Below are 72,089 nucleotides of genomic sequence, written 5' to 3'. Positions count from 1 at the left end.
GAAAATCTACAAAATACAAAGAATATATAGGTCTCAAACCAACATGAAAACATTGTTCAGAATTGTGAACAAAGGATGTAGATAGGACATTCTTAGAAACCCAAAGCCATATGGTAAAAACCTTACAGTTATGATTAGTAGATTGAAATGAAGATAGGAGAAATACAAATTATTATTTTTATTTTTTTATTTCTCCATAAATAAAAAAATAAAATTAGGAGAAAAAGACAACAAAAAGTTTCTTACAATGTTTGCTATGAACCTGTGTGTACAAAATATTCAGTGTATGTGAATATTTGCATAAAATCTAGAAAACAGATCAAGTTAGAACTATAACTACTAGTCTTGGACATTTCTAATCCATACAAGTTAAGTGTAAAAAGTCCACGTTGCCCAGTAATGTGTATACTATAATTATATTTTGTTTAAAACAGTAACAACAATGCAAATCCTATGAATGTGTGTATATGCATGTATAAATTTGATGCAGAGAATGGTTTGAAAGGATACATGTCAAGCTGTGTGTGCGTGTGTGTGTGTTTGTGTGTGTGCCCGCGCACATGCGCGTGTATGGTAGGTGAGCAGGGGTTGCTGAGAATGGCGGCTGCCTGCGATTTGCTTATCTGTTCCTTTATAGTGTTTTTACACATAATAAGAATATATTACCGTGACTATTTAAAAAAACATGAAATACTGAAAAGCTAGAATGTACTTCACTTGCTTGTGTTATGTTAAAATAATAGGATAAACATTCACTAAAAAATTGGGGAGGGTATGTGCTTTTGGGTAAATTGGAAGGGGAGATGAACCATGAGAGACGATGGACTCTGAAAAACAATCTGAGGGGTTTGAAGTGGTGGGGGGGGTGGGAGGTTGGGGTACCAGGTGGTGGGTATTATAGAGGGCACAGCTTGCATGGAGCACTGGGTGTGGTGAAAAAATAACGAATACTGTTTTTCTGAAAATAAATAAATTGGAAAAAAAATTAAAAACTATAAAAAAAAATGGAATTCTAAGTCATTGTATCAGGTAAATCCATTACAGTCAGAATTACTCCAAAAATTCTTTTTAGGACACATAGAGTACATAATACTTGATTTTTGGCATATAAACCTATAAAATACTTTGCATGTCAAAGTTTACAAAGGAAACTTCCTAAGGAGGGACAAAGGAGAATTTCTTTGTAGACGTCTGGGCATGTAGCCACTGTGCTCAAACACAACCGTCCGAACGCTGGGAGTGAGGAGGGCTTACTATGCAATTCTAAGGTACCCCTTCTCGCCTGTAGACCTTACTCCATTCAGATCTAATGAAGTTTCTAAACTACAATACATTAACTTATTGTGCAGATAAGAATATTGCATTTTTAGCATAGTGTCGATTCTCAGGTTTGCTTAGGTTCTCCAAAAGTTATATGACCTTGGTGGTTTTCTGTAATTGTATTAAGCGACCGTCTGCAACGTAGCTGACAATCAAATGAAACCTGCCTACCTATCAGTTCGCTGGCTGCAAATCTGCACTTTACAGAAGGGAACCCATTTCAGAGGCTTTCAGTAACTTAAATAAGGCACACAAAAAACACGCACGGGAGAGTTTGAATCCATACCTACCCTCAAACCGAAGCCCAGTCGGTATGGTTCTCCACCTGCGCCAACAACGGGGGAAAGTTGGAAGAAAAGCAGCAAAGTAACTTACAAATGTCCCACTCCAGCAGGTCAAAGAAGAAAACAGTGAGAATCAGGAAGGGCAGAGGGCCTGCATTTGTGTTTCTGGGGCTGCGTGTGGGTCGGGGGTGGTGTGCTCCTGTAGGAGAAGCAGACAGAAGAGGAGGGAGGAAATTGACTTGCCCCAGGGAAATCTAAGTGGCTGGGGACCGAGAATTGTCGGTGACAAAAACTGCAGTGGCCGCCAACCAGTAATTTGCACTTCATGCTACCTTTATTTCTTGTCCAAAGTGAGAAAAAAAGGCCTTGAAGCACCAGTGGAGGAGGGAGAGGAAAGGAAGAGCTGATGGGGGCTGAAGCCAGGTTGGTTTCCTTCCTGACCTCACCCACGCTCTCCCACTCTTCCTGTCTGTGCTCAGCGGCTGCCCAGGCGGAGGCTGCTCAGGAGAGCTGGCTTCAAGGAGGCTTTAGAGCAAACTGGAAGCTGAAGATGCTTCCAGAGCACAGGCTCCCGGCGGACTCTTCAGGAATCAGTGGCTGCGATTCCTAAGAAGCCCGCTGTCCCCTCCTTGCCATCCCAGTGAGTTATAGGGACAACGAGAGGCTCTGATGTGGTGAGTGTCCCTTAAAGGGTAAGTGAATGAATGAGCAACAGTTTGGCCATCATCTTCCTATTTGCCTTGCAAACAGGACATAGATGCCTTGTAGGATAGAGATGTTTGTGACCCTACAGTTTTCCAGGCCTCCAAACATCAGCTGAATTCCTGACAGTCCCATTTGATCCTGCTGGTGACTCTTTGGAATTAACACCCGACTCTGCAGTTTTAAAGGTTCAGTCCCAAACTGTTCCCTTTTCCAACTCGGTTGCAAGTGTCAGGTAGCAGGTTACCCACACTTGTGTCTGACTTGTACAAAATCAGGGGTCCTGGCAACTTACTCCTTCGGTTTGTTCATTCTCTAGAACGTCTCACAGAATCCAGGAAGGCACTTTTCATACTATTATGGGTTTATTTTAAAGGACACAGGTTAGGAAGAGCCAAAGGGAAGAGCTACACAGGGTGAGATGCAGAGGAAGCAACGCACACCTTCCATGCCCTTCCCGGGCTGGCCACTCTCCCGGCACCTTCATATATTGGCTGAGCTAGATGCTCTCTAGCTCAGCTAGAGATTCCACTGTTTCCATTGTTTGGGAGTTTTTATGGAGGTCACTGGCAACTGGTGGTTGAACTCCATCTCTAGCTCCTCTTGTGTCCCTGGAGGTCAAGGAGTGGGGCTGAGTGTCCCGACCCTCTAGTCATGCCTCGTTCTTTTTCAAAAGCAGCCCCATCCTGATGCTGTCTAGGGGCCGTGGAGAGTCTCCTAATTAACATAAACTCCGGTATGGTTGAAAGATGCTCATTATGAATACGAAAAAGCACTCATGTCACTCAGGAAATCCCAAGAGTTTTAGGATCAATTGCCAGGAACTAGGGACAAAGGCCAAATATATATTTCCCATTATATGGTAATTACACATTTTGGGATTAAATATTGAATTCTCTGGGGGAGCAGCATGACTTTTTTTTTTTATTATTATTACATTGGAATAAATCATTTGGCTCATGGTAGGGGTGATCTGATATTTCCTGCCCCGCCTCAAAGAAACAGGAATTGTAGTTCTGAATAAAAGCCCTCTCACCCTAAAGGAAAGGCCACCATCCTCTGTATTAGTTTTCTAGGGCTGATGTAACAAAGTATCACAAACTGGGTAGCTTACACAACCAAAATATATTTTTTTTCTCACAGTTCTGGAGTCTAGAAGTTCAAACTCAAGGGAATGGCATGATTGGCTCCCTTTGAGGACAATGAGGGAGAGATCTGTTCCAGGCTTCCCTGCACAACTGCTACCTGGCCCTGTTCTTTGTCTCATCATCTTCATTGTTCCTTGTGTTTATCTCTGTGTCTAAATTCCCCCCTTACAATAAGGCCAGCAGTCATACTGGACAGCCTACCCTAATATGACCTCACTTCTATTGATTCATTCCATAAAGAACCTGTCTCCAAATCAGCTTACCTCTGAGATACTACATGTTAGAACTTTAATGTATGCCCTTTGGGGGCACAGATCATTTTTACCAGTGGTTTGTCTCTAAACGTGAGATGATCACTTTGTGAATCACTCACCAGGAACTATTATGGGGGATTTTGGGTGGAGGCGTAAGTAGGACTTGTTATGAACTAAATATTTCTGTGCACATAGAGTGTGGACAGTCTAAGGAGAAAGTACCATAAATTACCTCTTTCACCGGAAAGTCCCTACTCGGACACACCAAACTGCCTAGCCATGTTGTCCTATCCTCAGCACTATGCCTCTTTCGTGCAACCTGCAGTTTAAAACATCCTCCTCCTCCTCCCACATCCCCTTTAACTCACAGACATTGATTTGGCTCTAGTGCTTTTCATCAATCTCACATTTCCAGGATGGATTTCCAGGACGTATTGGAAGAGAATCTTTCTCAGAGCTGTATTTCCCAAAGTCTGATAACTTCCAGTCTGGAACACAGATGTGTCTTATTTCTCTGTTGTGTTTAGAAAAAATGCCCTATTTCTTCCCAATGCCCAGGCCATGTTCCAACCCTGCCAAATCAGAATTTCTGATTGTGAGATCCTGATTCTACAACAAAGTTAAGAATCACTGAACTAGAAAAGCAACAAGAGGAAGGGCAGGCGTGGGGGCCGGTCAGGATACCCCCTGCCTATATATATCCCAAAAGCAAACACTAAGTCTCAGAGACCGTGCGGTCTACAAACATGCTGTGACGAAGAAGTATTTTCCTAACGGCAAAATAACTTAAACAATTCTGCCCGCAGTGAATGTAAGTAACAACTTACCTCATTATGAAAAAAAGTTCTAGTTTCTCTTTGTGAAACGCTGACTACAGAGTTAACTTGATGACTTTTGGTACTTGAGGGGAAAAAAAGAAAAAAAAAAAACAAGTTCAAATGTAGCTACCCTTCATTCTCTCCTTACATGCACAAAAAGTTTGCTTGAGTTTTAAAATTAAAATCTTTTTTACTACTTTCTTTTTTTGACTGTTTGAAGTTTACTTTTGAAATAAATTATACATTTATGTAATTTGAAGGGATAAATCATCCTAGAATTATTTATTAAGAGAACAGCACCTTCATACCCTTCATCCTATTTCCTTCTTTCACAGTAAAACCTTTTTTATCATTGGCTGCTGCTTTGTAAATTTCAGCTCCTTGCGTCATCTGGCCCTCACCTGAGCCGTGGGGTTTCCACATTTGTCTCCACAGATTCATCACACTGAGTAACTTGCTGCCAAATTTTGATCATAGTTTTCACTCTTTGTGGGTGTCCTTACATAAACTTTTCGTTTTCCTTTTATCTTCCCATTTTTCTCCTAGTTTCTTTGTCTTGTACTACTTCCTTTTTAAAGAAAATGTGGAGGGAAAATTCACAGAACACAAAATCAACCACTTTGAAGTTTACAATTCAGTGGCATTTAGTACATTCACAACGTAGTGTTCCCATTACCACCATCTAGTTCCAGAACATTTTCATCATCCCAAAAGGAAACTCCTGACCCATTAATCAGTCTCATTACTTTTGATAAGACCAGGTACTTACTATATTAGTTATCTGTTATGTTGTAGCTTATGACCTTGAAACATAGCAGCTTAAACTAATAATCATTTATTATCTTATAGTTTCTGGGGATCAGGAATCAAGACACAGCTTAAACTTGAGCTCAGGTTTCCTTGTGGGCTGTAATCGAAGCATTCGGGACTGTAGTCATGTCAGCACTTGATTGGGGAAGGATCCATTTCCAAGCTCACTCACATGGCTGTTGGCCAGATTCAGTTCCCTGAGGCTGTCAGACTGAGGGCCTCAGTTGTTTGCTATGTGGGATTCTCACAGGGAAGTTCACATCATGATAGCTGGTTCCATCATGGAAAGCATGGGAGAGAGCAAATGGGGACTCAGAGAGGGAGTAGGGAGAGAGAAACAGAGGTCTAGCAAAATGGAGGTCAGTCTTTGTGTAACGTATCTTGGAAGTGACATCCCATCATTTGTGCTGTGTTCTAGTTATTAGAAGCAGTCATTGGGTCCAGCCCATGGCCAGGGAGGGTGTTATATACGCAAAGGCATGAGTTACCATTATGCCAAGAGGTGGGGATCAGTTGAAGGCCATCTCAGAGACTACCAACCATGCTTGGGTATAGCCTTCTTCAGTTATTTTCTGTCTGAAAATGGTTGTGATTTGAGGATCTTTTATCCAATTTTGAGTAATCTTCAGTGATTAAAGTATGATTTTGCTTTTTCCATTGAGCATCTAAAAGAATTTACATGAACTTGGAGGAGAGAAAACTTACACAGGCAGAATTCATGAAAATTAAGACTGAACAAAATAAAATTTTGACTATATGTGCCTTGCACATGAAAAAGACAGGCAGATGGGGTGCCTGGGTGGCTCAGTTGCTTAAGCATCTGACTCTTGATCTCAACTCATACCTCAATCTCAAGGTCAAGAAGTTCTTGCCCCACACTGGGCTTCATGCTGGGCATGGAGCCTACAGAAAAAGGAAGAAAAAAAGAAAGAAAGGAAGGAAGGAAGGGTGAAAATGACAGGCAGGGAGAGTTGAATAATTATTATAATCCTTTGCCCAAATGTCTATATTCATAAATCCATATTCTACATACTAGGTATAGAGAAAAATTATATTGATAAATAAGAAGAGAAAAGATCAGTTTTGGTTAAAGCTATTAAGTGGGGAGCAAACTTGAAAAAGACCTTACTTAAAGGAAAATGAACACCATGGTGAGATTTAAAACCATATTATTTAAGCAGCAGGAATCAGATATTTACCATGAAAAGGAGAGTATTTTGTGAGATTTGACAGCTATTTCAAGAACTGCCTAAAGAAGACTCTGGTGTCTTTCCGTTTCCCTAGGGGGCTGAGGTAAGACCTCAGGGTGGAAAGAATTTCTTGAAGCTCTAGGTTTTTGTATCCTGGATCCCCCCTGCAATGATGTTAGGTAACTTAGAGCAAGTTATTAAGTCTCCACTTCCTTGTCTGTAAAGTGGGATAATCATAGTACATATCCCGTAGAGTTGATAGAATAAGTTAAGTAGTAGTTCAAGGATAGAATACATTGTACTTGCTTATACTGAATAAGAGCTAAGGGATGGAAACATTGAAGAGGTAGATTTTTGGCTTAATACGGAGGAGAGTCTGGGCTTCCTGCTCAGTGAGGAGCCTACTTCTCCCTCTCCCTCTGCCCTACCCCCGACTTGTGCTCACTCTCATTCTGTCTCACCTATCTCAAATAAACAAATAAAATATTTTAAAAAATAATTATCACATTTTAGAACAGGAGCTGGCAAACAATGGCAAGTAAGATTTTGCCCATGGCCTGGTTTTCTCCAGTTTTATTGAGAAATAATTGACATATATCACTGTATAAGTTTACAGTATATAGCATGATGGTTTGACTTATATATATTGTGAAATGATGACCACAATAGGTTCAGTTAACATCCATGATCTCATATAGAGACAATAAAAAAAAAAGAAAAAATTCTCCTCCTGATGAGAACTCTTAGATCTACTTTCTTTACAATTTTTCCTAGATATCATGTAGCAGCACTAACTAAAATCATCATGGCATACATTACATTCCTAGTACTTACCTATAACTGGAAGTTTGTACCTTTTGAATATCTTCCTTCAATTCTCCCCTCCCTATTTCCTGCCTTTGATAACCACAAATCTGATCCCTTTTTCTGTGGTTTTGGTATGTATATATGTGTATTTGTGTGTGTGTAGATTCCACATAAATGAGATCATACAGTATTTGTCTTCCTCTGCCAGACTTATTTCATGTAGCACAATGCCTTCAAATGTTAGCCGTATTGTTGCAAATGGTAGGGTGTCCTCATTTTTCTCTGGCTGAATAACATTCCATTGTATATATATCAACTTCTTTATCCATTCATTCATCAATAAAAACTTAAGTTGTTTCCCTTAGCACAGCAAAGGAAACAGTCAGCAACACCAGAAGACACCCAGAAGACAGAATGGGAGAAGATATTTACAAATGTTTTATCAGATAAAGAGCTAATATCCAAAACCTGTAAAGAACAAATTAGATTCAACACCCCAAGAACAAATAATCGAATCAAGCAATGGTCAGAAGACGTGAACGTACATTTCTCCAAAGAAGACATACAAATAACCAATAGACACATGAAAAAATTCTCAACATCACTTGGTATCAGGGAAATACAAATCAAAACCACAATGAGATACCACCTCACACTGGTCAGAATGGCTAAAATTAGAATGTCAAGAAATGATAGATGCTGGAAAGGATACGGACAAAGGAGAACCCTCTTACACTGTTGGTGGGAATGCAAGTTGGTACAGCCATTCTGGAAAACAATATGGAGAATCCTCAAAAATTTGAAAATAGAGCTACCCTAAGACCCAGCAAAGGCACTACTAGAAGCTTACCCCAAAGATCCAAATGTAGCAATCTGAAGGGGCACCTGATCCCCAGTGTTTATAATAGCCATGTCCACAATAGCCTAACTATGGAAAGAGCCCAGATATCCATCAACAGATGAATGGATAAAGAAGATGTGTTATATATATACAGTAGGATACTGCTCAGCCATCAAGAAAGAAAAAAAGAAGTCTTGCCATTTGCAATGACATGGATAAAACTAGAGGGTATTATGCTAAGCAAGGTAAGTCAATCAGAGAAGGACAATTATCATATGATCTCACTCAAATGTGGAATTTAAGAAACAAAGCAGCTGATCATGGGGAAGGGGAGGGAAAGATGAAACAGGTTGAGATCACAGAGGGAGACAAACCATAGGAGACTCATAATCAGAGGAAGCAAACTGAGGGCTGCTAGAGGGAAGGGGACAAGGGGATGGGGTAAGTGGGCAATGGACACGAGGAGGGCACATAATGAGCACTGGGTATTATATAAGATGGGTGAATCACTGACCTCTACCTCTAAAACTAATAATACACTATATGTTAATAAATTGAATTTAAATTAAAAAAAATATTTCCTTTAAAAAAGAAAGAAAGAAAGAAAAAAGCTTAAGTTGTTCCCATATCTTGGCTATTGTAAACAATGCTGCCATGAATGTGGGGGTGCAGATATCTTTTTGAGTTAGTGTTGATATATCCCTTGGATACATTCCCGGAGGTAGAATTGCTGGGTCGTATGGTAGTGCTACTTTTAATTTTTTGAGGACCCTCCACACCCTGTTTTTGTTGGGGTTGTGTCTTAGCCACTTTGGGCAGCTATAGCAGAAACCACAGGTGGGACGTCTTAAACGATAAACCTTTATTTGTCACAGTTCTGGAGTCTGGAAAGTCCAAGAGAAGGGTGCTGACTGACTTGTTGTCTGGTAAGGACCCTCTTCCTGGTTTATAGATGGCCATATCTTTCCCTTGTCAACACATGGCTGAGGGGGAAAAAAAGGCATGCCTTCTCTTATAAGGGCACTAATGCCATTCACTGGGGCTCCGCCCTCACATCCCATCACCAAATACTATTGCATTAGAGGTTAAGGTTTCAACATATAAATTTGGGAGAGACATAAACTTTTCGATTCATAACATTATGAGTGAAGAATGGGTTCATTCAATGGGTTCATTCAAAGGGTTACCAGGGAAGCAGCAGCAACAATGGAGACTTACAGGTGGCCCACAAAGCCAAAAGTATTTAGTGTCTCGTCCTTTACCAAAAAAAAAAAAGTTTGCTGACCCCTGGGAAGTTTTCTCAAAGTGGGATGTCATTCTTGGGGAGTAAGTGAGTTTCCTGTACTTAAGCATCTCCTTGAGGTGCTGAAGAAGGAGATCAAGTACCTCTTTAATGATGAGATAGAAAGAATTCAAACCAAGAGGACAACTGAAGATAACATCTGAAGTCCCCTTAAACTGTAAGAATCTACCAAGTTTTTGATGCCCATTCTGTATTTTAGCAGCTGTGGTTGTTAGAACATTCTTCCTTGTATCGAACAAACTGTGTGTTTGTTTTTGTTTTCATCATTTCTATCCATGGATGCTCTGTTTTCTGTCCTCCATTCTTCGTTGCTCAGAGGCATCCATGCTTTGTGTTTCAGAGGCATGATCAGAAGGATGTTTGGAGAATGGAGGCCAAGGCAATTTCTGATGTCTCAAAACTAGATTAGTTTGGGGCACCTGGGTGGCTCAGTGGGTTAAGCCGCTGCCTTTGGCTCAGGTCATGATCTCAGGGTCCTGGGATCGAGTCCCGCATCGGGTTCTCTGCTCAGCAGGGAGCCTGCTTCCTCCTCTCTCTCTCTGCCTGCCTCTCTGCCTACTTGTGATCTCTCTCTGTCAAATAAATAAATAAAATCTTAAAAAAAAAAAACTAGATTAGTTTGTCTTTTGCTGCAAAGTGTTGGAAAGCTATAGTATTGAGAGTAGTGAAGGGACAAAGGAAAATAAGAAGCCGATCTTCCTGTTAATGGTAAGAAAAATAACTTAAGAAAGACAATATTGGATTGGAATCGTTAGGTGTTCAATCTGATATATGGCACGCAAACATATTATAATCATAACAACAGACATTTATTGACCTTCTGTGTACAAATATATATATATATTATCTCATTTAATCCTCATAAAAACACTGTGAGGTACCAGGTGGTACCACAACAGTAACTGAATACAACAACCAAGGCAACAAAAAATTCCTTCTACAAAGTATTATTAACTCCACTTTACAAATAGGAAAATGAAGTTTAGAAAGATTAAGAAACTTAGCTGAAGGCAACTGAGAAAGTGAATAGGCGGTTCTGGATTCAAACCTGGGTGTGTCCATCTCCAAAGCCTGTTCTCTTACTTGCCAAGTACCCAACATATGGTACCTTCTGTCTGTAGTAGTTGTAAGTAACGTAGATACCACTTGTTCAAAACCTCTTCTTTTCCAGCCCCTAATTATAATAATATAAAATCCAATTGTCTTTTTTTTTCTTTCTTTCTTTTTTTTTTTTACATGTTTTCCCCCTTTCAACTGTAGAATTCTTTTTTTTTTTTTTTTAAAAGATTTTATTTGTTTATTTGACAGACAGAGATTACAAGTAGACAGAGAGGCAGGCAGAGAGAGAGAGAGGGAAGCAGGCTCCCTGCTGAGCAGAGAGCCCGATGTGGGACTCGATCCCAGGACCCTGAGATCATGACCTGAGCCGAAGGCAGCGGCTTAACCCACTGAGCCACCCAGGCGCCCTCAACTGTAGAATTCTTTACATATTACCTTCTCTGGGTGCCTAAAACATGATGGGTATTTTTTCATGTTTATTTTGATTATCTAGTATTATGTACATAGGGAAATGGGTTGTACGAAATCCAACATTCTTCCCCTGATTTGTTTTGGCCAAAGAACAATGGTTTTTGGTTCTTCAGGCAAGTATAATAAATATTTTTAAAAGAAAATATTATCCTTGAGCTACCTGAATCTATTATTTGTGGTAAGATTCCACATTCCTTCCTGCATGTTTTCGTACTTTTCCAAGAATATGGCTCTTCTGCATTTCTTTGTTCCTCGGAAGAAAGACTACGTCTTACTTTCTTTGTTTCCTTTATCTTAAAAGTCAGCTTAAAAGAAGTCAGCTATCGTGCTGGGAATGATTGTTAATTCTTTGAAAAAAAAAAAAGGATCTTTCAGGATCATCACGTGTACAACAGCAAAATGACCCCAATGTAACCTGTACATAGAGCAATGACTTTTTTTTTTTAAACCAGTAGGCATAAATTTGACTACAGAACAGAGAAATTATTGGTTTGGGGTTAAGTCCATGGGAGAGGTTGAGATGGAGGTGATTTTTAATTTTTGTAAGAGTTGGTGGTAAAGGTACAGAGGGGTAGAAAATTGGTTCCTTAGTGAGACCATTTCTTTCACATTGAATGTAACCGTACATGGTCTCCATAGGCTTGAATAAAGCCGGATATGAGTAGTCAAGAGAGGTTGCATGTAATCCCAAGTCAGCCTGTTTACTTCGCCCTCCCCAAAGCTTGAATCCTAAAAGCAGTTATAGTGATACTGAATCATCCCAAAGGTGCCTTGAGAAAGGCAGTCCTTTAGTTCTTGAGGAATCCTGGATCTGGGTGGCAGAGCCAGCTGGGCTCATCTTTGCATGCTCTGGCCTGAGGACGGGGAAATCCTCGATGGACGGAACAAGCAAAACCATAGGAATGAAGGAAGTGTCGGCTGACTGAAGTCACCGCAGTACAAGGGTGTGTTGCACAGGCAAGAAGCCACATACGTTGTGAAAGGAGCATCGGTCACACTTGCTTAGTATTGTTACTAATCTTCCTCCTCGCCTAGGCTAAGACTTACCCCATTATTTACTTGTTTTTTTCATTAAAAGGAAAGATATCGAATTCACCATCTTTCCTAAGTGCTTGGTTTTACTTTGCCTGTAAGAAACAGTGACACTCCATTAGGATTCAATGCCATGTCTTCTGTGTGCCTCTGCCTTGAAGGAGATAATATCTGCTTGTGGCAGCCAGAAATAAAATGTGAATAAAGAAGATTATGAGCCAGCAAATCCTCAAGTATTAAAAGGTATGTGAATTAATAAGAATGACTGAAGATTTTGAGGGAGATGAGATCTGATTTGAGTGAAAGACAGGCCCCAGTGAGCATCGCGATGAGATGGAGGTTTGCCATGGTAAATTATTTATGGGTCACCATCCTTACATCTGACCCTGCATGGTCCATGGCTTTGCCCCCAAAGAACAATTCACTTAGTGGACTGTTAAACTGCCAATTTATTTAAAGTATTTCAAATATATATATATATATATATATACACACACACACACACACACACACACACACATACACACACATATATAATATATATATATTCAGTGTGTATATATATTATATATATTCTATATTTTATATATAATATATACATATATTATATATATTCTATAAATATCTATATAGATATCTAAATATATTCAATATATATATGGAAAGCCATATGAGATATAAATATAAATATAAACATGTGTGTATATATGTGTATTTTTAATCTCACATGGTTTTTCATATGTATATATATAAAATATATATTATTTATTTATTTACTATTAATTTATTTTTATTTATTTATTTATTTATTTTGGTCTCACATAGCTTCACTTTCTTTTCCCTAAGAACACTTTGCTTTATTAACATTTCTTAATCCATTAATACAAAAATCTGGTATCACCTCCTGGAAATGCCTTTGAGACTGCTCAGATTGGGATAATTGCATTCCTCCCAAACAAGATCTATCGATCTTTGTATTTACCATATGTTATTCTAATTTCTTATTTGTGTGTTTACCTCTTCCAACTACTCTGTGACTTCTTTGTGTAGAGAAAAATTAATGGTTTTGAAAGCCACAGACTGAAATTCACTCCCTTTTCTGAATAGGACTGGTTTCAGATAACTTAGCAGATGATCACATAACTTGACTCATGCTAAGTCATCTAAGAAGCCAGGCACAAAAGGCCACATATTGTGTGATTGCATTTATTTGAAATATCCAGAAAAGGCAGAATCTGTAGAGACAGAAAACAGTCTAGTGGTTATGAAAGGTTGAGGGAAGAGGGAAATGGGGAATGATTGCTTCATGAATATGGGGTTTCCATGTAGGATGATGAAAAATTCTATAACTGAGTAGTGGTAACGGCTACACAACGCTGCAAATATTCTTATTTACTTATTTTATAAGTAGGTTTCACACCCGGTGTGCAGCCCAACACAGGGCTTGAAACTGTGACCCTGAGATGAAGACCTGAGCTGAGATCCAGAGCCCCACACACTCAACCAGCTGAGCCCCCCAGGTGCCCCTGTAAATATTCTTAATGACCCTGAATTGCACACTTAAAAATGGTTATACTAGTAAACTTTATGTTATGTGTATTTTGCCACAATAAGAAATAAAATAAAAAAGAGAAGTAAATAAAAATACAAACAGCCTACAACAAAAAAAGAAAAAAGAAGGGCACCTGGGTGGCTCAGTGGGTTAAGCCACTGCCTTCGGCTTAGGTCATGATCTCAGGGTCCTGGGATCGAGTCCCACATTGGGCTCTCTGCCCAGCAGGGAGCCTGCTTCCCTCTCTCTCTCTGCCTGCCTCTCTGTCTATTTGTGATCTCTCTCTGTAAAATAAATAAATAAAATTAAAAAAAAAAAAAAAAAAGAAAAAAGTAGTAAGGCCAGCTCCCATATGTCCCTGTGTGTTCCTTAAACGTCTGTCTAGAATGTCCTGACTTCCTTTACCTCCTAGATTTTGACTCCTTGACCTTTAAGATGCTGTAAGGTGAATCCATAACCTACAGGTGCTTCACTGTCACTTTCTTCTCTATCAAAGGCCTCATGATATGAAAAAAAAAAGAAAAGAAAGAAAGAGGATTTTCATACAAGAAAAATTGAATTAAATATTATCAGAACTAGGTAAAATTACTTATCAGGCATGACTGGGAACTCTTTCTCCCTGCTTTGCATATACAACTGTTTTAATTTATAAAGAAATAAGTTATTTGCGAGAACAAACAAACCCACAAGATAGAACAAATGGGTAAGGAAGAACAATCTTTTGGAGGGGGAGAATTTATTTCTCTGGTGGTAAAATATGCATAATTTAAATTTTACCATCTTAAATATTTTTTTTTTTTTCATCATGATAGTCATGATACGTGTACTCTGTAATCCCCGTCACCTGTTTCCCCCATCCTTCCACCCGCCTCCACTCTGGTAACCATCGGTTTGTTCTTTAGAGTTAAGAGTTTGTTTCTGGGTTTGTCTCTCTTATTTCCTTTGCTCATTTGTTTTGTTTCTTAAATCCCACATACCGGTGAGATCATACGGAGTTTGTCTTTCTCTGACTATCTTACTTCACTTAGCATTGTACTCTCCCAGCTCCATCCGTGTTGTTGCAGGATTTCATTTTATTATGGCTAGGTAACATTCACACACACACACACACACACACACACACACACACACATCCCACATCTTCTTTTTCCATTCATCTTTCAATGGACATTTGGCCGCTTCCATAATTTAGCTCTTATAAATAATGCTTCAATAAACATGGGGGTGCATGTATCCCTTTGAATTGATGCTTTTGTATTTTGGGGGTAAATACCCAGTAATGCAATTACTGAATTGTAGGGTAGTTCTACTTTTAGTTTTTTAAAGTACCGCTATACTGCTTTCTGCAGTAGTGAAAGATGTTTTTAAAAAGTCCCCTCTGATGGGGACAAAGCTGTATATAACCAAACTGAGATTTTATTTTCCTTTTCTGAGCACACAAACTACCTTCCCCAGCCTCTCTTGTAATTGGGGGAAGGACTGTGTGTTCTGGCCAATGGGGTGTTAGTGGAAATAATGTAACCCACTCCCAAGGCTGGCTATGAAATCCCTGTGCAATCATCACACTCTCTTTAACTTGTGCAAAACCTTGGAGGTAATGTATTTGAGATTAAGTAGAACCACAGGTTAAAAGAAATCTAGATCCCTACGTCACTTGGAAGGTAAACGGCCAAGGAGAGCCAGGTGACTTGAACAAGACTGACTTGAATGAAAGGAAACCTATAGTGTTATTGCATTAACCTTTTGAAATTCAGGCCTACAACATAATCTTTCCTGTTCTTAGTCATTTACCTCTCAATCTTACTCAGTGGAGTTAACAAACTGTAGATCGAGTTTTTTCAACCAAAGAACAGAATTTCTCCCTGTCATTCTCTGCCCTGTTCCTTTAAAGTAGCTCCCAGATTAGGTCTGGCCACCCACTTACTGCTAGGAGGCCATGTTCTTTCTAACCAAATAAGGAAATCCCTTTCTCTTTGCTAGCTAGGCATTTGCTTAGGAATGGGTATATAGGGGCACCTGGGTGGCTCAGTGGGTTAAAGCCTCTGCCTTTGGCTCAGGTCATGATCCCAGGGTCCTGGGATCAAGCCTCACATTGGGCTCTCTACTCGGCAGGGAGCCTGCTTCCTCCTCTCTCTCTCTCTGCCTGCCTCTCTGCCTACTTGTGATCTCTGTCTGTAAAATAAATAAATAAAATCTAAAAAAAAACAAAAAGAGGAGTGGGTATATGGTATGATTCTGGCCAAAGGAAAATAAGAGGATGTCTAAACAGAAGGTTTCTTGGAAAGACATTTCCACAGGTTACAAAAAGAAAGCTGTTCATCTTTTGTTCAGTGTTGGTATAAAGCATGTATCCCTTTGAATTGATGTTAACACATGTTAACATATGTTAACATGTGCAGTTATTGTGAGGATGAAGTTACATGCCAAGCACAGGAAAAAGATGGTAGTAACCATTGTTCTTCCTGAGATCCCTGAGCCAATAAATTAACCAACATTCAAGGTGTCCTTTCATATCTTTTGGCACATGAGTTAATAAAACTTTCTTATCTTTTAGCTAAAAGATAAGAAATTTTTTGAAATTTCTACTATTACTTGTAGCTGAAAATATCCTAAGTATTGGTATTTGTTTCTAATGATTTGGATAACTCCAAATAATACCTTTGTACATTTTATCATTGATTATGTCCATAATTCTATATTGAATTGTATTTCTGGGTCAGAGTATAAGCATCTAAATGTTTTATAGGTAATACCATATTTCCCTCCAAAAATATTACCTTCTCTTTGGCTTTTAATTCTGCTAATCTGGATATTACTGATTTATTTAATTTTGCTAATCTGATAACCAAAATAATACCTCTCTGTCTTATTTTATGTTTCTTATTAATAGAGTTGAACATGTTTTTATATGCCTGGTGACAATTTTTGTAAGTTGTCTATTCAAATATTTTGACCATTTTTCCATTGACATCTGTATTTTTAATTAGTAGGCGCTCTTAATAAAAATAGAACTAGAAACTCTTGCATGTAAATATTTTCTTCCCATCTATTCTTTATCTTTGACTTTGCTTATAACCCCTGTTCCTATTCAGTAATTCAACATTTTTATCTCATCACTCTTAAACTGAATCCCTTCCAATTTTTTCCTCTTAAAATCCCAAGTGTTGTTCTTCTTGGTGGTATTTTCAAGGACCAAGAAATCTTTTAAAGTGTACATAGCCAAAATTTTAAATGATTGACAAGATATTTAGAGGACTAAGATATCTGAATAAATACTTCTTTTTTTTAAGATTTTATTTATTTATTTGACAGAGAGAAAGACAGTGAAGGAGAGAGGGAACACAAGCAGGGGAAGTGGGAGAGGGGGAAGTAGACTCCCCGCTGAGCAGGGAGACCGATGAGGGACTCTATCCCAGGACCCTGGAATCATGACCTGAGCTGAAGGCAGATGCTTAATGACTGAGTCACCCAGGTGCCCCTGAGTAAATACTTCTTAAATTATTTTATATAGATAATTGTTTTCCCAGTGAAGGCACCTGAACAAAAGGGAATATATTTTTGTTAAGTGCTTGCTTTGTGCTAGGCATTATGCTAGGTGCTTCATATGTGATTCTTTTTTTTTTTTCAATTTCAATCATCATGACAATTCTCTAATTGGTTTTTGTTATTAGTATTTCGGGAGAAGTAAGGTTAATAGCTTGTTCATGGTCACAAAGGCAATAAGGACTAGATCTGTACTGAGTCCAGGTTTTAGCTCCTGAATGTTGACCTTAACCAAGGTGCTCTATGATACTGAACAAATACACAAAATAAATAAAATTCGTATTTTCCCCTTTCACACTTCTATTTGATACGCTTTCTTTACCAGGAATAAAAAAAACATATCTATGCAATTCAAACATTATTTTCTGTATATTGTACCATGGTGTCTTCACTTGAGCTAAAAAAAAAAAAAGAAAGTAGGACATGTTTTAGTTTTTAGGTGTTTCTATCAAGCAAGATTTGTGTACAAAATTGAATCAATCACCAACATTATCAGGAAAACATTTCATGATGTTTGTGGGCTACATACGTATGTTTTGGGAGACATTGATAAATTAGGTGATGGCTTTGTGTCATTTATCACCAGGGCTTATTTGTTAGGGACTTACCTTGCTGAATCCCTCCCTGTTTGAACAGTCACTTCCTCCTGTCTCAGCTGGCTGTCTTTGATGTCTAGTACTGTCTGGTATTATTTTTAAGATGAGAGTGTGGGAAGAAAAGAGGAAATGTGTCTGCATACTGCACCAACCTCTGATCCAGGAGAACTTTCCTACTTCTGAATTGCGAGATACACTCTACCAAGGATTTAAGTTTCTTTGCATGCTAATCCCAGCTTGAGCCCTGTCTAATAGCTTTTTCTTGAATAAACATTCAGAATAGCCAAAATAAAAGAACCTTTAATTCAGAGACCGAAAGCCTTGAAAATAGGATCTGGAAAAACCCTAACCAAAGATTCTAATCTTGAGAGCCACCCATTTTTTTTTTTTTTTAACTTAGCAAAACAGGTCGGGTAGTCAGGAGTCTAGATTTCTAATTCTTATTCTGTCACTTACTTACTGAGTGACATTGAGTAACTCGAATGTCCCAGACGGTGTTTTCTCTCCATGCAAAGTGGAGGAATTGAAGCAGAGTATCTCCAAGGTCGCTTCTGTTGTTCAGTCTCATTCGAGAACACCAGAGCAATTCACTCCACATCGGGGAGTTGAATGCGTTGGCCTTAAGTGCTTGTGTCTGCCCTGCATATTCCTTTTCTCCTCTAAGCACTGAACACAGTAATAGGTGTTTTGATCTTGGTCCATGAAAGTCTCAGGGTCTCTGATCCTGGCTTCCTTTGTTGTAGTTATCTCAATCATTACTTATTTTTCCAAAACCTCTCATATTTTAGTCTCCTAAGGCCTTTCTCCTTGGAATGAAAATGATATATTAGTCCATGCTAATCAGTTAATGGGTTACTTCTTCTTGGTAACTTGCTTACATTCTAACAAGGACTTTTCAATACATAGAATATATTGATTCTAAAGAAGTGACTCAAAAAGTGGAAATTACAGGCACTTTAGGTTGAGCCAGTGGGAAAGGTTAAGAGTGGGGGTGGGTACAGGGGTCTTCTCAGAAATCCCCAGAAAACAGCCATTTGGTCTGCCTTGTTGAACAGAACATAAATGCATTATGTTCCTGATCTCCTTGAAAGGACTAAATGATCTTGACACCCTTTTTCTATTTGTAAGACCCAATATGATTATTTTTTTAAACCAAGAGTTAATACACCTTGAAGGGGGGAAATAAGGACCAAAACTTCTTATTGATTTGGAGAAGCCTGAAGCCCAGTCCGATGTCACCTGTTTCCAATGGCCCCATTAAGGAGTAGAGCAAGGTAGACCTGGCAAAATCCCTCTTTTAAGACCCTCAGGCTCTAGGCGTTGCCTGTGGAGACTTCTTCTTTTCCTGAAGAGAATTTTGAGTTCTCTGTAGTCAGAACTCAGGCATTTTACTTCTTTTTATGCTCCATGGTGCTTTGCACAGGTTGGGAACATACAATTGCTTAATGAATACTTGCTGGCATATCACCCTTCTAGAAGAGAAACCAAAACAGCTATACATTTATTACCTCATTTTTCTGGGATAAAGCCCCTTCTGAAAATATCAATAGAATTGGAATCTTTATTTTGCAGAGAGAGGAAAACAAAGAAGTTAAAATGACTTGTCTTATGTCACAACTACAAAGTGTGACCGAGTTTGGATTGAAATTAAATTTTGACAAGTAGCTGAAGCAGAAAGCACAAGAAGGATCACCTCTTTGGTGATCACTCTCTTGGCCCTTGTGTTCCCATGAACAGGTTTGAGCAAAAGGAGAGAAAAAAGAAATGCCTGAGAATGTGAGCTAGTTTCGTAAGAGAGTTGGAACCAGAGAGATTCTAGATTTGCTGGATGCTGGTGTGGCAGAGGACAAAATGATGTGGAGTTTTGTGGTGGTACTTGGAGCTGCAATCTGGGGTCTTATCTGCTTGCCGAGAAAGCCCTTTCTGTGGGTCACCATCTCAGATTTTGAATCAGAAGACTCAAAGTCATGCCTCACAACTAGTTAGTAGCTGAGAGCTTTTTGGTGATATTCACAATAAAGATTCCAAGGCTTTTCCCATGGCCTCCAAGGCCCTATATTGTAGAGCTCCTGGCTACCTCTGCTCTAACCCCATCCTCAACCTTGCTATTCCCTTAACACACTGAGCATGCTCCTGCCTCAGGGCCTTTTCACCTGCTGCTCCCTTTCCTTGAAATACTCTTCTTTATAGAGAGCTGCATGAGTGGTCCCTCACTTCACTTGGGTTTCTGCTTAGGCCATCTCATCAACAGCATTGCACTTTCCTCATAGTCCAATCTAAAGTACTGTCTCTGTGTGAGTATATGTAAAACAAGAATGATGGTCCTATGACCCTTTTTTTTTTTTTTCATTTTCTCTATTAGATAGAGAGTATATTATGAGAGGACTTGGCAATGAGCCTTTCTGCCATCTTCTCTATTAGATACTTAGATTAGATCAAGCCCTACTTGATATTACCTTGAAGAGTTAATACCAGTGAAAATTTTTGGTAAACTTTAAGATACTATAGAGATAAAAAAATTTTAGTTATCTTTATAACTCTAAGACTTGGAAATAATTTACTAAGGACTTTAAATTTAAGCATTGATCAATTTTTGTTTCCAAATTGGATGGATCTTCTGAAAAACTTTGAATTTTATTTCTTTCTTCCCATTTTAGGGGTTACTGTCCTGATATAAATATGATGACTAATGGTGATGACCAGATTATCTATGTATATACATGGTTCTGTTTTCCACTTTCCTTAGCCTTTAATTGAATCAAATCAAATTTATGACTCTAGCTATCTTCAAGAACAAAGGGATTTTTTAGTTTAACAACAGTTGGTAAATTAGACGGACTCTTTTTAGGTGGAAGATGAAAGTTTGACTTCAGACATAGCAACTTTGATGTTCAGGTGTAACTTCCACATGAAAAATCCCTAATGGGCCGTTGGATGTTATCTACTGGTGGTACAGGAAGAAGGTGGGAAAGTGTTATTTATTGCTTTTCATCCAGACAGAGATAGTATGGTTAAATGTGAATACTGGCCATACCCAGTACAAGTCCCAGTACAAGTTCAGTATTACAACAGCAGCTTGAAAGACACAGTATTGCCAAGTGCTCGCTATGTGCTAGACATCATGCTTTGCATTTTTCATGCATTATTTCACTTAATTCTTATAATTACCTCGTGAGTAGGTGCTAACATTATCCCCATTTTTAGTTGAAATGACCAAAGTTTAATGAAATAAATTAATTTGCAGAAGCTCTTAGCTGGTGAGAATAGGAGCTGGCATTCAAAGCTAGGTTTATTTAACTTGAAAGTCAAAGCTTTTAATCACTATATTAGATTGTAGAGTGTGTAATTCATGCAGTACAAATTAAACATATTCTCAGCAGGAAGGTTGTCCCTTGTAATGCATTACATAAGAGGCCCACAAAATTCCTGAAATGACTCGGGTTTTAGCTTCTTGGCTGTCTCAGAGTAGAGCCCTACATGAAACCCAAAGGGAGTTTTCCTATTTCCTACTTATACATTGGATATTCATAACATGTCCTTTAGGAAACCACGATCCCTCTTTTTTTAAAGTGTCAGTACAATTGCCTGTGACATAGGCCTTTGTGTAGAGTTCGCTTTTATTTCTCTAAGTACTGAGATATGTATCATATGAGTTTTTGTATCTCCTTGAAATAAATGTCATGTGCATATTATAAGTAAGCTGGAATAGTTCCTGGCATGAAAGCAAAGAATGATGAATGAAACCTAGTGTGATTTGCCTATAATTGCGCTCCTCTGTGCCTGTCTCATGTCCTTTCTTTCCTTCTGTTCCAAACAGATCTAACACAGAACAAATAGCCACGCTGAATCATACTAAATAACTCTGCGCAGCACTTGTGGGCGTTTGCAAGACTAGTATATTAAAGATGATCTTCCTAGGGAGGAGAAAGACCAGAGAGTTTCCATATATTCAGGAAATGTGTTTAGACATGCTTTTATATTCTTTGCTGGGTTTCTTTTAAAGGTTTAGTTTCTTTCAAGTTTTTGTGAGTCTTTTATGGGAGGACTTGTTATACGACCCTTTTTTCCATTTTCTCTAGTAGATACTTAGGGGACAGGTACCATACCAAAGAGTTTAGCAGTTGGGTAGGTAGTGTGGGTAGGCAGTGGCATTGGAGATTTACAGCAAACACACACCCCTCCCCGCAGGAAGTGTCCAGAGAACAGAGGAATTCACAGACTGATGCTAGAATCCTTAGAGGCCAGCAGCAACAAGAAAGGCAGTGAGCCTGTAGCCATCCTTGCTCTTGGGACTATGGTCAAGTTTCCAGTTCCTGGCAGCTAGGACTGCGAAGACTAAAGCAATTCTGAGTCAGTGTGTACATTACCATGATGGAGATGGAGACCCAGAGAGAAGAGAAAGAACTATAGTTTTCAAAACCAGGGGCAGAAGGGCAGCCCCAGGGCCTACAGGCCCTAAATTCCCAATACTTAGCAGGAGTGGGTTAAATCAATCCTGTCCTTTGTTAGGCTGAGTGCAGAAGATCAAGGAGACCACTTTGGTGGGTGGGCTCTAGTGATCAGGCACAAAGCACAGTCTTCTACTCTGCAGTTTGGACTTGACTTCACCTCCATGGAACGGACCATACACAATGATACCAACTGGCGCTAGCAACACAATGGGTGAATACTGGGCAGCAGAACAGTTCTGTGTGAGTTGCAGAGTCAACAATATATACCAAGGAATGCATATTTATCTTTTTTATTTAAATTCAATTAACCAACATAGAGGTCATCATTCGTTTCAGTCGTAGAGCTCGGTAATTGGTCAGTTTCGCCTAACACCCAGCGCGCATCACATCACACACGTGATCACCCGGTGCTCACGACATCACCCAGTTACCTCCCCGCCCCCCACCCACCACCCCTCCAGCAACCCTCAGTTTCTTTCCTCTAGGTAAGAGTCTCTCGTGGTTTGTCAAATAAATGTTTCTCTAACTCATAATCATCCCAATAGGAAACAGATGGCCCATTCAAATGGGGTAAGTGGAAAAAGTTAATAGATTATTGACCGGGGTGCAGGCAGGAAAGGGAGACCAACCACGGGGTGATGAAGGACGCTGCAAGCTACTCTCAGTGGGAAGCGGTTGCCATGCCTAGTCCCGAAAGGATGGGAGCTGAGAACGGAAACCCGCGGGGTGGACAGTCTACACTGACATGACTTTGCTATTTCAGACAACTCATGCCCAGAAAGATGACGTTTCAAATAACATTTTTGCTTGTTTTAGGAACTTTCTGAAAGTCCATTCATCTCAATACTGTGCTGCTTGACATATCCTCATTTGAGCAAATGTCCACTCCTCAGGATAATAGCTCAACCAAGCTTATCAAGCAACTGTTTATTTTATTTTATTTTTTTAACTCACCTGGATCCCTCCCCGTCTGTATCCACCAGTCCTGAGCTACTATATCAGGAACTCCGTGCAGTCCTAAACAAGTGCTCCCACTGAAAAATCTACCTTAAACCAAACCTTCAAAACCATATACATATCCTGACTTTGCTCTTCCTCCTCTGCTAAGACTGTCAAGGTACTGATCTGTCTTCCTGTGATAAGCAAAAAACTCAGCTTTGCTCTATCAACAGATAATTTGGTAGCGGTTCTGGGAGCCAGCATTTGACAGAGCTGTGACTAAAAACTAGAGCACGAGCCGGCCAACGGGGACTGTGGCCTCTGGAGTAGAGGAATGAAACCTTTCTTGGCCGGCTCTAGGGAGCACCTAGGGGCTACACACCCAGTGTCATTTGGTTCTCACCCACTGATCTGCTGACATCTCTCCATGTTCACATCCAACTGGAAACCCAAGGGCATGGAAGCTCGACATGCAGCCCCCTCGATTCAGAGCAGAGTGGCAAAGGGAAGAAGCACAGATGGGGAGAGGAAAAGGAGAATTCCAGCACATGGACCAGAAATAAAAAATCAACATGAACTCCTACATGACAGGTATAAGCTGCATCCTTAAAAATGGAGACCTGCAAAAATTGACCTAGAAAAAAAGTGGGTTTTTTTCTGAAATGCATTAAAGTAATTTTTAAATTAAAAATTAAAGTAATTAATTTTAATTAAAAATTAAAATTTTAAATTTTAGTTAAAAATTAAAGTAATTTTTAAAACCTGGTTTTAAGTTCTAAAATAAGTGGAAGGTCATGTATAGTAAAAATAACCCTAGAAATTCTCTGAATTGCCTATAAATAGAGAGTACAAGTATTTTTGGTTAATAGCCCTGTACATCATATGTATGCGTAACTGGGTATTATATACACTATGCAGTTCCATGGATGGGACCATAATCAACAGGTAAATAATTCAAGTGTTTCACGACACTTCCGCAATTTGGTGAAAATTCCGGACTCACAGCTCTAGCATTACCATTATGCTCTGCATTCAATTTTCACAGTCCTTCCAGGTTCCGTCAGTGTCTCTCTAAATGTTAATAATGACTTAAAGTCATTATTTTTTTTTTTTTACAAAAAGCTTTGTTTTGGAACAATTTCCAAGTTAAAGACAAGTTTCATGAAGTTCTGAAGAAGGCATGCATGCCCTTTCGAGAGTCTCTAATATTGACTATTTTGCCACATTTGCCTTTTCTTCTCTCACGTACACACAGCTTTTTGCAGACCCGTTTGAGAGCAGGTTGACTAACATCATGACTTTGTGTCAGTTAATCCTTCAGGGTCTATTTCCCAGGAACAAGAGTATTTTCATCTCTAACCACAGTCTAGTTAGCAAATTTGGGAAATTTAATATGGCTACAGTTATGATTTATATAATAGTCCCCTTCCAGTTTTTTCGGTTATCTCGATTATATCATTCTCAGTGGTTTTTCTCCAGAATCTGGTGCATGATCATATATTGCATCCAGTTATCGTTCTTGTTTAATTTGAAATAGTTCCTTAGCTTTCATGGTCTTTCCTGACCTTCAGAATTTTTGAAGATTACAGGCGACTGGTTTTACAGACTTTTAAGATTTTATTTATTAGAGAGAGAGAGAGAGAGAATGTATGAGTGGGGAGAGGGGTAGAGGGGCGGGGGGAAATGGGCCCTGAGCAGGAAGCCCGATGCGGGGCTCGATCCCAAGACGTTGGGAACATGACGTGAGCCAAAGGCAGATGCTTAACCTACTGAACATCCCAGATACCCCTATAGGACTGTCTTTGAAGATGGTTTATCTACATTTCCCCATAATGTGATTCTAGTTATGTATTTTTTGGTAGGATTGCTAAATTAAGTGATGTTGTATCCTTTGGCTATCACACCTGTAGGCACATTGTGCCTGTCCCGTATTCACGATGGTAGTTTCCATCAGTTGGTTAAGGTACTATTTTGTTTCTCCACTATGTAGCCAATTATAACTTTGGTAAATTGTAATTTGTAGGGAGATATTTTGAGATTATGTCAATAAGCTGTTTCTCATCAACACCCTTCTCCTCCCACCCCAAGTTAATTCCTTCATTTCTTTTTGAAGGAATCACTACTCAATTCTATCCTCACCATGTATGAAACCTTTAAATGTTTGAGAATCCCTTGGGGGTGGATTTGGGAAATCACTGAAACTTTTAGATTTATTTTAATTTTTGCCCAAGCTGATTGAATTCATGTAAATTAAATGTGGGTCTGTTGAAGCTCTATTATAATAACCGTAAAAGAAAAGTCCTATGGGTAGAAGCTATCATCAGTCACATTTTATGTGGACAAAATGACTGACCAATAAATCAGATGTTCAGTGTACAGTTTACAGAAAAACGATCCTGATGAATATAATTTCAACAAAGTAAACATAAAAATGTTTTAACTGTGCTGAATAGAAAATTCAATAATAAATTAAACTGGCCTAATGATATTTGCTCTGTAAAGTGCTTGCTTGACAAAAATTTGTCAGTGGTGTTATAATTCTAAATTAAATGTTTGTATTCATAAAGATGGAACCCAGATATCCATGGCATCAAAAGATGGGGTAGAAATTTCAGGGTGAGGCAGTAGAGCACATGGGTGTTGGAGCTTTGGTCCCAGGGTTTGAACACCCCTTCTGCCACTTACTAGGTGTGACCATGGACAGGTTATTTAATCTCTGCCTCATCTGCTCTATGTATAGAATGAGAAAATAATGATATATACTATCTAACTGTTATGAGAATTGAAAGTTTTGATGTGTGTCAGATGCTTAGAATAGTGTGTGCTATCATGTAGTTAGTCTCAGTAAGTTTGAAGCTCGGTAATTCACCTCAGGAAAAGTCGCCATCATCCTTACCACCATTTCTCTCATCTTCCCTAACGTGCTGTATCTGTTGAGCTTGAAGGAAGGGATTCTTTGAGACTGGGAACCTTATGTTATTTGAGACTAACTGATAAAATAATCAGGTTATTGTTTCTTATTCTTTGGTAGCAATAATGCCATGGGAGTTTATAAACCGAATAAGGCAGTGCCATGGAATTTCCTTAGCATAGGTCACTAAGAGTCATCTTTAAAGTGTTTAAGAATATACTGCTCAGTTGAACTTTTAACCCTGGAAACATCATTTTAAAACTATTGTTACTATCACAGCTGCATCAGTTTTACTTCCAAGGGCATGCTATGCATTTAAACCAAATTATCTTATTGAATATTTGCAACCATTTTATGAAAGAGATATTACTATTAATCTCATCTCATTAGGAAAGAGACAGATTTGGAGAAACTGTAAGATTTGTTCAAGTTCATGGTGCTAGCAAGAGGCAGAACCAGATTTTGAACTCTGGTATGAAAAGCCAGGTACTGCTTTCTGGAAACATTTCCCCCTTGTCTGTGAGATTATTGTCATTACCCTTTGCATTGACTTTGCTTGTAACAGATTGGTGTTTCTTCAGATTTGATGTAGTGAATGATGTATCTTCAGTCAGTTTATTAATCAGAGTTTTAGAGGAATTGGAGATGTTGCCCATATAAGAATCATTTAAGAAAAAAAAGAATAATTTAAGAAAAGGAAATAAAGAGGCTCTGTGCCAAGGTGTGGCAGGCTAAAGGGATTCAAAAAGGGTTAACAAAGCCCTCTAAGACTAACAATGACAGGAAGCTATTGCCACCATTAGATCAACACAAGCACAGTCAGAGACTACCTCCAGAATCTAGAAAGAGCTCTAGCCATCTGACTGGGGCCATCTGAGATGTTCACTCAAGGGGAACACAATCCCAGCTAAACCACCATCTAATTGGAAGGTTGTCAGGGTAAAATACCCCAAACTTTCTCTTCTCCCATTATCTGATCTCATGTCTTACTTCCTCTGGGTCAAACCCAACTAAAAGCCAGAGGGCAGGGAAAGTCTTATTACACAGTTGGTGGAAGTCATTCTCCCTGGGCAGAGGTTAAGGCTGAGATGGAAAGTAAACTTGGAAGGAAAAAGGGAGACTTTCTACCACACTAAGCATACCTGACATATTTTTCTAAATCACGATCACTCAGTACAATGTCAGAAAAGAAAATGGAGCAATTCAAGAAAAAAAGATACAATATACATAAATGGCCAAATAGCAAATTCTTCTAAGTGTGAGAGGGGGAAAGAAAAGCTTTTCATTAATAGAGGACATCCTAAAGGTAATGCTTTTGCATAGGTAGGTAGAATGTAAAATGTTCAAATGTGATCAAAAGTCTTCTCCAGGTGGTTTCTATGTGAAACCTGGCCTTCAATCGGCAGCACTAACTGCATTTTAGAGTCCCCCAAACTTGCACGTTTGTAGCTTTGCTCTTAAAGTGGTCCTCTGTCTTGTGCCAGGTACTCTGAGCCAAGTTCTGACTTCCGAATGGCTCCCAGTTCTGCAGTCCCCTCCCGATGTTTCTTGGACACCCTGTTTATTGTGGCTCTACTTCATGTCCGTGTGAGACATCATCCACACTCCTCATGTGTCCGTCCTGTGCTTCTGTGTAAGGAAGCCCATGCCCTGAGCCTGCTGGGCAGGATCTGATTTATGAGTAAGACCAGATGTTGTTCCCTCACTCATCTAGAAGATAATTCATATGCCTTCAGTTTGGTGTGGCATCTGCTGCCCTTGGTTTTAGTTTCCATCTCTTTCCTCCAGCTTCTGAATTGAGACTTTTGTGCTGTTGGCTAGCAGCACACAGGGAAACAGCTGTGGCCCAGGCCTCCCAAGGCTGCTAGGCTGAGCCTCGTCCAGAGAAAGTCTCACTGGTGGGGGAAAGCTGAACACTGAAATCCATGATTTTATTTTCAAGCCCCATCTTTTCTCATCTTGGCAGAGTACCATAGTTTAGGCACTAGTATAAATCCTTTTCCCAGATTGCCTTCAACATAGGTCGTAAATCCCAGTAGGGAGGCCTTCTCAGAGCTAAGCAAGAAGAAAGGGAATCTATGAATTTAAATATTAAGAAGATTCTGCTAAAGCTGTGTTGAAGAAAGAAAGGAAAGGCCAGGGGTTTTCTTTCTATTATATTTTATTTTGTCAAAATTTCCCATTTTCAATTTCCCTTCTTTTCATTCTTCCCATGATTGAAGCACTTTGTTTAGGGGAAAGAAATATAAATCGATTGAGAATTACTTAACTAGGAAATACAAATCAATAGCGACTGCCTTATGCAGGAACTTTTTGGTCTGAAATGTTTAGCAATATGCTATTTGTTCTTAAAAAAAAGTGGCTTCAATAAGCTTGTAATTATGCTGTTTTCATATCAAAGCACTCTATGATAATATTTCATTTACTGCAGGGCACAACCAATTAGCACTTTTTCATCTATTCTATATCTATGATAAAGAGATAAGTAAAGAAATCGCATCAGAATAGCAGTAAAAAGAAAATTCTCTAGCATGAGTTAATAGATAATACATGCTTAACACAAATGTCCTGTTTTCTTAATAAATCTCTGCTGAGGACTGATATGTATAATAGTCATTTGGAAGAACTCTAAATTGAATGAAAATATGAAGGTTATTTTGTGTTGGGTCTTGCTTTTGTTTGCATATTCTGGTAATTTTCTATGCCAAGAACAAAAAGAATTTTTGTTTCTGAGCCAGGAAAATTCATTTCTTTGTTATCTGCTGTAACATTTAGAGAAAAAAAATTGGGCTGAAATGAACCCTTAGTTTATGATTTTGAGTATACCACATATTAGCTATTCAGCATTGAGCAAATGATTTATGGAGGATTGTTTTGTCTTTCCAGATTCTTCTTGGCACAGATCCTTTTCTATGCTGACAGTGTGCTCATGGTTGCTCTCCTGTTTTTAGAAGACCCAACACCACTGACAGCAGTTAATTTGGACACAACCAGATCAGTTAAAGTCCTTCCCTAGACTTGGTTTGGCCCAGAGAGCATCTCAGCATCTCAGTGGTTAAACTCTATGACATATAACATAAGAACTATCAGCGGCCATATTTTCCTGCTTCTGAAGAGATCTGGTTTACAGTGAGAGGGAATTAAAGCCAACTTGCAGAGAGAAACAGAGGTGGAAACAATCCAGTGAGGTTCATGTCTCTAGTTCTGGTTCTTCCTGAGGACCCTCTGCTTCCCTGCACTTCCAGGGACTGGGTTTTTCAATAGTGACTCGGCTTTTGCCTTTTCAAGTTGGATTTTACCTCATTCCATTCTGGTTAGAATGTTAAACCCACATTTTCACAAGCCACACCCAAAGTCCTGTATGTAATTTTGTATTTGTAATTTTATTTTTTTTTAATTACTCACTCACAGAATTGTTTCAGTTTAATGCATCCAGAAACCTGAACTCACATTCAAATTTAATTAATAAAGCTTCACTTCTCTGATTTTCAGTTAATTCATTTGTGAAAGATAGGAAATCATTCCTAAATGCAGTTAGAATTCTGTGACTTGACTATGGTATAAAGTGTAACTTACCTTCGTGTTCCATTTAATGTTACAACCATTGGGAAACGGCTCCTTTAGTTCAAACTTTCTCAGAGATCCTAATGAGGTGCCATTGATTAGTAACAAAGAAATTTGAGAAGGAAGTGACCATGAGAACTGGGAACCTGTGGGGATTTCAGGTAAAATTCTATCTGTCATTACCCCTCTGGAATAGACAAAGGGTCTCAATATTGAAGGGACAATTGCTGAAATGAGAATTCTAGGTAGTATACGTTGGGGATTTCTTTCATTAAAATACATACTTCCTCCCTAGTCATGAGATGATACTTGGAAGTTTTGTGGTCTAGTGTTTGATTGTTGCTTGGGCAATTTTTCCCCATTTTATTCATTTTATTCATTTTTACATATTAAAAATGTAACAGCTTTCAGATGTATTAAATATTACTGTAAAGAGTAATATAAACCAGCAAAGTGTTTCTTATCAGGAGATAAAAATTTTTATCACCATTGTTTGTGGCTGTGTCCAGGTGTCAGACACTGAATCCTTGTTATAGGGTCCGGTTGCTTCTCATCTTCTTATTTTTCTTAGTGCATAGCACCTCCACATTTTCTGGTTCTCAAGGTCATTGCACTTTCTCAAGGTTGTTATACTTTTCCCATTGGTATGATTATGGTTGCATTCACTTTTAAAGAAAAAACAGATTTTTGTCTGGTGTGAGATGTTGAACAGGACATTTTATCCTCTGGTTCTCAGTCCCCAGCTGAAAAATAGAAGGAAGAAAACAACCATAAAGGTTTTGTGGGTTGCCTGGGTGGCTCAGTGGGTTAAAGCCTCTGCCTTCAGCTCAGGTCATTGTTCCAGGGTCCTGGGATGGAGCCCTGCATCAGGTTCCCAGCTCAGCAGGGAGCCTGCTTCCCTTCCTCCCTCTCTGCTTGCCTCTCTGCCTACTTGTGATCTCTGTCAAATAATGAAAAAAAAATCTTTAAAGGTTTTGTGAAAATTAATTGAAATTAGAAGGTACAGATGTAACAGCCTGGGGTTTAGCAACGTTTGTCCTTTCCTTGCATGCCAAATCCCCACTCTTTACTGGCTCTTTTCTGACCTCTCAGAATTCTTTTGAGAAAAAAATCAGTTTACTAATAAAAATTCACATCAAAAGTGGTATACAAAGCAAAATCTTAGATACTGAACATCAGCTACTAAGAATGGCGGTATCACCTAGATAATGTCAAACACTGAATACATTTGAAACATTAGCTATAAATATGCATAAATATGAACTATTGTGTACGATTTAAAAGTGCGTAACAACTTTAATAGCATGGATAAAGTTATATGAAGATACTGAAGGTCTTAAATTGCATTGATTTACCTTTGTTGAGCATCATGGAGAACTTGACGGCAATACTAGCTTTAGTCAAAGTCATTGGCTTTCTTCTGAAAAGTTACAGATGACTTATTCAATTATCTTCCCCATGCTTCCCCACACTAATAATGTCTCCCTCTGTTTTAGTCAGAGTGTGAGCAGAGAAACACGCCATCTCTGAAATATACATTAATATCTAAATAGGGATCTATAATAGTGGCTTGGCCTTACACTTGCGGGACATGATTATAGTCTTACGTGAGTTGTTTCCTCCTGGATCTGGTGGCAGAGCCAGACCTCCACAGGGCGAGGAGTGGAGAAGAAGGATGGATGTGAGGGGAAGAGCACAAACGGAAACCTGCCATGCTGACTAGAGCCCATGAGCGCAGGCTCTTAAAATCAGGGGAATCTCTCTGGCTTTACACCTGCCACTTGGGGAATGGGGGATATCCTGCTGGGAAGCTAGTACCATTCATCATGGAACCCAATGTGCATCTAGCCCAGAAGACAGAGAAGCCAAATGAGGGTTTCACAGGAGGTACAGGAACTGGGGGAGAGATGCTACCCCAAGGTGAGTAGCAACAATGTGTATAATGTGTATAAGCTACCAGGGGCCTCACTGCCTGCTTTCACCTTCGGCATGCAGAAAGAGTGTGACTGATACTTCCTACCAACCACAAGCTACGCAGGCCAAGGGAGTTTCTGAAATTCAGTTCCAGTGGACCTAAATGGATGTAATATAAATCTAGCACACTAAATAATTGTGTAAAGTCCCATCTCTGTACCTATTACTTTTTTTTTTATAACGATTTTATTTATTTGACAGCAAGAGACACGGAGAGAGAGGGAACACAAGCAGGGGAAGCGGAGGAGAGAGAAGCAGGCTTCCCGCTGAGCAGGGAGCCCAATGTGGGGCTGGATCCCAGGACCCTGGGATCATGACCTGACCCGAAGACAGACGACTGAGCCACCCAGGTGCCCCGTACCTATTACTTTTTTAACATAACTTGTTCTCACCTACATCCTTGGGATAACATGCTCTCCCCTACTCTTCTTGCCAAAACGGAGCTCTATTTGTTGTTCAGTAGATAAATGAATTCAACTCACTTGTATCAATTTTCCAGGGCAGTGTTTAACTTTTATTTGTTTCATAATGGGTTCCTAGAGCTAGTAATCACACTCAGTGCGTATTGTCTAGCAGAAACTTGTTTAAAATGAATGCCGGTGTAATGGTTTTTGCATGTTACCCTGAAAGGCAGGCCTACCTTTTCTCTTCCTTCTTCTTGCAGCTCAGTCTTTTGTTTACAAATGTAGACAAATCTGTGTTATACTAAAAACCTGAAATGGATTAGTGTGGTGTCTTGGATCATACAAAAAAACGAATTTGTTGTTTAAAATGAAAATAATTTCGTGGTTTAGCTTTGAAGAAGAGTACAGAAAGTCATGCCATTAGCAATAATTTACTCCTTCATGTATTTTATACAGATTTAATAAGTCTTTGCTTTTAAACTTGGCTTTTACATGGGGATTATAAAGTGCTTTGTCACTTTTGCAAATAAAATATGAAGGCTTAAACTTGGCTAATACACCACATGGCTGTTTCCCATTTTTCTTACTTTCCCTGGTAGAAGGAAGAGCTGAACACACAGGAGCTGGTGCCTTAATTTGATGAGAGGGAGGGCCAAGGAGAAGGTAGACCTCAAGGCCTGAAGTCATCAGAGTGCAGCGTCTCTAGGCCAGGTGAGTACTAGAGATTCCTACAAAAGTTAAGAATCTCCAGCAAAGCAATATCCTAAAACTGAGGAGCAGCTACTGGGGGAGGATGGGACAGTCCTCTGGCGCCTTGCTAGAAATGCCTCCAAAAAAAGAAGAAAACAAGGGCAACTGGATGGCTCAGTGGGTTAAAGCCTCTGCCTTCAGCTCATATCATGATCCCAGGGCCCTGGGATCGAGCCCCACATGGGGCTCTCTGCTCAGCCTGCTTCCTCCTCTCTCTCTGCCTGCTTCACTGCCTACTTGTAATCTCTGTCTGTCAAATAAATAAATAAAATCTTAAAAAAAAAAAAAGGAAGAAAACACAGAAAAAGCAACAAGAAACTCTGAAATGAGGGGAAAGGGAATGGGTCAGATGCATTATCTGAGAAATTTGGGCCCTTAGAGAAGAAAAGTGAGAGTGAGGCCAGCACCTGCTGAATGGCTGGCTGTGTTCCCATAGGACTTCGGACTCTTCTATGTACACTCATTTCACAAACCCCTTCACCATTACCAAGGCAAAGCCTAGGAAGGCAACTTGTAACCGTCTTATATAGGTAATCATTAGGCTAATCTTTATATACCTGATTCACCCTTATAATCTGATTCACCCTTAATACTCATTTTGTCCAGACCTCAACAGCATGAAGACTGTTTGGTTTGCATTAAGAGGAACTGGAGAGAGAGATGATATGGCATGAGATGTCACCAATTTCATTGAAATACTGCTAAGATGTTGCTGATTTCATTGAAATACTCCTAATAGAATTTAACTTATTTCCAAAATGATATTGTAGATACTGCCACTTATAAAGCTGGTTCAAACATTTCTTCCAAGGTTGCTTATTCCACAAATATTTATTGAGCATCTACTATGTGCAAACACCAAGAAGACACAAGGGAGAAAAACTCCTGGGCCTCGTGAATCTTGCATTCTAGTCACCCTGTCACCTGTTGGTTCTCTCCTCCATCCTCCAAGACAGTGAATCCAAACCCATTTAACCTCTACTACTTTCTGTCTCCCCATCTTTGCCTCACATCCTTCACTCACAGCATATACTTCATATACCATCTCACAAAGAGAACAGAGGATGGCAACCCAGTTTTCTCCCCACCTTCCTCTAGAGTGGAACTTGGCCACACTCCTTCTGACTCAGGAGACCGGGCATCATTTCTGAACTTCCCTAGGGCTTTGGAAGCCACGGAGTCCTGAACATGTCTGTGTCTGTGGACTTTGTCCACAAAATCGAGGGTACCCACTATTGCCTTCATTTGTCTTCATTTGCTGACAGATTCCAAAGCTTTGGCATGCCCTCAAAGCATATCCACTGCATTTGACTGACTCATCTTGATAACTTTAAAGAAGACGACACCCACTCTTCGGGAACAGAATTGCTTCTTAGAACAAATCATGTATTAGTTGTTAGCTAGTAAGTAATAGATCAAGAGGGTGATCGGAGTCTAAGTGCTGCTGTCATAAAGGAAGAGAGTGTCCACAAAAGTGTCTTTTTTCCCCTGAGTCAAGCCGATATTTAAGAGCTCTGTGAAAAATAAACCCTTAGTGAACACTGGCTGACCTCATTAAAGGGTGGTAAAGTCAAAAGATGATGGGCTTTGGAGCAAACAGTCCCTGGTTTGAACTCCAGTGGCGGGTCCTTAGTAGCCACGTGACTTGTAACAACTCTCCAGGATCTGTCAAGACGACTGTTGTCACTTGCAAAGTAAAGATGAAAATCCAGCCTTGTCAAGGTTATAGTAAGGAACAGATGAGATAACATCATGTCTCCAGCCCCACACTTGGGTGAAATGGCGGTTGCTTCAATATTAAAGGCCAGTTTTCTGTAGAATTCCTGGGCGCCTCCCACACCTCCCCTGCACCACCCCAACTCATTTGTTTTGTCCGTAGCTCAGTAACTGATGCCTGGAGGTTTCCAGAAGAGCTGACCAAATACCAATGTTCCCAGACAGCGAATCCGCTTAGAGATGGTATTTGAGTAATTTTTGGTCATTGTGTTAAGAATCGGATCTTGTTCCTCTCTCTCTCTCTCTCTGCCTGCCTCTCTGCCTACTTGTGATCTTTGTCCATCAAATAAATAAAATCTTAAAAAAAAAAAAGAATCGGATCTTGTCTATTTGACACAAGTTTGAATAATAGACACCTAATGAGCCTTTTCGCCTCAGAAAACTATGTCAACCTCAAAATAAAATATGTTTGTGAAGAGTCAGTTATTTTTATGCTTTCTTGGCCAAGCTTTGAGGTAATTATAATTAGAACAATTGAAAGTATCATTCTCTTTTCTGCCCACAGAAATCCTGCACTTTTTTTAGTAAGACACAGGTCCAAACAGACACACTGATGGAGAAACTTGTGCCTTCAGATTAATTTAAATATATATAGGTACATGCTTTTGATTAATGTTGGAGTTCTTATCCTCTGGATGACCTTGTTAATTCATTTGGTGGAGTCTAATCTGTCTTCCATAGTGAGTAGAAAGAGGATCATTTCCGAGGGATGCAGTGGAGACCAGAGCCCCCTATTTGTTTTAATCTCTGGTGAATATACTGTGTTGTGACCAAGATAACCACTGAGAAAAATCTTCCTTTCTTAAAGTTGGCTTGATATTTGCCTACCTAACGCCAGTTTAATATGGGAGTAAGAGGAAAGTGAGGAATGGAAAAGTATTCTCAGGGGAAGCTAAAAAAGAAAACAAAAGAAAATTTGGTTTACTATATGGCCATTAGCTGTTACTGAATCTATCCAATTGATGAGAACCATGGTTTCAATATCTACATTACTGTAGGATAGGACTGGGGTAGAGGTCTTCACTCCCCTTACTTTAGAGCTGAATACTTCTGACAATTCATATTCATTTGGTCTTGGAGAAAGGTTGGTATGGAATGATAATAGCAATGTTAATCCATAAACCCATGTCCTGCTTTTCCTGGGATTTATCTATTCAGTCAAAGAGGAGAATAAGGAATGAGGTAAATAAACTCACGTATTAATTCAGATTTACAAACTTTTTTTTTTTTTTCCTCGAGTGTTTACTGTCAGGCACTGAATTAGGTACTGGATATAAAGAGATGAAGAAGTCATCTTTTCTGCTCCCATGGATCTCAGAGTTTAATAGGAGAAACAGACCTTTTGTCCCAGCAATCTGTGCCCTTAGAGGTGTCTTAGGTTCGATTCCCTAAAAGCACAGCCTGACACAGGGGTTCGTGTGTGAGTGATCAGCTGATGGAGTGTTCCCAGGAGAAACCTGTAAGGAAGGGAAGGAAGCAGATCTGGGCAGGGCAAGAAGCCAAGCAGAGACGTGAATTCAGCAAACTCTTGCGTCAGCTGATCTCCAGAGACGCTGTGGACGTGAAGACCACAGACTGGTTCTACCTGGAGTCGAGAGGCCAAATTTGTAGACCTTTCAATTATACAGTTATTTGATGAGGGTCTCCTAGTGGGCATTTCTGGGCTCCATGTGGTCAATGAGAATTCTCTGGAAAAAGATTGCTATGCGCCACCAGCGGCCAAGACTCCTGACTGCTGAGAGATAACCACCCTGGCTTAGTGGCAGCCCGGTTCAGGCAGTATCTGCCACTGGATACAAAAATGAGGATAACGTGGCTTTTCACCCACGTAAGTCAGAGCCCCACTGTGTAGACAGGCATTAAACAAACAACGACAGTGCAGTGTGACAAGTATAACTATAAGAGTTTGTACAAGATGGTGGGCGCAAGACAGCAATGGTCTGATTTATACCTTCACTGGCACTTAACCTCATGGCACAAAATGCTGGTGGCATTTTTAAAAAATAGTTCTGTCTTTCTGGTGGTAAAGAGTATGGATATGGAAGTCCCTTCAGAGAAGATGATACTTGAGGTAGATTTATAAGGAATAAGCTTTCTAAATGGGATACTGGTGATTGGGGAATTATTAAGACAGCAATGTCTAATCCATGACCCTGTTTAAATCTCTGTGGGAGCTCTTTTTCAACCCTATTGCCATTCTATCCTATAATGGTATAAATAAGCATGTATATGTAGATAATAATATAATATATAATATGTTATATATTGTAATATGTTATAACCATGTATTAGGTGAGTAATAATTATAGGTTACATTGTTATATTACATTATATATTTTTAAAATTATAAACATTATTATAAGGTATAAATATTATATATAAATATATAAATAATAGTAAACAGGATTAAATAATAATATAAATATAAATGTGTTGCACTGAATAATATATAATATACATAATAGATTATATTTATATTTTATTATATTGAGACCTTTTTTTAAGACTTTATTTATTTATTTGACAGAGAGAGAGAGATCACAAGTAGGAAGGCAGAGAGAGAGGGGGGAAGCAGGCTTCCCACTGAGCAGAGAGCCTGTTGTGGGGCTGGATCCCAAGACCCTGAGATCATACCTGAGCCGAAGGCAGTCTTAACCCACTGAGCCACCTAAGCACCTATATTGAGACTTTAAGAAAGAAGTAAGGTTGGATTTTAAGGAAGAAGGCCACTTCCAACCCAATGATAGGAACCTTTCTATCATGGTAAGCACATGGTGGGTGATAGTGCTTTCTTTGGGAAGGAACTAAGAAGGAAGCTACCAGTATGAGTCAAGATTTGTTGAAAGATACAGCTATACTTTTAGTAATGGAGTTGGCTTGTCAAATTAAACGATTGAGGTATGTTTTCATAAGACACTTTTCCAAAGGTAGTCTACAATATCCAGTGATATTTTCATTTAGTGATACCATTGTTTTATTTGATACATCTTGGAAGTAATGTTGGCTGTAGGCTTGTAGAACCTCCAAGGAAAACAGGCCCAACCCAGAACTGGGAACATTTCTAAGTGGTTCCAGGTTTTCACTTCTCCAGAATTGGTCATATTAAATAAAATGATGTTTCAGTGTAGTTATCTGATGCACTAGTCATGCAAAAATCCATGTTTTAAGAACACAAAGGAATGAGGTGAGATTTCTTTGTGTGGCTCAGTATCAGTTTCTGCAGTCTTCTCATTCACTTCAAATCCTGGAATATAACGCTTGGCTTGGAGGTTGACAAACTGGCAGGCTGTTTATTTGTGTTCATTATTTATTACTTGAGCTTTTCATAGTTCATATCCTTTTTTAATGGTCATCCCAATATCTTTGCAGAATTTTCTTTTAATGTGAAAATGTATGTTTCATTTAAAAACAAAAGGAGAAAAGAAACTTCCTGTGACCTCCATAATTACCTTCTACATGTGTTTCTTTTTCTTTTCACATGAAAGTATTAAAAAAAAAATTGCTTGTATATCCAATGTTCTATTCAAGAAAGACAGTTACATTGTTTAAGTATTGAGTTCCATCCTCCATGTTTGATGGCTTGAGTGGTAGGTAAGCACCGAGAGGAGGAATTTCTTATGAGGAGAAATGTGAGGGAAGAGAATAAGGGAAACACAAATACAGGTACACTGAAACATACACACATATAGCACCACCATTGAAACACACACACACACCCCATACCACCACTACCCATGGGTAAATGACTCTAGGACAAAATAACCTAAGTGTTATTTGGAACTTAGCATCTCTATGACTTCTACTTTTACAAAAGCTTCTGGAAAAAGCTATATTAGGAAGTATTGACAATTTATGTCTGAATTTTGTTACTCTGATTCCTTCCTGAGACAAGGGACTACACGCGGTTGTATTAAACTATAAGGACAGATACACAGAGGAAAATCCGTCCTTTTATTTGCACAATCCTGTCCTTTCATTTGCATACTTTCTGTAGGAGTAAGTGACTGGCTTGAATTTGGGAAGTTATGCCTTTCATTAGGAGAAGGCAGGCGTGTGAAGGTGCTTTCATTTCTCTTGGTTAGTAAGGTCATCCTACATTGGTTATCCCTGGTTAGTTTAGTCCTATAGGGATGCAGAGCAACTCTTTCTTCTCTGATTTTCCTTTAACTATTGCCTCCTCTCCCACTCAGTCCATATTGTTCGGGTAAGATAGCACTCCTCTTCCCACCCTCTCATCCATCCAGACCCCTGAGGAGGCCGCAGTACTCAGGTCAACAGTCAAAGCAGTCACTATCATTGCCAGGATGGGCACAAGATCTAAAGCTGGGCCAAACCATCGATATTCCTGTCCTTGCAACCAGACTGCTCAGTGCTTTTTTTAGAAGGATAAAGGGGATTTCTCTTTTCTCCTGGTTTTAATTCGTAAGTACTTATAAACCAGACAGCCAAATAAAAAGGCACTTTCTTATTCTCATTCTATTATTATAATAATAATATGTTAGGAGCCATACTCACAGCATTTGGTTCATCATCTCGTGTAATTTCTACAGTAATCCTCTGGGGTAGGTACTTCTATTATCCCCATCTATGCATGAGAAGCTAAACCTTAGACACCCTGGGGTTTTTTGTTTTTGTTTTTTTAGATATTTAATAATAGATATTTTTTATTAACATATAATGTATTATTTGCCCCAGGGGTACAGGTCTATGAATCATCAGGCTTACACATTTCACAGCACTTACCATAGCACATACCTTCCCCAATATCCATAACCCAGCTACCCTATCCCTACCCCCCACCCCCCAGCAACCCTCAGTTTGTTTCCTGAGATTCAGAGTCTCTTATGGCTTGTCTCCCTCCTGATCCCATCTTATTTCATTTTTTCCTTCCCTACCTCCCACGACTCCCCACCCTGTCTCTCAAATTTTTCATATCAGAGAGAGCATATGATAATTTTCTCTCTCTGATTGACTTTTTCATTCAATGTAATATCCTCTAGTTCCATCCACATCATTGCAAATACCAAGATTTCCTTTCTTGTGATGGCATAGTATTCCATTGTGTATATATACCACATCTTCTTTATCCATTCATCTGTTGATGGACATCTAGGTTCTTTCCATAGTTTGGCTATTGTGGACATTGCTGCTATAAACATTCTGGTGCACGTGCCCCTTCGGATCACTACATTTGTATCTTGAGGGTAAATACCCAGTAATGCGATTGCTGGGTCATAGGGTAGCTCTATTTTCAACTTTTTGAGGAACCTTCCAGAATGGCTTTACCAGCTTGCATTCCCACCAACAGTGTAGGAGGGTTCCCCTTTCTCCACATCCTCACCAAAACCTGTCATCTCCTGACTTGTTAACTTAAGCCATTCTGACTGGTGTGAGATGGTATCTCATTGTGGTTTTGATTTTGATTTGTATTTCCCTGATGCCAAGTGATCTTGAGCACTTTTTCATGTAGACATCCTGTTTTTGAAGGTCACATGCTAATAAATAAATGATAGTTAGTCTTGAACCTATTTAGTCTGACCTGAAACTTATGCTCTTGCCCTCAGCATATAATCTGTACACATTCTTCTGAGCAGAAGGAAAGCCTACATTTTACATGTTTGCAAACATTAAAACAAAATGTATATTTGGAACAGAGGAATGAAGGAGAAGTGGGGAGAGTATGTCCTAGAGAATCACAGAGTCAGAGTGACCATAGTCTTTCAGTGACTAGAGATAAAGATTACAGCATCTTGAGTGGTGGTAGGACAGAGGTTGGTACCACTCAAGTAAGCTGAATCTTGGCTAAGTACTTGCCAAACTAAATCTATAACTTGAGGCGGCCTAGAGGCATCACATCACCTTCAATGTGACCATAATATTCTAGACAATTCCAAAGTTTGCTAGAGCTAGGTAATGAGTTTGGCTTCATACCCTGTTGTTCATGTTTGTTTATTAATGAAGTCATTTGTTTATTCAGTCATTCATTCCTCTGATTTTTATTGAGTATCTACTAAGTACCAGGTATTAGATGTCTGGGATATATCAAGGTATCTGTCCCCAAGGAATGCCTAATTTGGAATAGGGGATGGATAAGTTAAAAAAAAAAACAAATTATAATGAAGCAAAAAATGTTCAACAATTTTAGTAGGAAGAAAAAAGAAGGAAAAGAAATTATAATAGAGTAGATCTGATGACCGGTACTGGACCATACAGTTGAGCCGAGAAAGATGCCTCTAATTGTTTACTCTTATTAATTTTATTTATTTAATTATGGTTGGATTGAATTCTGGAAACGTTCCCAGAAGCCTTTCCCTGCTGGGGAACACAACAGTTTTATGAATGGCATCCTTCCCCTTGTGAGCTGGAAGCCATCTAAAATCTTTAGTGCCTCTGCAAGCAGCTACATTTAAAGAATTTTATGCTGAAGTATTTTGATGTAATTGGGAAAAATACAGTGAATCAGATCCACTCAGAATCTAGTTCAACTTAAGTGCTTACTAAGTGTATGATTTCATATAAATTATTTAACAACTCTGAGCCCAAGTTTGTTTAAAACTGCAACATGGGGATGCATATGGAAAGAGTACATGAATGTAGAAATATGAAGTGCCTCTTGTGTTAGTATTCACTTGCTCAACAAATTTTAGTTTTCTTCCCTTCCATGATTTCCTAGTTTCTGTTTTCTCATTTATTATACTGGAATAACAGTACTGATTTGTAGGAGTGATCACTCAATGAAAGTATGTACATCCAAAATGGTTGGCACATAGTAGATGCTCAATAAATGTCAAATTCCCTTGTCTTTTCTCTCACTTTCTTGAAAAACGTAAATGGCTTCTTGTCTTAATTGTCAAAGGGAACTTCTCTGGTAAATTCAAAGAAGAAAAAAAAATCCTACATATCTGAATAATTACATTCTTGACTCAAAGTCCATTACAGTTTCCACTTTGCCTGGAAAGACACAGTAAAAACAAAGACAAAGTAGGAAACACAGTAGGAAGCAGCTCACAAAGACATATAATGTATAAGGGAACAGTTAAAACTTTCAGTAAGGTTCTCTCTCTTTTTCTCTCTCTCTCTGTATATATACATATATATATTGAATGACTTAATAATTAATATTCCAGTGTTATAAATATAAAAGCAATGCTTTCAAATAATAGTACATAGAAAAAGCAATTGCCTTATTTGTACTATGGAAAAGGTGACTTAGAAATTACATTTTTGTTCATTTGTCATATATGTTTTTGTAGTATGGGGCCCAAACCTTAAACCTTGTGGTTGGTAGTCTGGTTATATAGAAGCCCTCTCCCTGCTGAAAAGAAGTTTTCTACTCTAAATCCATTCTATTTTCATTTATGCTAGAATGATGAATAATGCAGTGTTAAATTGCTTTTTTTTTTCTGATTTAATACTAGCATAGGAACTATTCTCTAGAATAATATCAATTAAAATTCTCTGTGGCAGATGTGGGTAGTGGACCTGGTCAAAAGGCATAAACTCCCAAGCCACCTTGTGATTGTTTTAGTAGAGGATTTCCAGGCATTACTTGGAATAATCTCAGCCATGCATTGCAGGTAATGAGGGAGACACAATTTCATACCCAGCTTCTTAACTCCTTGGCTGCTGTTGAAGGTAGTTTTATTTTTAATTTGGTGGACTGGAACATCCCCTCAGATTAGGCAGAAGGAAGCCCTTAGTATTTTATAAGCACAGCTCTGTCAGGAGTGAGTAATAATAGCATGGACTCTGATTTTTATAGTCAGTTTTATTTCTACTTTAAGGAGCAAGTTCTTCTTCATCACACTTGTAAGCAGAAGCAGAATGGCTCTTGGTAAAAGTTAAAGCATGAACAGTATCAGCAAAGATAATTGAAATCTATACATTTAAATCTAATTCTATTTTATTTCTTTCCAAATAAGTATTAAATCCCTACTATATACAAAAGAGTATGTCCCATGCATATATGTTGATTTAAGTTTGTCAATATCCATTATCCAGATTAGTCCACCAATATTGAATATACTGTTCCTGTTTTCTGCAATTCAGCTAGTCATGAATAACTTCAATTTCCTGCTTGTCTTCTTATCGTGACCCATAAAGTTTTAGAGCCATCTTTCATTCTTAGAATATATTTGCTTAAGGAAAAGCTAATTCCATGAGGGAAAACTCCTTAAGATTCCAAGAGTACCTCAAACAAACCAAAAAGGACTTTTTTTTCCTGGAAGACCTAGGATCTTTCTTTCCTATCAGAATGATCTAAACTTGACTAGTGTATCAGGTATATTGCAATATGTCTTTCAATGGTCCCTGCCTCCCGGCAGTCATACCCTCATTGGATCCCTTCCCATTGAATGTGGGATCAGCCTTTGACTTGCTTCTAACCATTACAATAAGGAAAAGATGATGGGATATCACTTCTGTAATTGGGTTACATAACATTATGACTTCCATCTTGCTAGCAGATTCTTTCTATTGCCTTCTCAATTTGCATACTGCCATATTAGGAAGGTGCTTTGTGGCAAGGAACTAAGAAGCATTTCTAGCCAATAGTCCACTGGAAACAGGCCCTCAGTCCAATAACTGCTGGAAAACTGAATTTTTCCAAGCCTGTGTGTATGGAAGGCCACCCTCTCCTAGTCAAGTCTTCAGATGAGACCACAGCCCTGACCAAGACCTTGATTAAAGTCATGTTCACTGCAGGACTAGTCACAATAGATAAGGCATGGAAACAACCAAATGTCCACTGATAGATGAGTGGATAAAAAATATGTAGTATATATACAATAGAATATTATTGAGCCTTAAAAAATAAGAAAATCTTGCAGTATAGAACAACACAGATAGACCTAGAGGATTTTATGCTAAGTGAAATAAGCCAGTAATAGAAGGACAAGTATTTTTAAATTCTGCTTATATGAGATATCTAAGCTAGCCAAGCCCATAGAAGCAATGAGTAGAAAGATGACTGCTAAGGATTTAGGGAAAGGGATGAATAAATTCTAGAAATCTGCTGTACAACATCATGCCTATAGTCAACACTAGTCTGCTGTATCCTCAAAAATTCATTGAAAGAGTAGATCTCATGTTAAATGTTTTTACTACAAAAAAAAAAAAAAGACAGATTATATTGTCAAGGGAATTACTCTGCAGATAAATAGAATTTAATACTCCTGGGGAACAATGGGAAATTGAATAGAACAAGCATCTCAGTCATTTTGCCCAGGGGCTGCGGTAGCTGTTGGAGGAAGGTGGGAGGCATTAATTCCTCCAGAACTTCCAAACTTTCCCCAGGGTTTTGTGGTCAAGGAAAACCTCAGACAACAAGTCAAAGGTGCTGGCAGTTGGAAGTTGACTAAGCAAGTATGGGTGGGGTTAAATGCTGAAGGAGATAGGCAGGGTATTAAAGGTATCTGGCTCATTTTATGCACAACTCTTAATGACTCTCACTCCAATTTGCAATCCTTGCCAAGTCCCACTGTTTTTCTGGATCAGAGCTGGGATTAAAAACCCAGTGAGACTATGAAATGAAATCTATCATATAGGATTGTTGTGAGTTTTAAGTACACATAAATGTACCTAGTAAGTAGTGAGCACACAGGGGTTAATAAGCATTCCATAATTGTCATACTCTCCTACATCTGGAGTTTTCCAGCAAGAGACAGGACAACATGGTATATAAAGGACCTGGGGTTAGGGACCTATGTCCTAATCTCAGCAATACCAACAAATAACAATGATCTGGGACACTGTAATAAATCTACTCTTTTTGTGTGTGTGCAGTGATAAGCAGAAAAAGGCTGAAAAAGTTACTGTTCTTCCTCTGTAAATACAATTTTGATGATAGAAGAAAATAGTAACCGGACTTAGAAATCTCAAAATTAACAAAAAATTAAGTCACCCAAGTTCTTTTATGTGACTATTAACATTTTCATACCCTCTCTTTTATACTTTTTCACACACACACTCACTCACAAACACACACAGCTCCTTTTGCCTGGTTGTTATCATAGTTTATGTATATTGCTATATGCAGTATTTTAATATAAGTTAGAATGATGAAGGGAAGCATCTCTCTATATACACCTTTCCTAATCCAGTGTGTTAGCAAATTTTTCAAACCTTTTCTGTCTGACAGATGAAAAGGGTACTTCACTATAATTTCTCTTACTCCTAAGATTGAATATCTTTGCATATGTTTAAGAGTCATTGCTATTTTCTTTCTTTAATAATATGCATTTTTCCCATTGAGGGAGGCAGAATTCTCAGACGAGAATTCAGTTCACCTGACAATTCGATTTCAGCCTTGTGAAGCCTTGAGCAGAGAACCTAGTTTCACCACGTGAGACTTCTGTTCTACACAACAATAAGAGAACAAATGATGTTTTTATGTCGCTAAGTTTGTGTTAATTTATTGCACAGCGATAGAAAAGTAAGGTATCCATGTTTCTACATAACTTCCATACTTACTTTTCATATCATCACAAAATATGCCATCAGAGACACCGGCCATATTTAACCATTTCCTTACAGATGAACATTTGGGTTACTATTAATTTTTTGCTATTATAAATACTGCAGCAACGAATAGGTTCGTGCACATAGCTTTACCCATTTTTTTATCATTTAATGTTTATTTTATCTGCTTTTATATTGAACAGATAATATATTACTGGTTTCAAAATTTAGATGTACAAAATGATAAAAACTGAAGAATTTTCTTCTCTTTTCTATGCCTTGGCTATTCACTTTTCTAAGCCCCAAAGAATTCAAGTATTAAATTATTTTGAATACTTCTAGAGATAGTTTGTGCCTAAATGATAGTATTCAATGCCTACTCTTCTGTAACTTGCTTTTTCACTAAACGATATATTTTGAAGATTGGTATATGTCAGCACCTAAAAAATAGTGACTCTGTAGCCAAATAGTGTTCTATTATATAAGTGTACCATCATTTACTTAATATTTTTGTTATTTAACCATAAATACATAATAGTTTATTCTGTTGTATAAATGGACCATAATTCACTGATGGATGAACATGTAGATTTTTTTGGAATTTTGTTCATGGTTACCATACAAGATAATTTGGGATAATTCCCATGAGGACAACCAGAAAAGCTAGCTATATAAAAATGTATCTACCTGAAGGTAGTAAAGGGTTAAACAGAGAGAAGGAATTACTTGGTTAGGAGTTGAGGGAAGTGGAAACCCAGGATTGTGAGCCCAGCCTCTGAGGAAGGGTGTTTTAGACCAGGCTGAGAATGATGCTGAGGACTTTGTGACAACCTCATGGAACCCTAAGGAGATATGGACACTCCAAGGTGACCCTCAACTTTGGGCTGGGACTCCAAAGGGATAAACCCAAAGAATGAATGAATCCCAAGCGGCAAACCCTCACAGGGATTGATGATCACCTCTTAATTCCTGAAATCAGATTGAGATGATTCAAGATTGCTAATAACGCTTGGTAGAAACAAAGGTACATCTCTGTGGAAAGTAACCACAATTGGCGTCACATTATTTTTAGAATTTTACAAATAGAAAGTCTCAGCCACCCAAACCAACACACCAAACAACAGGCACTTTAAGGAGTCGTGACAACCTGAAGAAAAATTAGTAAAAACAAAAGGAAATAAACACAGATCCACAGGGGTTCCAGGGAATTCAGAGACTAACTTGAAACTCAACATTGTTACTATGCCCAAGGCAATAAAGGAAGAGAAAACATTTTCAGTGGAAGGCTGGAAACAATAGTTTGCAATCTTTGCTCTTACAAATAAGGTAGCAGCAAATATACTTGTGTGAGTATATTTGCAGAAGGAATATGTAGATGTGGTATTTCTGTGTCAAAAATATTTGCAATTGTAATTTTGATAGCTACTGATGAATTTTTCTTCCTAGAGGAGCTACCAATTTACATTCTTTTTTTTTTTTTTCCCAATTTACATTCTTAACAGCAATGTAGGAAAATGTCTGTTTCCCTATGTTCTTGACAACCTATGTATTAACAAATGTTTAAACTATTTCCTAATAATGTTGGGGAAGGGACGAATGGTATCTCACCATAATTTTTATTTGCATTTCTCTTGTAAAAAGTTTGAACATAATTATATATGTGTAAGGGCTATTATTTTTTCTCTAAATAATCCTTTAATTTTTCTATTGGATTGTTGACCTTTTTTTAAATGTTTATGGGAGTTTTTTTTATATATCAGGGATATTGGTCCTTGTTTTCTATAATATAAATTGCAGATCTTTTCCTCATTTTGCCCTTGAGAATTCTGACTTTGGTCCCCGTAGATTTTGCTATGTCTGAATTTTTATGGTCAAATTTTCACTTTTTTTTTTTTGGTTTGTTTGTTTCATTACTTGTTTTTGTTTTGTTTTGTTTTGTTTTTAAGATTTTATTTATTTATTTGACAGAGAGAGATCACAGAAAGGCAGGCAGAGAGAGGGTGAAGCAGGTTCCCTGCTGAGCAGAGAGCTTGATGCTCAATCCCAGGACCCTGAGATCATGTTCTGAGCCGAAGGCAGAGGTTTAACCCACTGAGCCACCCAGGCACCCCTCATTACTTCTGGTTTTTATGTCATGTTTAGGAAGACCTTTGCCACTTAGAGATTATGTGTCAAAAATCACTATAATGCTTTCTTGCACTTTCATGGTTTCATTTTTAAATTATTGATCCAGCTAGACTTTTCTTTCAGTGGCCATCTAGTTATTTTGGACCATTTATTGAATAATCCTTCTGTTCCTTACTGATTTGAAATGCCACCTTTATCATATACTTAATCCCCATGTACATCTGGGACCATTTTTTGAATTGTTTTTTGTTTCTATTCACCTTTCTGTTCATCTACCTATGATATACTCTGCAAATTATTTGTCTTTATGCAATATGTTAACATCTATTATAGGTTGTCCCGTCTCAATTTTTTTCCTTTTTAGAATTGCTTTGAATATCCTTATTTATTCTTTTGCATTGGCTTTGGAATTTACTCTTTATTTCGCAAATAAACCTGTTGGTATGTTTAGTAAAATGACATTACACTTACAGGGTGATTTAGAAAGATTTGACATCAATTCTTTCCATCCAGGATCATGGTGTGGCTTGTTGCTTGCTCAAGCCTTTGTTTTGTCTCTCAGAAGAATCTTAGTTTTCCGTGGTGCCTAAATGGGGTGTCTCTCGATTGGATGGGACCCCAAGTTTGGAGTAACAATTGAGTAAAACGTGTGGTATGGGTGGGGAAAGAATTCTCCCAAGGCAGAACCAAGGAGATGAAAGTTTATTGAATACACCCCAAGGGGGCAGTGGGTAGGACAGCAGTGGAGGAGGTGGGTGGGGCTGTTTTTAAAGGGGGAAGGTGAAGAGGTGTGGTGACATATGGAATCTTGCCTTTACTGGGAACTGTGCCTAGTTGTAAGTAGCCCACTGATTAGTTAGGGCCTATGGATATTTTGAGGTGGGTCTCCCGGGGGCAGGGGTGGAGGGTGGGGGACGTGGGTATTCATTCAGGTGGCTCTTTCCTTTGCTCAAGGCTGTTCACCTAAATATTTTCTTTCTCTAGATCTTAAACACTAATGGTAAGTTTCTTTTTGTTTCTGTCCCATTGTGGTTGGAGACTTTTTCTTTATACCTACAAACTAGTTTTGATTCTACCTGAAGAGCTACTAATTGGAAGATTTGAAATGTGTGCCCTGTCTTCTTAGCAAATCTGCTTATTCTTTGTAAGATAAAAAAAATTACCAAAAAAAAAATCCAAACCCTAAAAAAAATTTAAAAAACATTTTTTGGTTGATTCTCTTTGGTTTTTCAAATATAGAGTAAAATAACAAATACTACTTTTTTAATTTTCATACCTTTAATTTTTTCTTTTGCTTAACTCTATTGGATTATACATACAGAATTAAAGTTAAATAGCAGTGCTGATCATTATTTATACTAGGTAAATGACAAAAATGGGGCTATCGGTCCAAGTAAAATACATCTCTTATTAATTTCATAAGTGAGAAAGTTACCCTATGGTTTTAATTTACATTAATTCTGTTTCTAACAAGTTTTAGCATTTTTTTCTTCTTTTCATTTAATTTTTTTCTTTTGGATCTCCTGTGCTGGGCTGGAGTTAATCATATTGCTTAGTTCATGGAACATTTTCATATATGGGCCATATGGGCTCCCTATTTTTATTTTTATTGTGTGTGTGTGTGTGTATAAAATATATAATAATATGTAAATTATTTTATAATTATTTATTCCTAGTTATCACCATTATCATTATTCGTCCATACCCCAAACCCCTTCCCACTATAGGTTACCATCAACATGTATTTATTTATTTATTTATTTTAATGTTTTTAAGTAATTTTTTTTTCATTTATTTATTTTCAGCATAACAGTATCATTTTTTTCACCACACCCAGTGCTCCATGCAATCCGTGCCCTCTACAATACCCACCACCTGGCTACCCCGACCTCCCACCTCCCCGCCACTTCAAACCCCTCAGATTGTTTTTCAGAGTCCATAGTCTCTCATGATTCACCTCCCCTTCCAATTTACCCCAAACCCCTTCTCTCTAACTCCCCATGTCCTCCATGCTATTTGTTATGCTCCACAAATAAGTGAAACCATATGATAATTGACTCTCTCTGCTTGACTGATTTCACTCAGCATAATCTCTTCCAGTCCCGTCCATGTTGCTACAAAAGTTGGGTATTCATCCTTTCTGATGGAGGCTTAATACTCCATAGTGTATATGGACCACATCTTCCTTATCCATTCATCCGTTGAAGGGCATCTTGGTTCTTTCCACAGTCATGTATTTAAAGTGAATCGCTTTGTTTTGGGTTGTATATGTTATGGCAAAACACCTTTCGCTTTGCGTGCGTGTATTAGTCATTGACATAAATGGTCTTGTGTCACGTGTCTCAGTAAGCACTGTTGCTATGTGAAACTATGATTTGTAGCCTGTACTGTCTTACTAAATTCCCTGGGATGTGTGCATCGTATTTTATCTATTCGTATTCCAATTGATGGATGCTCAGATTGCCTCTGATTCCGTGCCAAATTCTCTTAGTTGCTCTGATGTTATGTGAGAATTCCTTTGGGGTATTCACTGAGGATCTTGGGTTATATGCATAGAAAGCCAGTAATGCCAGAGCAGCAGACCCATTCTGTATCCCTATGAACAGAACACGAGAGCTCTTAGAACCACTCCCCATACCCCGTACCAGTATCTGTATGAAAGATTTTCCATATACTTATCCCTTGCGTTTTATAATTTCTCCTCTGTGTTGATTGCTCATATGTTTTCTCTAAGTACTCATTTTTAATATATCATACATATTCTTTATCAAATAGACATACCAATTTCACCTCATTGCTAGGTAGGTTTCTCAATATATTATTTATGTTTGAAGGATTTGTGATGTTTCTTCCAGCATTATGATTTTGTGATTTAGAAGACATTTAAAAATTGTTTCTATCAGGAGTTTCTACATTTTTGTAAGAAAGATTTACTTTCAATTTTCCCACAAACTGCTTGTCTAAATACAACAGAGAAGTAGCAAAGAATTCTAAAAAAAAAAAAAAAAAAAAACTAGGAGAGGGACGAGGAGAGGCCAGGAAGTCAATGTAGGCACAGCAATCATTTTAGAAATATATTTACTCACTCATTTAATAAACAACTACTAAACTTATTATGAGCTGAGCACTGTAATAAATGTTGATGATACAGAGATGAGTAAGACAGTCACCTCCCTTAAAAAACACATGTCCAGTGGAGGAGAGAGGCATGTAAAAACAGATGAATTACAAGTATAACTACAGAAACATTAGCAAAGCCCTGGGGACACAGGTTTCTTCCATTATGTGACTCAGGTTTTCCAGTATTAAATTAATGTGTTTATTATATTGATGACACATTTTCAGAGTCATATTAAGGGAGAGAAAAATAAAAGAAATCGAGATGAATTCATTGATTGTTGGATTGAGTCGACAAATATTTACCGAATGACTCGTTTTGTCCCTGTGCCATGTATCAGGGACACGAAAGTGAGCAAATGTTAAATGATAACCTTCAAAGGACAAAAAAGTCATTGTCTGATTTTGAAGCTCCCAGGACCAGTCATTCACTAGGGTTCATATAGCACAGTGAGCCAGGACATTTAACATATCCTCTAGTCATCTGGGTTGCACGTCGGAGACCATAATACGTGTGTATACTCGGGAGAAAGCACTTCTGTTTTGTTGGTTGTGGCTACGTAGTGCTAATTCCAGCTTGTTTTACTAAGGGTGAACAAAGGTATATTCAAAAGAACAAATGTTTCCATCAGGCAGGTGATTCTGCTCGCATGGAAGGTGACCTGACCTCTTCAGGATTCCTCAGGCAGAGATGTAATGCATAAAGTCAGTCCTCTTCAGTGATTTTCCACCGCTACCCCAAGCAGAGGGACACCTTCCATGTGAGGGAGCTGGGTGCGTGCAGATTTAATGGTATGTGATGGCAGACGTTGGTTGTGAAAAGTATGTGAAGAATCGTGAAAGCTGGAGGTGATAGAGATTTTGTAGCTAGATATAGTCGCTTTATTTCTAAGGTGATAATGGGGCCCTTTAAACAGAGATTCTAAGGAAGAGCAATTTTGGACTCTTCTTTCTTTAAATCCCCTTGAGGAAATGTCTTGGATCCTGCGGTTGCCTCCCATCATCCATTCCCTGATTATGGAGCAGCCCAAGGTTTAGATGTAACAGACTCCATTGATCCACCAACTGCAATAATCCCATCCTCCTTCTCATGTTGCCTGGTTCACTGGCAGCCAGAGAAGCCTTCGTGGAAGAGGGGGATCAACTTAGACTTTGAAGGGAGTAGAATTTTTATAAGTGGAGAGCAATTACGGGCAAAAGCGAAGAAACAAGAATATGCCCGATTTGTTCAGGGACAGTGAACAAACCTTTTTAAACTGGAGCAAAATGTTATACTGTCTTTAGCTCCCAGAGCCTCACAGGTGTGTCAACTCAATTCTTGCATTTAATAAAGCAATTATTGAATGGTGTGATATTAAGTAATAGGCAGGCGTCAAAGGAAGTTGCCTCAAGGTTGAGAAACCCCCAGAAACGGCCAGGGCAAACCCACTGATTTTAGAACCAAAAAGACCTGCGATGTAATCTAACACAATCCATTCATTTTCAAGTTACAGAAACGGAGGCCCAGATGGCTTAAGTGAATGGAAGCAGCGAAGTATGCAGGGAAAAGAACAAGTCAGAGTCACTTAAACTCTTTTATTTTCATTTCTACCAGGGGAAAGGTGACCGTAATAGCACAAGGAGCTGTCACTTCTGTCCAGGGAGGCAGCATACGCAAAACACTGGGCACAAAATAAATACTAAGTAAATATTCCCTTTCATTGTCTTTCTTCCCTCTATTGATAGCGACATAGAAATTCTATGGGAGTTAGGAATAATTCTGCTTGACTCCCAGGACAGCTCTCTCCTGCCACAGTACAGCAGTCCACTGTTACAGTCCCATGGGAAGGAACCACAGAGGCCTCCAACTTTCTCCAAAGAGGAGAAGCTACACTCAGAAACTCTAACCTAGCTGTCTTACGCACGTGCCAATCTCATTCTCCTCCCTAGGCCCGTGAACTCCTTGATTCTGAATCCACACTCCTGGAGGAATGCTCTTCCTCCTCCTTTCCATCTATCCCGATCTTCTCATTCACTCATTATTCATACAGACATTCAGTCTGCATGGAGTCAGGGATCATCAAATCTTTTTTTTTTTTTAAAGATTTTATTTATTTATTTGAGAGAGAGAGACAGTGAGAGAGAGCACGAGCGAGGAGAAGGTCAGAGAGCGAAGCAGACTCCCCATGGAGCTGGGAGCCTGATGCGGGACTTGATCCCGGGACTCCAGGATCACGCCCTGAGCCGAAGGCAGTCGTCCAACCAACTGAGCCACCCAGGCGTCCCAGGGATCATCAAATCTTTATTGAGACTTACTATGTGGCAGGTCCCGGGATAGGAGTTGAGATGATTGCACCCAAGAGAATAGCCCTTCCTTCGGGGAGTCTAACAGGGGCAGTCTAGTTTAAGCATAGATATGCTCACACCAGGTAGGTTGGGGATGATGTTGTAGAGGTATGGGCATGATATCTCGGGAGCATTGGACAGGGAAGACGAGGTGTGCCTGAAAGGTCTTCCATTATCCTACAGCAATTACACACCTGCCATATTCTTCTCTGCCTCTTATTATAAATAGAGAACCACCCCCAACAGCTGAGCATGTAAGTACTTACCCTGCTTACTATCACTGCAGTGATGTCAGGAAGTAGAGGTAAAAGGTGTGTATCTAGCTGCCAAGGATCAAGGCAGTGCAATCAAGGTACCTTAGGTTTATCTAGAAAAACAGTGGGTCAGGCCCAGCAGCAGAGGATGGATCATTCCATCACTAACAGACCTTAGAAAGGGCCTCCTGCAGTGTTTCTAAATCTTGGTTGACTTTGGAATTATCTGGGGAGCATTTGAAAAGCAGAGATGACTGAACCCTGTCTTAGACTTATAGAAGCAGGATATTTGGGGACGAAGCACAGGCATAGGGATTTTTAAGTGACATGTGGTTGATTCTGATGATTAATTTAGCAGGGATTAAAGCACTGGTCTATTTTGTGCCAGACATTTGCAGAACACTGAGAATACACAGCCAGTCTTATTCATGCCTTAGAAGATAAGTTTGTGTCCCAGAAAGACTGAGTCAGATGAGAGAGACAGGCGAGCAAAGATACACCATCGAGCAGATAAGTTCTCAGATGCAAAGTGATATTGGAAATGAGATGAGAAGGACCAACATACTTCGGGGAAGTGGGGGAAGGTTCCCAAGAAATGGTGCATTTGAGACGAGATATAAAGGATGAGCAGGAGTCTCCCAAATGAAGGAGGTATGGAAGGATATCCCAGGTCTAGGACGGAGTCTCTAGCTCCCACAGGGCTTAGCCAGGAGGTCAGATGATCTGCAGGGAAGTCTGAGGGAAAAGGATTAGGGCACATCTGTCCTGGGGATGGGGCTCTAGGTGTGTTTGAGGTGGAGACGGTGATGTGATGGATTGCACCACGGATTTATGGCTGTTTCATAGACCATTTTTATTTCTTTCAACCAGATCTTATACCTAGAAGACAGTAAAAAAATCGGAACTTGCAATGGGAATGTGTGAGCAGGGCAGGAATCCCCCCAAATCTGAAGCCAAAGGAAAGCGTTCTGTGGTAAGCCTACAGAGAGCCATCTTAGGAAGGGGGAAGGGCAGGAAGGGGCAAGTTCATGCTGCAAGGGCAAAGCATGAAGATGGGAGCAAGTTCTGCACATTCTAGGATCTTCAGGGTCAGTGTGCCTGGGGCAAAGCACTGGGGGGAAAAAGGCAGTGGCCATGGATGAGGTTGGGGAGGAGGGTGTGCTCTAGGTTCCCGAAAGGCTTCTGATGCTCTGCTGTGGTATGGACTTCAGCCCGTTGGCATGGGCAAATCCTGGTTATTTTATGCAGAGCAGTGACAGGGTCATGTTCCCTTTTCTGAAAGGTCGATCTGAGCATATATGTATTTTCTTTCTCCAACAGAATTTTAAAGCTTGCTGTCAACATGGATCATATCTTGACTTTTTTTTTTTTTAATTTGATATCACCAACAGTGCTTAGCAGAGCAAGAGAGAGGGACACATGTTGAGATGTCAATAATGCAAGGCCTCATTAATTATTTGAGCGGCACAAACCCATACCCGAGTTCATGTTGTAATACAGATATTACATTCCATGTGGTACCTGGTATTTAGAACCCCCAGGCGATCATAAGCCATGCTTCTTAACGCAGCGTGCACGCAGATCACCTGGGGATCTTGTTAAACAAGGATTCTGGTTTCTTATGTCTTTGGTGGGGCCTGAGATCCTGCATTTCGAACAAGCTTCCAGATGCTGCTGCTGCTGCTGCTGATTTAGATTTCTGCATTTTGAGCGGTAGGGATCTTGAGATGCGGCTCCTTTATTTGGAAGAGTTCCAGCAGTGAGACTGTCTGTGAACTGTGGAACATTCTACAGGGATTATGGAAGTGAAGAGCTAAGACTCCAGACAGCTCCCTGGGGACTGGTTTGGAAGGCAACCACACGTCTCGGAGGCCCCGTGGGTAGAGAGTGGTGTTATTTGCCTTAAAGAAGCTTCTGGTGCTGTGGCCAGTTTCTTCCTTGCACTGCTTGCATTGAGTTCCAAAGAAAATCCATTAGTAACAGTGGAGTTGATAATAGAACAGCAGATGAAGTCAGAGGGCTCTAAAAACAGCGTGCTATCAGCATGTCATTTGTTTAGGTCTATGTAGAATGGCGTTTTTCTCAGGAATTTTCAAGTCTGAAATTTGATTATGGGTCCCTTTGTAATTTCTTGATATTTTCCTCTCTTCTGCTTGGTGAAAACAATACTCGTGGCCACACTGGGTAGGCTGAAGTCCAGCAGCTCAGTGCCACTCATCACTATGAGCAGGGTTTTAGTCTTCATTTTGAGTTTCCTTGACCTTTCTTCTGGCTCTCAGAGAAGCCCCAGGCCACATCTCCGACCATCCCAGTGTGGTGTGCCTTGGTGCTGCCTCTTACATCTTTCAGCCATGGGCCCCCTATGGCTGCTCTGTCTCAGATGGCTCCCCATGACTCTGCCAGCCTCCTTGGTGTCCACTCTGTTGCTCACGGGGGCCACAGCCGGGAGATGGTCCAGGATAGAAGCAAGCAGAATTATCTTTGAAGACAGAACGCTGCATATCAGCTGTGCGATTTGGGCACGTTCTGTAACCACTCTAAACCTTAGATTTGTTACCTGTAAAATGAGGTTAACTGCAGTGCTCTCATCTCAAGATTGTTGAGATAATAAGGTAATCCGTCTAAGCTCCTAACTCTATTCGTGGCTCAATAAACATTGACCATTATCTTCACTGTTTTTCTCTATCACTGTGGTTCCAGCCTGGGCAAGCTTCGCTCTTCTTTCGACACAGCTGAGACCAATTAGTTTCCTGACATGGCTGATGGCTCTGGGATATGAGAAGAGTGTTAAATCAGGGGGAAATACAATGGCTATTTGGTGTAGAGACACTTAGGCATAAGAGACCCAAGTGCATTCTCCTGGGGTCCCCCTCGGGGGCCTCTTGGCAGGCTTCCAGAGCTGTATTTCTATGTCAGAAGACATTTGTCCTGCAAAAGAATGTCTTTGAACTTACCTAGACTCCTTTGAGTCCAGGATCAGAGATGGGTTTTGTCATCCTGGGCTCCATTTTGTTTTTCAGCATCAACTCCTTCTTGAGGTTATTGACAGTAGGCATCTCCACTCCCTAGAAAGAGAACCTTTATCCTACTCTGGAGTGTCACCTTACCCTGGAACAAACGCCAATGCCTCTTCCCCCTTCTCAGTCTTCCTCCATGGTTCATTCCCTTTCCTTCATGCAGAGGATAATTGAACTCTTGACTCAACTCATACTTAATCTCTATTCAGGCTCACATCAGAGCTAATCTCTTATAATAGCAATAATAATAATAACAATAGCAACAAAAACTAATTTTTCTCTTGTTTTCCTTGCCCTACTGCCTCTAAAATGATCTCTCTTAAACATGCTTCTTGTTATTCCACTTTCTACTTAAAGCCATTGTGGCTTCCCTGACACTTAGGTGACAAAGTTTATGTTAGCATGAGCCGCTCTTTATATATGCTGGTCTTTTTCCCTGACGTGCTCTTTGTTTCTTGGTTCTCTTGGCCATCAAATGGCTTGCCTCAAATCTGACTTCCTCTGTGAATTCTTCCTGGAACCTGGCTGCATCCCCTATTCCAGACATCAGCCAGGATCCCTCCTCCAGGCCCTCTCGACACTCTGTACCTTACTCCATCACATGACAACATGTAGGATAATTCACTTGCAGTCCTGCCTCCCCTCTGTCAAAGGGAGCTCTGTGACATTGTCTCCAGTCACCGGAGTGGCAGTGAATAAAATCAATGCTTCCCTCACATTTTACTGGGTTCTTTTTTGTCTCCTCTGTCTTGTGATCCTTTTTATAGGTCTGTGAGACAAGTAGGACACCTATTACTGTGATCTCTACTTTATGTAGGAGAAAAGGAGTTTCCAACAGGTAGGTGACTAGGCCCTGGTTACGTCATCAGTTGAGTGAGGGAAGGGGGAAGTAAACCCAGACTGCGTTCTTTGGACTTTTATTCCAGAGCCTCTTTTCACTATTTTTTATTGTTTCCATTTTGACAGAAACTAAACCCTGGTAGGAAAAGTGTCTCAAGGAAGACAAAGCACAGGGCCAAGGAAGACTGTGGGAGACAGCGACCTGCTGAGGAACCAGAGCTGCAGAATCACTGGGACTCACAGGTGAGCCCGCTGGGTGCTATGAGAACTGTGGGGGGTACAGTTGGCTCACGTTAGGACTTGAGGGGGGAGATTCTCTTCGATGAAGACAAGGTAGATGGGAATGGAGATGGAGAGAAACACCAGGAAAATGAGTTTTAGGCAAAACCAGATCACACTCAAAATCCGGTCTCAGACACCACCTCCCAGAGGGCCGATGCTTTCTGGCAGCCCTCTGGATGGCTCTAAGTGACGGCGGATTAATTTTATAAAAGTCTTGAACTGCTGCTAAGAGTTCTTTTTAAACCTGAAAGCAAAACAAACAAACATGAAGGCCTACAGAGCCTAGAATAAGCTGCAAGAGAGAGTGAGAGCATTGGAAATAGTTACCGGGATGAAGAAGGGGATCACGGTGTACCTTGTTTCCAACCCCACCAGCGTTGTGAGCTCACCCACCTGCAAGTCCCGTGGGCCGTCTGAGCTGGGCTGGGGGGATTAGGGGGGCGTTGCAGGGAAGACGCCAGGATGGGAGGGCTCAGAGTTATTTCAGACTCAAGGCTAACATTGACGGAGACCTTGAGTTATGTCATGAAAACTGTCTGGACTTGAGGCCCCCTTATGCCAAATGCGGTTTCCAGAAAAAGGATCTGCTGCATAGTTGGAAGCCCATCAACCAAAAGTCGTCTCGTCACTTTTGTACATGAGATCTTTTCATTTGTGAAGAGTATATTATTTTGCTTAATTATGGGCTTAGACGAGATGGCATAGAGCAGCGGAAAAAGCATGAGCTGGGAGTCAGAGCGACCTGGGTCTGAATCATGGCCCTGCCATCCGCCAGCTGTGGTGCCCTGGCCTGCTGGGCCTGAGTCTCCTTGTACATGAATGGAGAATCATCTTGTACTAATGACCTATAACATAGGGCAGTTGTTCCAACTGGATTGTTAATGCATGTCAAGAATCTGGTCTTATTCTGCACTTTAGACATTTAATAATCAGTAGCTAGTATTAAGAAAATATCTGACCTATAACACGGTGACATTTGGTCAACTAGATTTCATGTTCACTCCAGAAAGTTCTATGTAGTGGTGCATTATATATAATCTTTTTGCTGGTAAAATATACTGTTTATATTTAATTTCCATTTCCTGGTGGAATGTACTGCTATTTCATATCAAAACACCTCCCCAGGCTCCCCTTTCCTTCTAAGATGGAGCCTCACTGGTGCCCCACCAGTGCTGATTTTCAGCACCTTGACAGGTGGTTGTTTTTAAATATTTATAGCTTATTTGTAATCATCTATGTCATGATTAATTATGCTCTTCTTTTTTTTTTTTTTTTCCATCAGAGAGAATGAGCACAGGCAGATAGAATGGCAGGCAGAGGCAGAGGGAGAAGCAGGCTCCCTGCTGAGCAAGGAGCCTGATATGGGATTCGATCCCAGGACGCTGGGATCATGACGTGAGCTGAAGGCAGCCGCTTAACCAACTGAGCCACTCAGGAGTCCTTAATTATGATCTTCTTAAGAAAGGATGCATCCAGAAAGGAGATAGGGTTGTCTCTCTCAGTCACTCACTGCCCAAGACTTGAGTCTTCGTCTCCAGTGTGGGGATCATTTTAACCCATGTATCTCACAAAGGTTTTTTTTCTCTTCCCCCGCCCCGCCAACCCCGGTGGGGGTGGGAATCAGGTAAGATCCCTAAGTGGGGAAGAATTTTCTACATTATAACAGATACGTGCATTCAAGCTATGATATGGTTTTTGCTATAGATCCTTTTGCAGATAGGAACCTTCTTTGTGCTTTGGCCACCTGCCTGGGAGTCACCTTGTGGTTACTAAGAGTCTCTCGGCACTACCGGATGTTAGGGGATTGGGCAACTTTCCTGAGTAATTATCTCCTCTGACTCACGTTCCTTGCAGTCCTCATAGTGACCTGTGTACTACCGAGGATGAGCAAGGAATTTCTTCTCTGGAGTTGTTTAAGGAATAGCCTCAAACTTTCAACTTAGTCTTTTTTTACACAACTTTCAGTACTACCTACCTAGTGGCCACAGAACAAATCTGTGCAGCTGTTGGATTTAGGTTTGCAGAAACACATTTTGAGTATGTACTGTGGGAAGGACATAGACTCTCCACTCCAATGAGATTCTTTTCATGGATACCCGTCTCTCCTTAAGGCCTCATTGGGGTGGAAGAGCACAGTTAACACCTAGCCTGAGTACCAAGAAGTCATCAAGAGATAACTTTTAGGTGTACTTGACCATCTTTGTTTTTCCTTGCTTTCTCTGCTTCTGGTCTCTCTCTCTCTCCCTCTCTTCCTTGCTGCCTCCCTTCCTCTTTCTCTTTTTAAATCACTTCCCTTCCCTACTTCCCTTTTACTACCCTCTTTCCCAATCAGTAGACCCACCATGGCATTCCAGGGGTAAGTCATTACCTTTGTTAGATATATTCAGAGTGCAACAGTTGTAAATCTCCAGTCCAGGTCTGAGATTCGAATCCCTTGCTCTGTATTACAATCACCCAAAGGGCTAAAAAATACTGATGCCTGGGCTCAACTGAACTCCAGTTGAGTTAAGATCTCAGGGAGGATTGGGGAGCTGAACCCTGGGCCTGATACTTCAAAAAGCTTTGAAAAGGTTCTAATGTGCATGAGCTTACACTGGTTGAAGATATTTAGAGAGTAAAGATATGACAAAACTATTCTAAAAATAAACTTCAAGAAGATTTATGGCTCAAAGACCTGCAATCATGTGGTTTGGACACACTTGCTTGTTTTCTATCCGTCAAATAACAACTATTTTTTGAGAACCACAGAAAGAGCAGTTGGTTATGCCCAGGCAGAGCTTCTAGGTGAGTTTCCAAGATAAGGCATGTGCTACCCTGAACACTTTAATATACATTATGTCATTCAAGCTTCTCAACAAAGTTAGGAGGCCTTCATATAGGAATAAGGAAGAAACAGGGCACCAAAGGATGACTTACAGAGCTCAAGGTTTGACCACTCATTAGAAGTGGAGCCAAGAGGTATGAATACAGGCATTTTGCAGTCTTCCTTTTAATTATCATGGGATACCTCCTCTCTACATTGACAGATAAGATGAAAACAGACATTTGCTGGAGCACTGGTTCTCAACCTTGGCTGCATATTAGAAGCACTGCAAGAGCTTTGTAAAAACATCCTTCACTCAGGTCACACCTTGGAACAATTAAACCCACCGGTCTCAAGAATGGGACACAGACATCAGTATTTTGTACAGGTGACAAAATTGAAAACTACTGAATTAGAGGAAAGAAAGAGATACAAATTAGAGATCTGCAGATAAGCTTCCTAGGTAATACTTCACCTGAACTTGGCATGAGATGGAATAATAATGCCCTCCCCTTCCGAAAGATGCCCATTTCCCAATCTCAGGGACCTCTGAATATATTACTTTATATGACAGAGGGGAAGTAAGGGTATGGATATGTTAAGGTTGTTAATTAGCTGATGTTAAAATGGGGATTTGGCCTGCATTATTCAGGTAGACCCTCTATAATCACTGGGGTCCTTAACTGTGGAAGAAACAAGCAGAGGAAGGAGAACCAGAGAGATGGTAGCATGAGAAAGACTTGGCCCAATTTAGCTGGCTTTGAAGACAGAGAACAGACTTAAGAAATGCAGGTACGATCCAGCTGGAAAAGATAAGGCAACAAGTGCTACCACAGAGCCTCTCGGATGAAAACAGCCTTGCCAGCATTTTGCATTTAGTCTAGTGAAACTCATTCTGGGCTTCTGACCTCCAAAATTATAAGAAAATTAACTCTTATTGTTTAACCCCCTGTTTGTGGTAATTTATTTCAGCATCAATAAGAAATTAGCATCGTGCCTTAAAAAGGAAGGGTTTGGAGAAACATGTGGTGAGTGTGAAAAATACCCATTTAGCCGCAGATTCAATTTTCCGTGTCTAGTTCTCTATGTACTGTACACCTCACATCTATAGCCTGCGCTTGAGCCAGGATTCAAACCCAAACCTTTCGACTCTAGAATCAGTGCTCATTCCAGTTACCATACTGTGTACTTTTCCTTAAGACAATGTGGTTTTTCTGATCTCGGCTTTGAGCAAAAGGCAAGGAAGCATAATGTCACAGGGGTTCTTATACCACAGAGAAAACAGATTCTCATTCAAGCTACTTAGAGGAACAAATCATCTCTAGTTACTTGGATGTTTAAGGAAGATTGATCTGATAGTTGTGTGAAGAAGGATTGAAGTAAATGAAGGTAAGGGCAGACAGATGAGTCAAGAAGTTCCACAACAGCTTGGGCTCCTGAGAGTTTGAATTCTGAATGGCGGTGGTATGGTGGTAGTAGGAGTTGAGAGGAGAGGAAGAATCCAGGAAACCTGGAGAGGAAAATCAACCCAAAGGAAATCACGCTACTTGAGAAGGGCAAAGGAAAGACAGAGTCAAAGACAGCTCCAGGTTTTCAGCTGTGACAGACTGAAAGAGTGGTTGGTAGTGCCCTTGACAAAACTGAAGGTGCAAGAAAAACAGAACAAATTTGGGGAGTGGGATGGGATAGAGCAATGGTGTTTAATAAAGAATTTGATTGGCCTTTGTTCTTGGGAGGGAGACGCCAATCCTTGGACAATCCCAAGTGATAAAGAATATCATTTTTATGCTAATAAAATGGCTCAAGGAAGGCCCCTGGATACTTTTAGTGTCAGGGCTGGTCCAAGAAAGACCAACCAAGGTGATGAGAGAGTTGCGACTTTAAGCTATCTTGCTTGGCATCTGTAGCATGGAGGATGGGTGGAAATTGAGTTTAATCCGTCAAGGTCATGCAATGAAACCCCAATAAAAACTCCAAACAGTGGAGCTTTCTGGTTAGTAAACATCTCATTGGTGTGCTGGGAGGGTGATCCGTCTGATTCATCCAGGAAAGGGCCCAGAAGCTCCGTATCTGGAACCCTCCCAGATCTTAACCCTAGGAATATCCCTTATAAAAAAAATATATAATCATAAATATGGTGCTTTCCTGAGTTCTGAGAGTCATTCCAGCAAGTCATCAAATCTGGGGACATGGGGAACCCCTTTTTTGTAGCCAGTCTTCCAGAAGCTTCCGTGGCCTGAATAGTCCTGAGATTTGTGGCTGGTGGCTAACCTCTGAAATGGAGGCAGTCTTGTAGAGGACTTTACCCTTAACCTAGGAGTCTGTCAGAATTGGATTTCTGTTCACCCACCTGTGGTAGAAACAAAATATGTTGTTTCCCCTCAATACTAAGGCCAAAAGTGAATGCTGAGATCATTAAATACAACATTAAAGTACTCACACTGTGATTCTTCATTGACCATTCTGACCTCTCCAATGGCTTTGTGCCCGAAGGATAGAATGAAATATTGGGGTCTAAAAGACAAAATGGAGTTTCTGTTACTCACTTGCAATGAAATGGTGAGCATGTAACTCATTCTCTTTGGGCCATAGCCCTTTATCTTTAAAATGGAAATATTAAGACCTAATTTGTACAGCTGTTAAGAGAATGAACATAAAAATCTAAGATCTTGGCACGTGACAGGTATTCAGTGAATATAATTTCCAGCTGTCCTTTAGGATTATTTCCAATTGGAATGGTTCTTTCTGAGCAAGATTTTCTTTTATCCCGTTCATCAAGAAGTCGTCAAAGTGATTGACGTGGCTTCAGTGAACACGCAGTGAACTATGTGACCTCGGGGGGGATATGCTGACTCAACCTCTCAACCGACAGTGGCTGTTAGAGAGCTTCATCTTAAAGAGGGTCTTACTATAATTGAAAAATTCACAACGTCTGCTCTGGGGAAGGGAGGACACCCGTTCAATGCCTGTATCTGCTATCACTACGATGCCAGAACAGCTTGCTGCCACATGTGTTAAAACCCATCTTGGCTGCAGGTGTCCAGTGTCTATGCTCTGAATGGCGCCATTATTATGGGCACATTTAAGCTTCAGTCATTTGCCCAGGGATACCCAGCATATCTGGGGCCCAGAATGAAAGCCAGGCCTGTGGATGCCTCCTTGTCCCCTCAACAGACTCCTCCTGACTTGCCTCTCTTCCATTTTGTGGCAAAGTGGTTACATTTCTGCACCAAATAACCAGCAGACTTTCCTAGAGGAACGCCGTTTTTCATTTCCCTCTGGTGATCCCACAAAATGGTTGGGTGTCATCCCTCATGTGAATTCATCTCTTGCGAAGAATACGTTTAAAAAAAAAAAAAAACACTTATTATGCCAGGTACTGGGATAGAAACTTACTTGGGATGACCAGATAAGCTTCTGAGGTTTTATTCTGTCAATTGTGCAGACAGGAAGGCTGAGCCCCAAAGCAATCACACTATTTAGAAGAAGAGATGGGATTTAAAATTAGGTGTGTCTCACCTCTAATCCTTTTTTCCTTTTGGGAAAGCTTATTAAGCTGTGTGGGAAAGATGGCTCCTTATTTCTGAGGTAGAATCTGCTCTTATTTTTCTTTTATTCCCAGACCCCATCACATTTATTTTTTTCTAGAAACTTTGTTATGACATTCCCTATTCTTTAAATGTGGCTTAGTCAACAGAGCATATTTTCAAATAATTCGGAAAAGAGACCATGCCAGCTACACCCAAGTGCCGGTCTGTTGGCTTTAAGTTTTTTTTAATACCCAGTCTCAACTCCATGGTTTGGGTTTAAACAGAAATTTATTCTGGAGGCGTTAGCAAAGCTTACTTCTTTTGCCATCCCCTCTTAGTAAGCAAATCCTGGATGCGTTCCTTGCCACGAGTGCTTAATGGCAGAGTACATCTTGTCACCATCCAAGGCAGGTCCTTTTGAGTGGCATGTTCTCGTGGCTGGAGGGGAAAATGTGATCCAGATCCCACAAAAAACAGATGGAGTTTTCCATGCAAAACCATTACTCTTGGATTCCTGGCTAGAGGATTTCTGTTTTTCAAAATTGTGGGTTTATCCCCGACCCGCGTCCCCGGCCTTCTTGACTCTTGCTGTCTTTCTTTCCCAGGAGTGATGTTGGGTTTCTCCAGCTTAAATCCAGAGTTGTAACTGGGATAGATCATTGGAAGGAAGTATAAGACTCGAGACAGCTGTGACTAGATCAGGCAGATATTACATCCAGTGCAAGCACTGTATAATAATAGAGGTCCTGGATAAAAGAATGGTAGATGTCAGGGGAAAGAAGCTGAAGGCTGCTGGCTTTTAGGAAAATGATGATGATTTGATTACTGGGTTGTTCGGGATTTAATGAGATGATGTCTGTAATGGTCTTACGGGTAGGGCTTTGTTCCATGCAAGTTCTCAATAAACAGCCTTTACTCTGAGTACCAGGGTCAGCGTAGAAACAATGGCAAATCAGAGGAATCGGTGATTTCCTAGGTTTTGCCTTCATACAACATTGTTTTCTAAGAACCTAAATGGACCCAGATCTAACAGGAAACCATTTAATAAATTATAATAATGATTATTATTGCTGTTGATATTATTAGCATAACATCAGCATCAAGGGAGACAATTAAATTGTCAGGTGCTAAATACAATGACTGATACATGCACAGTGGGATTAAGCGCACTCCAAGAGAGAAAGCTGGGGGTTTCCCATCTTTGTTAAGAGAAGCACAAAGTTAAACAGGACTCTTGATAGTACTGAGAAGCTCTGAGTTCTGATAGCAGCTGTGCAATTTAATGCAGCCTCATTTGGTCCTCAAGGATTAGATATAATAATATTTCCCAAAGTTGCCCAATAAGAATTCTAACACCCAAGCCCTGACCTAGGGAGGATGCTAGGGAATGTACAGTTTGAACAAACAATCCCAAGTGATACTTGTGATTAGGTAAGTTCGGTAAACACTAGGTTGGAACAATCTACAAAGGCCACGTGCTCAAAAATTCCAGGAAAGTAAGAGTTTCTATTAAAGAAACCATTTTTGCCCAATTTCAATGACAGAGTGAGAGCTATTAAATCCTGAAATTGGGTTCTGTTGGCTGTGTGTGTGTGTGTGTGTGTGTACACAAGTATGCACGTGTGTGCATACATGTGCATGTACGTGTTGTGTGTTTACATGTGTGCTTTGCTTGTGTTTACATGTATGCATGAATGCTCGCATGTGTGTGTTGGGGGCATCAGTATAGCAATGAGATAGTTTAAAAATGCTTGAATCCGAGGTCATCACTCTCCAGGTTAGTTTAGGAATGGCTGAACCAAGAAGGCAGGAGAGATGAACAGATGACCTCATGTTGTCTCTCAGGAACCTATGATTCCATGAGAATGACACAGGTTTTATGCATGATCTGTCCTGTTTACCTCCTCTTGCCTGAAGTCAGTGAGTCATGAAAAACCAAAATTACTATTGAAATGTCAATTTGGAAGATGTCTTTGTTTTAGTTAGAAGGATTTTTGTGGAAATATGACTTAAGCTTTTGTGTCTCAGAAGATGAGGTGGATTTCCCTGGGAAAAGACTCAAGAAAACCCAAGGAAATGGGAGACTTATTTTGTATTAAATATTTGGAAAAAGACAGGAATCTCAATCCATTAGTCATAACCAAATGCCCAGTGATGGTGCTCCTTCTCTGATGACTCTCCTGGAAAGATTAACGATTCTTTACTGTGACATTTCCTTTCCACTCTGGGCCCACCTGCAGTCTGAGTTGCATATTTACCTCAGCCATTTACCTCATGGCTGAACTATTCTAGTAGTCAACTCTTCTCATTTAATAATCTCTAACCTATTTCTGCTCCAATTCATTCTATACACTCCTGCCAGAATAATCTTGAAATTCTACTTTGCAGACTTCAATACCTTTCTTAAAACGTCAATGGTTTCTGTTGTGGTCATAGGTAAATTTTATAAAATTAAAGATTCTCAGATGGCTAGAACCTCACAATCATCACAGTTAGCTCCTCAAATCCAAATACCTTTGTCTGACATCCAAAGACCTCTTATTTACTCTCTCCTAGTCAGGACTCCAGGTTACAGAAATTGGCTTGGAGGAGAAGGGAAAGTCAATGGTTCACAAAACCAAATGACAGGAAGAAAAGAAGTTGCTAGAACCAGGGCTTGAACATCATCAGGATTCTTTGCTTGTCTCTTGCTCCTTATTCTCTCTGATACTTCCCTTTCTCTGCGGCCTTTGACAACTTTAGGCTGAAACTTTTTTTATTTTATTTTATTTATTTATTTGACAGAGATCACAAGTAGAGAGGAAGGCATAGAGAGGAAGGGAAGCAGGCTCCCTGCTGAGCAGAGAGCCTGATGCGGGGCTCGATCTGAGGACCCTGGGACTATGACCTGAGCCAAAGGCAGAGGCTTAACCCACTGAGCCACCCAGGTGCCCCAGGCTCAAACTTTTATAGATTTTCATTGGATGTCAAAAAATTTTCTTTAAGTGATTCCAAATGCACACATCCTAAGGAAAATCTTTCACTGAATGCCTTGGGGGTAGCGAAAGGAAGAGCTGGGTGTACAGAAAGAGAGGCTGTTATGGCCAAGCCCCATTGGAATAAGGTGGTTGAGTTGGGGTGGGTGGGAGAGAGCAGTTACCTAAAAGAAGGAGGTAATTACCAGACTAAACTGAAGAGTTCTAGGTAGATAAAGCAGTTAGTTTCACAACTTACAGGGTGTTACTAATAAACTTCATCGAGCTTATTTTATAGTACTCTAAATTTTTGTATCAACTACATCAGTCTAGGCAATGCTTCCTCAACATGTTATGTACATTTTTGCCTTCATGGCTTTTTCAATACAATTCTTTATATCTACATCCCACCTCATTCTCTCAGCCTTGATGTGCCTATAAGACCTATACGAAGTTATTGCTTCTTGGCCTGCGCTGGGCTTCAGAGATGACAGTTGACGAATGTACCATGTTTATGCAATTCGATTGGTACTAAGTATAGACTGTCCGGTATTAGCGATTACTCAGCCTTGTGTACATCCTATCTCTCCAAATGGATTCTAGCCATCTTCAGGACAGATGTATTTAAACTCAGTTGCAGAGGTAATTTCTGCTTGTTATTATTAGTGTTAAATCCCTGTTTTATAGTTTCCTAGATTTGAGGAGAAAGAAATTTAGAAAATAACAGCAAAAAAGTCAAAGAATTAGAGCATATAGTTATATCCAATATCAACAGTCATAATTACACTAATTAAAGGGATAGAAGCCACTTTTTTGAACTTTGATCAAGAGAAGGGAATAATAAAAGTATGTCCCTCAAAGACTGAGTTTGGACATCAGTATAGGAAACATCTCCAAAGGTGTTAAGCGTTTTGAAAAGGAGCTACTCCTAGGGCTGTCAGTCCCTGCATTGGCAAAGAAGAGCATAGACTTTTCTGTTCTCAGAGCTCTCCCTTTCTCTCACACCTATTTCTATACCTGAGCATAAACATCTTTGTGTTTGACAGGGGTAGCTTCACAAATAGCAAACTAGAACAACCCAAGACTATGTTCCTAGGAGTAATGATAGAATGCCACTATATCTCTTGTTTAGAACTGGGTATGAAGTGTACTTTATTTAGTACTAAAATTTGGCACTCAAAAGTATTATTTTCAATGGAACAAATTAGATTTTCAATATATGCATAAAATACTGAAAGTAGTCTGTTGAATAAGATGCCTAACAAAATAAGTAGAATGGAATGATCATAGTTAATAAGTAAAAACTTCTTGGAATATTTCATATAACTGGTCTGGCATAAGGATTTCAAAATTATTTCTTGGTCTGTATTCTTCAGTCCATAAAACGAATCCATCAAAAATACTTCACACCTTGTGTAAGATTCAGGATGAACAAGAGGACACAGTGGGTCTGGATCATGAAGATAGTTTTAACTCCTATCCAGTCTTTCACATCAAGTTTTGAAACAACAGAATTGACCAGGTTCTAACTTCCTCCTGGGAAGAATGCAGAGAATTGGAATTGGTGATGTTCTCCAACTTATGACAAAAACAAACTAAATTCACCTTCATGATTTTATAAAAGAAAAAAAAAAAAAAAACCAAAAACCTGATTGGGTGTGTAGTACCAGGATTGAACCCTAATGTGACTGTAGACTTTGGGTGATATTGGTGTGTTTGTGTAGGTTCATCAAATGTAACAAATGCACAGCTGGGGTGGGGGATGTTGAGAGTAAAGGAGGCTATGCATGTGCAGGGGCAGGAAGTATGTGGGAAATCTCTGTACCTTCCCCTCAAGCCTTCTGTGAACCCAAAACTCTTAAAAAAGTCTTAATTTAAAACAAGCAAACAAGCAAACCCTCATTAGAGACCTGACACAGAGCAAATAACTGACCCAAAATCTTAAAACAGATCATGATTCTAGCAAGAGAGGACCTATAGGTATGTGCTGACTTGGGTGGATGCAACTGGACACAAATAAGAGCTCAGGCAAGGTAACCAGCAGTTGGGGAAGGCTGTGGGTGGGCCAGTAGAATAGTGTGGAACTGGGTGCTGCACACACTGGAGGAGTTTGCACCCTTTCTGTTGCTTCGCAACCTCGGCAGCTTCTCAGATAAAATCTGAAATTAGTCACATATTCAGAGGGCGAGGGGAGACTGAAGAAAGACACAGACCACTCTAGGTGGTAGGCAGCAATCTTACTAAGCAAGGGAATTGCATACAAGGCTTATCTTGGGCAGCTGCAAGATGAGTAGATCTCTGCACCTGCCTGCCAGATTCTTAAAGTTTAGGAGACTGTAGCGGGGTACTGTCATGTACTGAGTTCGTAAGTTCCCAATAACACTTTGTTGTCTTGGAGCTACATCCTAGAAATGGCTCCCACTGTGGGAATGGTAGGAAGAACTTATGTTCCAAGGACAGGAGACTAGGTGAGGAGCCTCTGATTGTATGTGTCAAATTTCAGGTCAACCAGTGATCATGTCCACTTGATGATCTCCTCCAATGCTTTTGCAGGTTCTTTCTCCCTGAAGTCCATTGAATACTCACAGAATAGACCAGAAAGAACAGCAAGATCTTGGAGGGAGGGGCAGTAGTCCTGCAGTGGGGGTAAGACCCCTCACCCAGAAGAATAAAAACTTAATGTAGCAGGGGAAAAGGAAAACCCACTGACTTTAGAACGTTGGTGAGCACTCATTACAGCTGAAGAAAGGGAACAGAAGGTGGGAAAAGTCTGTTCTTGGGGCAAGGGTCAAGATTAAGTGCTGAACCCACAACTGGCAGACTTCAAGTGACAAGTAACAGCAAAATGCCATTGGACAAAGGATAGGAAAGGAACAAGAATGTGTAGACAGAAGCTTTTTGAGGAGTAACTCAAGGGGAAGATCTAAAACTCATGTAGACATTGCTCTGATACACATCCACCCCCCTAAAACAAGCTTTCTATAGGAATTTGAAATTTCTGATGCACTGAGTATAACTATTGCAAAAAGAAAAGTAAAGAAGAGAGAAGAGAAGAGGAGAGGGGAGGAGAGGAGGGGAGGGGAGGGAAGGGGAAAGGGGAGAGAGAGAAAGAAAGAAGGGGCACCTGGGTGGCTCCGTGGGTTAAGGCCTCTGCCTTAGGCTCAGGTTATGATCTCGGAATCCTGGGATCAATCCCCGCATCAGGCTCTCTACTCAGCAGGGAGCCTGCTTCCTCCTCTCTCTCTGCCTGCTGTCTGCCTACTTGTGATCTCTCTCTGTCAAATAAATAAATCTTTAAAAAAAAAAAGAAAGAAAGAAAAAGAAGGAAGGAAGGAAAGAAGGGAGGGAGGATGGGAAAGGAAGGAAGAAAGGGAAAAAGAAGATGGTGGAATTAGTGAGTAACTAATTGGATTAATGCAAATCCTTCCATAACAATTCTAAGCAGAAGGAAAGTCATGACCTATACAGGTATATAAACTATTCACCTGTCTCTACTGACCTACTCAATGCATTTGGCTTTTTTTTTTTTTTAAAGATTTTATTTACTTATTTGACAGAGAGAGATCACAAGTAGGCAGAGAGGGCAGGCAGAAAGAGAGGAGGAAGCAGATCCCCCACTGAGCAGAGACCTGGCTAGGGGGCTCGATCCCAGGACCCTGGAATCATGACCTGAGCCAAAGGCAGAGGCTTTAACCCACTGAGCCACCCAGGTGCCCGTATTTGGCTTTTAACAAAAAAATTATGAGACACACAAAAAAGGCAAGAAAAAGCCAATATGCTCCCATGTGACAGAGTAATCATCAGAAATAATTTTCAGCTTTACTATAAAGTGGAAGTAATTAAGACAGTGTGGTATTGGTGGAAAGGCAGATTTACAGATAAATGGAACAGAAGAGAGAATCCAGAAATAGACCCACACAAATATAATCAACTTACTCTTAGCAAAGATGCAAAAGCAATTAAAGGGAGAAACGCTAGTCTTTTTAAGAAATCATGTTGGATGGGATCGAGTCCCGCATCGGGCTCTCTGTTCAGCAGGGAGCCTGCTTCCCTCTCTCTCTCTCTGCCTGCCTCTCCATCTACTTGTGATTTCTCTCTGTCAAATAAATAAATAAAATCTTAAAAAAAAAAAAGAAAAGAAATCATGTTGGAACAACAGGAGGACCATATGTAAGGAAGGCCCGTGGGGGTTGAGCTTCAATATTTCACATCTTATGTAGACATTAACTCAGTTACAAAGGTTAATGTCACCAGTAGTCATGCTGATATCACTGGCCCCTGATATGATGTGAGAAGGGCCACAACATACATGATACTCTTCCCCCCAGGTCCTTAACGTCAGTCTATTCATGAAAAAACATCAGAAAGACTGAAATTGAGTCACATTTTACAAAAGAGCTCATTAGGGATACTTCCCATTGTCTCTTTAATGATGCTGTGAATCTAAAGTTGTTTTAAAATTATAAGTTTTTTTTAAAAAAGAGAAATGAACGTATAGTCACATGCCCTATTTCCCTTGGAGGAGAAGGTTGAGGCAGAGTGAACCCAAAGTAGCGACCAGGGAAGCCGGTGAAATTGGCATCTCAGTGATTTACACTCAATGCCATTAACTTTCAGATGTTTTCAAATGTTTCTCCAGCCTAGTTGGTAGGAGGAGGCCATTTTGTTTTCTGGAAAGAGGAACTTTGGTAGAAGAGCAGGAGCCTCTGAAGGGGAGAAGGCTTCTTGTCAATCCTGTTCTGCTCCCTATACCCTTAGCCCTTAATTCCCACAATTTTTTTTTTTTTTTTCACTTCAGGTGTTGCCAGGTTGGGATTCTGATTCTCTGGGTTTGAGCCTCTTGACTTCTCCTTAGCTTTTAATTTCCCCAGTATTAGGAGTTTGTGTGGTATTTAACCAGAGCTGCCCTTCTGTCAGCATGTCCATAACTGATGTGTTTTCACACAGGTAGGGTTGATCAGCACCAATGTTATATATACTCTACGTCATAGTCTTACCTTTGTTGCCTACTCCATGATTGGTGGAGGGGGGGGTGGCGAGGATAGACCCTGTTCACAATGAAAACCCCCTTTTGGGAATTGCCACTGAAAAACACAGACCCGCACTGGCCATGTCCTTACACCCGTCCCAATCTAGGACAACCAGAGTCTCTATCCCAGGAGTGTAAATTTGGAACTGAAAGATACAGGAATGAAAGACTGAGGAGAAAGTGTAGGAACTTTGGTCCCCAAGGGGCCCGCAGTTATTTTAATTCTGTTCTTTCTGAGGCTTGGATACAACCTGAATCAGTTTTCTGTAGTTGTTGTGGCAAACTACCACACACTGAGTGGCTGAAAACATTAATTCTTCCATGAATAAACATTAATAAAAATACTAATTCTGTCATAGCTCTGGAGGCCAGAAGTCCAAGATCAAGTTGTCAGCAATACTGTACTCCCTGCAGAGGCTCGGGGGGAGAATTTGTTGTCTTCCTTGGGTTCCTTGGCTTATAGCTTCATCACTCCCATCGCTGCCTCTGTCTGCACATCTTCTCTGTCTTTCCCCTTTGTGTGTCTCTTATAAAGACATGGGCCGTTGGATTTAGGGCCCACCAGGATGATTTCCTCATCTCGATATCCTTAATTACATCTACAAAAAACCTTTTTCTAAATAAGGTAACATTCAGAGGTTATGATGTGAAGATATTTTGGCTTCATCATTAAACCCAATACGCCACCCTTCCAATTAGTTTCTTAAACTAAATCGTGTCACTTTCCATTATTTGCAACCAAAACACCCCCCCCCCAAAACAACAAAAAAACCTCTAGTTTGGTCTCTCGGTGTTAGCCATGTAGTTGTAACTGGTTTGTACGACCTATATACTAAGGTTGACTTCAGAAATTC

General features: G+C 39.8%; 1 long non-coding RNA gene across 1 annotated transcript; it reads left to right on the top strand.

Moving 5' to 3' along the window:
• The first annotated feature begins 32,597 nt into the window (after nt 1-32,597).
• LOC122904349 lies at nt 32,598-57,069 on the top strand. The gene is made up of 3 exons (XR_006384193.1): nt 32,598-32,684; nt 53,651-53,753; nt 56,764-57,069. It is a non-coding gene; the product is annotated as an uncharacterized LOC122904349 (long non-coding RNA).
• Nucleotides 57,070-72,089: the final 15,020 nt, after the last annotated feature.

This window comes from Neovison vison, chromosome 4 (genome assembly GCF_020171115.1).
Source record: "Neovison vison isolate M4711 chromosome 4, ASM_NN_V1, whole genome shotgun sequence".
NCBI lineage: Eukaryota > Metazoa > Chordata > Mammalia > Carnivora > Mustelidae > Neogale > Neogale vison.
This window is presented reverse-complemented; position numbering and strand designations above follow the sequence as displayed.